Here is a 72089-nt window from a genome sequence, read left to right on the forward strand (position 1 = left end):
TGCTACCCGCCCAATAGTGGTACCTTGCTGAGGCCCTGTTTAAAGGAAAAACACAAAATATCAGATTGATTCAGCGCTGGTGGGCCCCACTGGCGTGGAGCCCACCTTGTTATATATGTATGGGGATGTAGCCACACTATCCATCAGCATTGTGCCCTGATCCAACAAGGACAGGTGGGCCGTGACCAGCCAGGAGCTGTTGGACGGTTACTACATAGACCGTCCAGCAGGTCTGGATGTAGGAGAAAACAAATATCGACTTAATCCCAAATGAATGGGCCACACTGCCGTGGACCCACCTTGATGTATGTGTTTTATATCCATAGCCGTTCATTTGCACGGCCCAGATCCCGTGTCTTCCGGGCTGCACCAGCAGCAGCTAAACTGTCCAGACAGTTGACCGTTTGGACGGCAGGACAAAACAGATATTAGCCTAATTCCAGCGCTGGTGGGCCAAATGCGTGGACCCTACCTCGATGTGTGCTGTGCACCCACACCATCTATCCATTTTTTTCATATCATACAGGACCATGGGCCCCATTCTTGAAGCAGATCTAACAGTCAAATATCAAGCAGATTCACCTGCTACTAGACTGACGTCCAGCAACTGTTGGGTCTGCTGCGTGAATTGGTTTAATCCACTCCATCCATCCATCATGTGGCCCACGTGTGTGGACCCCACCTTGATGTACATTGAATCAATACCGTCCATTTTGCAGAGGCCCTTTTTAGGACAGGAGTCTGGGTGGGTCGGCCCAGCAAGTAGAAATCTGCCAGCCGCTGGCCCACCTTGACGTTACTGCTTCACCGTCCAGGCCCACCTGTCATATGTACATTTCATTCGCATGGCCCACCTTAAGGTATGTATTGTATATTGCATTGTCCATCTATGGACAGTGCCATGCGGGGCCAACCATGATGTATGTGATTCATATCTGCACTGTCCACCGTCTAGCCATGTACGGTGGAACCCACTGATATAAGTGTTTCATCCACGCCATCCACACTTGGAAGTGGAACCCACACTTGATGTATGTGGATGATCAGGCCGTCCATATGGACAGCCATAGAGACCGTGGTGTGTGCATTTTTGGATGCCAAATAGGACATTTGCATGTGTGCCTGATATATTTCCTTTTCCTTTATAATCGTTCATGTTCATTGAGATGGTGGTTTTGATAGTGTGGCCTAGCTGGATTGGACCCACTCTGATGTATGCATGAGGTATATCTCTCTTTTTTTTTTTTTGTTTTTATTTGCTGCATATGCAAGTTTTTTGTTTTTTGATAGGATGCATATGGCCTTTAAACCCATGCCTAAAAATTTTCAGAATTTTGGGCCATCTTTAATCATCCATGGTGGGCCCTACATTCAAGATATGTGCGGGCCACCATCCGAAATTTATGGCCCATCCTAATACCAGGAAAACCAATGTTTAAAAGTAGGGCTGGGGACGGTTGTCTAGAAATTCCTGTGCAGGAATTTCAGCGGGTCATGTTCGGCCTTATGCCAAAAAAAGAAAAACAAAAAAAAGAACCGTGTATGCGAATCCACCGAGGCCCACCATGGGGGATGTTTCTTTCACATGTTAGAGTATTAATATGTCCTATAACTTCATCTAGAAAGGATCCCAAGTGTTGAAAACTGGGTGCAAAGATGGGACAAATCCACTTCTGAACTGCACGTCTGATTTTCTAAGTTTTAGACCAACTTTGGGCATCCACACTAGACCCCACGTACAAGATATGAGTTGAAAACCACTTGAAACTTTCAAAATATACCACTGAATAGAGAAATAATATTTTAATTGGGTTAAAGAAGACCCCACAGGGTTGGAGAGTGGATCTCAAAATGGTGCTAGGCATAGTTGTGAAAGAAATTTTGCGCAGAAAATTTAAATGCCCATGTTTAGCCTTGTACCAAATATCGTATGTATACATCCAACAGTCTAAGCCTTTTGGGTTTTGAAGTAAAAACATAGGGCTACCTAGGGAACCTGATGGAATTCCAAAAGGCGTCTCTACTTAATCGTGGGACACACCCAAAAATGGCCAAAAGTCATTTCTGCACCTCTCCCAAGCACCATTGTTTGGGCCTTTACAGAAACTTATGCATACATGATCAAGGAGGGCTGCCTTATGGGTTTTGGTACTCATACATAAAACTACAGTATAAAAATTTTCCTTCGTCATAAGTGGGCCCCACGTAGTTTTAAATCTGTTTGATAGAAATTTTATATGGGGTCCACCACCTTCCCAAAGAACTTAATAGAGTATCTAAATCCTGTACATGAACCCTCAGGTTGCGGTGTGCCCAAAATCTTGAGTGGACCTTTTTGCTTGTGAGTTGTATCTTTGTCTAGTGAGGCTTACCTTGTGTATGTCGTAAAAAGAATTGTTGTTAAACCTTGTAATTTAAGTGGTAGACATCCCTTGCTGCCCATCCATCTCTCTTAGTCTCTATATGGCCTTAGGCCATCCAAATGAAGCAACCTTGAGGCCCGAGTGGGCCTAATACTGAGAGAAATGATTGGGAATGACAATACCAACTTTGAGATCCATTGGAATGAGGTCCAATGTGATGTATTTGAGGCCTAGATATCAGGCTGAAGGGCCACTTTTGATGTATTTACATTGCTACTCATCTATTTTGGTTCGACCATGGGCTGCCTCATGAGGCCCATTTTGTGATGCATCAGGCCCACTATGTTGTATGTGATACACACACTACCCATCCTTTCTGCCTAACCCATGGGCACTTGTGTGAGGTCCAATATGATGAATTTGTGGCCCATTTGGTGAGGCCCATTATGATGAATAAGAGGTCTTTGTATGAGGCCCAATGTGGAGTATGTGTGTGGCCCTTGTATGAGGCCCAATGTGGAGTATGTGTGGTCTTTGAGTGAGACCCAACATGATGTATTTGTGGCCCTTGAGTGAGGCCCATTGTGGGTATATGAGGCCTTTGTGTGAGGCCATGGGCCCCGCTATATGTTTGGCTCTATTTGGGCCACTCCTTGGGAGCAATGTTGGTTAAATGTCCATATTGTATGGGCAATGATGATTACATGTCCATGTCCATATTGTGACCTTCCCTTAGGCCTTTATTAGGCCCATTCTCATCCTTCTCTAAGTGGGTTGACCCAAATCATTAGACCCCCATTGATAATTACATGATCCATTTATTTGGGTCCCCTAGGGCACCTATCGGGCCATATAATAGTATGGTGAAGGAACCCCGTTCCGGATCCTTAGGATATTAAGTAGGTCACTTAGGCCTAACCTTGATATGAGGAGAGTACATCATCACCGTAGATGGAAGGATTGGTAGTATCGGATTTGGTATACCCACTGTTGAGGACTGATACTCATGTTATGGATTAGATCTGTTGTTCGTCTATGGACCTCACCATATATATAGGTTGATTTTTGATTACGACTATGTTAGTACACGCACTGAGTATGTGGTAGCATAGCATTATGATCGTATAAGGCCCATTAGAATTGTATGAGGCCCATTGTGATTATATGAGGCCCATCGTGGTGGTATGCGGCCCATGTGATTAGGTCCCTTATGATGTATGAGACCCTTGTGTGAGACCCATTGTATGCGTGAGGCCCAATTGTGACTCGTGAAGCCCACCATATGTGTGTGATTATGTGCACACCACCCATTCATTATTACTGGCCACGGGCTGCCTAAATGGGTCCACTACCGTCGAGCCTTGTTGATGATTGGATGTCCACAGGCAGGTAGTGAGGTCTCTTACGCTCGCTGGGCTGCACGGCCTGGAAGGTGGCAGCCAGCACGTAATGCATTTGACCCCGGTGATTTCCCAGAGAGTAACTGTACTGATGTGTGGACTTAATATAAGGACTGGCATAATCGCATTGTATATTGCATATGGCATTTGGCTATATAGGCCTTGAATCGCATCATAACCTTGGTATGGCCGATAGCATTCATGTCTTGCGTCATATAACTTTCGTATGACATGGCAGCATTGTACTAGGACAATCTCCCCCTGACCATATCAGGCTACCCCGAAAAAGTGAGATCAGGTGGATGAAAAGGCTATCGAATATGAACCTACCTAATACGAGCCTATTAAATACAAGAGTGATGATGACAACATCCCCATCTCCTATCCAATAAAAAAATGACAATCTTGTCACCTTTGCCCAAGGCACACCATTCACCCCTCAGTAGGGACAACACCAATAACAACAACCACCACATAAATGGACCTTGCAGTACTCCAATCAGAATCGACAAATGGGTATAGTTAAGGAACCTAGATAGTTCACTCTATTGACTCAATCTTATAATGACGTATTAGCCATACTAGTCCAAAGGCAACTCCTTTCCCCACTATAGCCTAGGCCCCTACTAAACCCTCTGCCACCAAACTATAATGAAAACAAGTATTATGTATTCCATTAGGCCAAGGGCACATGATGAATTGTTGTTTTATGAAAGGTCTCGTCCCCATCTAACTCAGTTCTGCAACATCAAGCGAACCCCTACACATCGGGCATCCCCACCATCAATCTTTTTTTCTTTTTTTTTTTTATGAAAGGTCCCGTCCCCATCTAACTCAGTTCGTTCATGTCAATGACTCATGTCCTAAGTTCACACTGCTCATCTTGCAGGGAGCACCATCTTACGTAGTGCCCCCTCCAGTCTTAGTCTTTCAAGGGAAGACCCCTGATCTAACCTGCAATCCAGTTTTTAGTTAAATAGGAGCGATCACTCCTCGGTCCTCTAGGAAAAGATCCACTAGGTAGCATCCACCATCTCTCCCTACTATAGTCTAACGTGGTTCAATTAACTGTTCATCCTCCAAGAAAGGACACCCGAGCTGAATTGCCTACTGCATATCTCAGTCAAGTCAAAAAACCATACTAACTGACCAACTTTCTTCCAAGCTTAAATTCCTCCCCCTCCTTAGACTCCGTGACATGCAGCGAGCCCGTGTCTCTCGTGGACCTTAGCCCCTAGCTTCCTAATCCCCAGTCACAGACATATAACAATCCAAAATGGCATACCAAATAATAGTTCTGAACTTGAAACTGTAAATTACTTTCCATATGCATGTCTTATCGGATCAAACTATGTCTTTTTCTACTAAGAACCAAATTTTCTATTATTAGCTCGAATAGTAAGATTCGATCAAAGTCATTGATGTTTGAGAAAATTCAGGTAGGACCGAATCAAGATATCAACCTAGTTCGAATTCGAGAATAGGGCGAAAAGGTCCAACAAAAGGATGAGTCAAAGTGGAGGAAAATGATCCATTCACCTGCCCACCAATCAGACACATTAGTGCAGGGATCTTTTATCCCAACAATGAGCTGGTCTCTGCCCTAGAGGACCAATTGCATGGTCCGACCTTAACAGAGATAACCAGTGAGGGCCTAGACGAGGGGCAGTAGTTGCCCTTCATTGAATGGACTACTGTCCACATCCCATCTGAGCTGCGCATACCCGAGGAGCTTCAATGCCTTGGGGAATACCTAAATGCCACCACATCTGCCATTGACTCGGCGCCCAACTCCAAATCCATCATGGCGCTTGTGCACAGTGGCAAAGGTCTGCCTACGACAATATTTGGCCTTACCTCTTGAGGGGAGAGAGTGCAGGGCATCAATTAATTCACTATCCCCATGATGGCCAAATAAGCCAACCGATCCTCTCAAGATACCAGTAACAATAAAGGCACCGCCTCAGTCATAGTGTTGTCCTGCCCAGGGTCCATAAAAAAATTTCAAAAGCCAGAAAACATTAAAAAAAAAAAATCAAACCCCAAATAAAAGAAAAAAACTGAACTACAAAATTAAAAATAAACTTCAGAAATCCAATAATAAAGTGTTAAGCCTTTTTGACGATCCGCATGAATTTAGAATCAGCTGTTGTGATGTTTGTCGTTTCTTCCTCACCCAATTTATAGAACAATGCTTATTGCTCAGTGAAGGGCGATAGAGGTCAAATTTTGCATGTCTCCTATGGACATCTCTTAGACTATTTTCGAACACTCGGGTTGTTGTGGAATGTTGTAAGTGCTATGGTTCCTAGCTCCTATAATTGTCAAATTTTGTAGTGCCAAAACCTTTTTGAATCTATCTTGTGTAGCACATCTACATATTCAAGACAATGCATCTCTCAAGAACAATAATATTTATTTCAAGAAATGCAAGTTTACATGGTCATGTTCAAATGCAACATCAAGTGTGAATTCAAGGTCAAGCTTCAAGTCAAGACAAAGTTCTTTACTTTGAACCTCAAGCTCAAGTTTCAAGATGTTTTAAGTTCAAGCTTCTTAAGGTTACAAATTCAAGTTTCAATATACTTCAAGTTGAAGCCTCAAATGATCTCAAGTTCAAGCTTCATCATGTATCAAGATCTCAAGCTTTGTAAACTTCAAAGATCATTTATCAATCGAAGGAAAAGAAGTTTCAATGTTCATATATCATGCATAAGGTATGAATGACCATAGATTGATCATAGGGTAGGTCATTTTGAATACATAATTCAATTAGATCATTTTATAAGTGTATGGACTGTTTTTTGACTAGTCTTGGACTATGTTTGACTAGTCCCAGTACTGGCTCAACCAGTCCAAGAAATTCCTCGACCAGTCTTAAGGTTGTTACAAAATTTTGAAATTTTTTGTTAAGCCTCGACCGGTCCTTGAGACTGCTCGACTGGTCGTATGAACAGTGCTCGACTCGTGCACGACCAGTCCTGTAGCCTCGACTCAAAGTCTAGCAATTAAATCAAGCTCCATACGACCAGTTGTGGACAGGTCTCGACCAGTCGCGGAGGTCACTCGACCGGTCGTGAAGGGCTTACGACTAGTCGTGGAGCGGCTTTATCCTATCGCGCTCAAAATTTTAAAAATTTGTTAGTCCTACGACCAATCGTGGAGACCTCAGGACCAGTCGAGAGTGCAATTTCTTCACTTATAAATAAAGCACGAATTTCAGAGTTTTCCATTTAATTCAAGCTAAATCAATATGCTGCTCTGAGAGATAAGTTAGTCATATTTTTAAGCTATATTGTGCTCATTTAATATTCTCTTTAATTAGCTTTCTTTGTATTTAATTTGAGTTTCTACAAGAAGGAATTGAAATATTCCTATTTCTTGGAATTAAAATCAAATCGAGCTAGCCCAACTTGATTTAATTTAAAGTCAATTTAGAAACTAGAACCATTTCATAAGTGAGTGTAGACATTCAACTTCTACATTGAAATTCTACTCTAATTTGATTCTTCTGTGCTGCATCTAAATGAGAATATCTAGGTATTTTACATTATTGTAAATTTCTATGTTTTAGTTTCATTGAGATTGTGTCAGAAAAATCTCTCTGTTTTGGTTTGTCTGAGGTGATCTAGAAAACTCAGAGTGTGGGATTTTTTGAATTGTGTAAGCCCATTTAAAAGATACAATTGTGAGGATTTTAGGAGAACCTTGAAAAACCTATTTTCATAGTGAATGCTAATATCCACTGTGTGAGGATATTAGGAGTGGAGTGGTTGTGTGGTTGTTGTTTAACAGTTGGTGTACACACAAGCGAACCACTATAATTCTTTGTGTTTGGTGGATGTGTGGTTTATCTTCTTTATCTTTTATGCTTCAAGGTTGTGGGATGTATTTGTGGATGTGAATGTTGTAATCTTTAATATTCAGCATTGTGTGGTGAATGTTGTAATAGCTTAGATTTCATTCATTGCTATTTATTTCTTTATTCCTTTATATCAGTTTGAGTTTTTGATACACAAACCTTTCTAGGAATTAGGTCGTCCTACCATAAACCATTGGTTTTTAGTGTAAGGTTGTCTTTAGAACAACATCTGTATCAATCTCTCAACACTAGTACATTTGAGGTTGTATTTACTTTCTGCATTATGAGATTGTTTATGTGCTATCTTTATTTAATTTATTTAAATTCCGCTGTTAATTTTTAAATTTGGCATAGTCCTATTCACCCCTCTCCCCCCACCCCCACGAGGACATATAGCTCGGCCTTTTCAAATGTGCCTCATATGACCTATCTTCTAATTGTTACCTAATCAGGCCAACGTGCCCAACTAGAGTGTGCCTTCTTCGGCCTTTCCCTCACCTTGGCGCTTGTCCGACTACTCAGGTCAGTATGGAAGGTGCCTTCTCAGGCTTGTCTTCTTCTTACCATTACTCAATCAGGGCAATGTGCTCAGCAAGAGGGTGTTTTCTTCGACCTTTCCTTCACCTCGGCTCTTTTGTCCGACGTTCGAACAACCTAAGTGCAAGGTTGCGAAATGTAGGGTTGCGAAATATTAATAACTCAATGAGACCGAGGTCGTACCCATAGGGACTTGCAATTTATGCAATTTCTGAACTAAGTTAGAACAAGAACTTGAATATGATTTTTAAAAAGTAATTATGGAATAAACAATTAAAAATAAAACACTAGAGCTCCAAGGATCCACTAATACCTTTCCCGAAGTAAGTTACTTGTTTCAATTAGATCACATAACTAGAATCAAAGTCATATTCTATCTAGTCGGATAATAAAGTAGTTAAATCATCATTCATCAATTCAAAATAGATTTGAACTTTCATTGAATTGGTTTCCACATCATGCACCAAAGTATTCATTGCAAGGAATTCAAAGCATCAATCATGCCCAGAGTCTACGGTAGGTCAATGGATTTTACAGATCAATCCCTTGTAAAATAGGTAAGAAATTACTCTTAGCTTTCCTAAGCATTCACTATGCCTGTAGTCGACAAAGAATCAAAGTAAACTAGAAATAATTCTTCATTCTAACCAATTATCAATGAATTGTTCAACATTCAAATCAACAACATGTATCAAAGTAAATTAAACATTAATAAAAACTATAAGCTTTCACCTCTTAGCCCAGCTAAGAGATTAGCTAGTCATATCTAACTTAAAAATAAAAGAAAAACTAAAAGATTTACTAGAACCTATGAAGAAATTAAAGTAGAAGAATATTGTCTGTGCTCCGCCTAAGTCTTCTCTCCTTTTCTAAACCCTAAAAGATGATTTGGGACATCCTAAGAACTCCAATTTATAGTTTTGGAACTCCATCTTTTACACGCCTCGGAAAAATCATGAACCGACTTTGAATTTACATAGTCGCATGCACCTTCGATGACATCAAAGAATATGCCCATCAACTAACTGAGAAAATTCATGATTTTCTCGAAGGGATCGAAGAGGGTTCGATAGAATCAAAGTTACCTTCGATTGCACCAAAACTGTCCTCGATGGCATCAAAGGACTACTTCTGCAGTTTTTTAGGATTTTGTCTCTCTGGCCCTGGAATTTCATAATATGATTTTTTTGTACATCCCTGAATTTTCTGGATTACTTTTCCTTGGTTTCTTTACTTCAAATCATCAATTTTCTTTCTTCCTCATTTGGTTTCCTTGGATATTTAGGAGTTGAATTCTTCAATATTGTCCTTCATAGGTCCAATTCTTCATTATCTTTTTTTAAAGCTCTAAATCCATCCTTTTAAGCATATATTCATCTACGCTTTTGAATCACCTTGTATGACGAAAACGTATATAATCAAATCGAACTAATACTTAAATACCAGGAAAATAATGTAATTAAAGAGTTAAATATGTAATATTTGAGTCTCAATACACCCCCCAACCATCATTTTACTAGTCTCGAGCAAAACATGTGAACGATATTTTGAAAACAGATGAACAATTTTTCTATTAACCCAAACAATTCAAAAAACAATCCAGATTATAAAAATCCAAAATTAATGTAAAGAGAAACTTTCACCTAAACTTTAGTACTTGGTGAATGTCCTAATCAAGTTTAAAGCATTAATCCTATAATTACCATAATTCTAAACTTTGAGTTCCATGAGTGTATAATGAAGTCTAAACTCAACATAACCAAAGGTTCAATTATATACTTTCATGATAGCATTAATAATCAAAAGAATTTAAGATAATTTAAACTTGCCTTATAGTTTAACATTCTACTCTTCTAGCTTTTAATTTTTTCTTCAACGGCTTTCACACTATTTTCATCATTTTCTTCTTTTAATTTTTCACAACAATCATTTCAAGGAACTTTTATAGGTAGCCCTTTTTTACGACAACATTTTTTTAGCTGGGTATTACTTCTCTCTCTTTTTTCAATTCTTTTCATTTAATATGATGGACAAATTTTTCAGATTTGGTTCCTATCATTCTCCATAATCATCAATTTAACAATTCAATATCAAACTTAAACTTTAATGTGTAAGCTAGATGTGATATATAAATTACATGACTCAACCAATGTTTAAAAACTCCTAATTCAAATATTAAAAACTTCAAAATTAATTTTAAAATCTATCAAATAACTAAAATTTAGATTTCAAAAATCATTAACATTAAGTATCTTATCATTCTAATATCTGGATTATCTTTAAAATCACCTAAATTTACAGAAATTTGTGAAAAAGTTTTATAGCTCAAAAATTCAATAATTCAACACAAATAAAAAATTCTACAATTCAGCACAAATCCGAAGAATTTCTAAATGAAACCTACCCCCAACCTAAATTCTACATTATCCTCAATGTATAAACATACGTAATAAGAGAAACTTGCATGCAACTCCATTTTAACCAAGTAAAGGGTAGAGAGTACTTGAAATGGTGAATATGTAAAAGCTCTTTAATTCTTAAAGTTTGTGCAAAAATATGGTCTTCCTAAACCATTGAAAATAAACTACTCCTAGGAAAGTAATTAAATTCCTAATCCTAAGAAAACAAGGGAAAACTACTCAATCTTGACCGATAGGTTCCTCCTTTGGCTAGTATCTCAATAAATTTCTCGGTAGGTTTCTCAACAAGATAATCCAAAAATCCTTTTTATAGTAGCCTTGGATGTCCTCGAGCATGATAATCTAGAGAAATTTATGATCCTTAGCATAAAATCTTCTTTTAATCCTCTGAGGCATCCAAAGTAGATAACATTCACATGTGGCAGAATTTTTTTTAATGTTAGTACACCACGGTGAATCAGAGACTATAATTAATTGTAAATTAGAGAAAATTTGTTTAGCCTATGCGATCTCAACAAATTTTAAAGTTTCTGACTTCGATTCAAATTTCAGCTCATCCACCTTTACTAGTAAACATTCAAGATCTATGGAAGGGAGCTCTTCAAAATAATGATTCCCCCAGTCAGTATCAACTATCAAGGTACATTCTTGTGAGGCATCCACTATGTTTTTAATCATATTATCATTAGAATTCTCCAAGTGTGCCAAGAAAACTTCTATAGAGTCAAGACATTTAGTTAAAAGAGACCCATTCTTTACGTTGGAATCAAGCATGTCATTTAGGTGGAGTAGATCAACATTACTATGTTTGAAAATTTCATGTGCCTCTCGATCATTAACTAGGACCTTAATTGAGATCGACTCTTGGGAAAACTGAACCGTAAACTCTTGAGCATACTCTAACTCCTCATTCTCAAATTCGGTATATATACTCAACAAGCGAGGTGGGATTACTCTCCTCGCATTGTATTTCTAAATTGTCCTGAGGTTGTGCTAAACTAGCCTCTTCTTGTGACTGAATTCTATGAATGGAGGATTCAAGCTACTTTAATGATGTTTTAATATTTGTGAATGTTTGCATGATGTATTGGTTCAATTTCTCTTGATCATCCATGAATTTCTTAAGTGAATACTCTTGGGTTATTTCTGGTTGGATCTCATAAGTAGGGAATCCAAGGGGATAGTCATTAGAATCATGGTTGGCTCACCTCTCCAATTTAATCTCTGATGTTTCCACCAATTGAAGTCATACGAGTCGCATGTAGGAGTATTTAATGGTTGTTGGTAAGCATTATCACCCATAATATAATCATGCATTGTCTTCTTAACTGGCGGATGATAATTGTTCTCCCTCATATAATTACGTAATGACTTCTTAACCGGTGGAGCATCATATCCCGGTCGGTTCTCTATCGTGGTTTTAGTAAATTTTCAAATATAGGTTGTTTTCTAACATAATCATGTAACAGCCCTTCAATTAATCTCTCGTCGCTGAAAAGTTTATTCGAGTATTCATGTGTCCACTTTGGCATGAATATGATGAAACCCTAATAAAAAAATTCTACAGAAAAATCCTACAGTAATAAGGAAAGCAAGTGGATGGAGTAAGGGAGGATGTTACCAGAAGAGAGGAACTAGAATGAAGATCCTAGAAAACTAAACCTAATCGTTTTCAATGCCACTCCCTAGCAACGGTGCCAAAAACTTATTCGGACAACCCCAAGTATAGGGTTGTGAAGTAGTAATAACTCGGTGAGACCAAGGTTGTACCCACAAGGACTTGCAATTTGTGTGATTTCTGAACTATGTTAGAACTAGAACTAGAATCCAAACTAATTATAAAATTCTAGTTTTTAAGAAGTAATTGCGAAAGAAACTATTAGAAATAAAACACTAGAGAGCCAAGGATCCACTAATAGCTTTCTCAACGTAATTTACTAGATTCAATTAGATCACATAACTAGAATCAAAGTCTTATTCTATCCAGTCGGATAATAGAGTAGTTAAATCATCAGTCATCAATTCAAAAAAGATTTAAACTTTTATTGAATTGGTTTCCGCATCATGCACCGAAGTATTGATCGCATTGAATTCAAAGCATCTATCATGCCAGAGTCTACGATAGATCAATGAATTTTACAGATCAATCCCTTGTAAAATAGGTAAGAAATTACTCTTAGATTTCCTAAGCATTCACTATGCTTGTAGTTAACAAAAAATCAAAGTAAACTGGAAATAATTCTTCATTTAAACCAATTATCAATAAAAAATTTAACTATTGATAGCTAACTCAAACAGAAAAGAACAACTATAAGATCTACTAGAACCCATGAAGAAATTGAATCGGAAGAACGTTGTTAGTGCTCCACCTAAGCCTTCTCTCCATTTCCAAACTCTAAAAGATGATTTGGGACATCCTAGGAACCCCAATTTATAGTTTTGGAAATCCATTTTTTACACCGCCTCAGAAAAATCATGAACCGACTTTGAATTTACACAGTCATGCGCACCTTCGATGGCACTTCAATGGCATCAAACTGAGACATTGAAGAATGTGTCCAGCAACTAACTACGAAAATTCATGATTTTCTTGATGGGATCGAAGTTACCTTCAATGGCATCGAAACTAACATCAATGGCATTGAACGGTTGTTTTTGCAGTTTTTCAGGATTTTGTCTTTCTGGCCCTGGAATTACAAAATATGATTTTTCTGGCCGTGAATTTTTAGGATTCCTTTCCATTAATTTCTTTACTTCAAATCTTCGATTTCTTGTCTTCCTCACTTGGTTTCTTAGGATCGTTGGTACTTGAATTATTCAATATTGTCCTCCATAGATCCAATTCTTCATTATCTTCTTTTTAGCTTTAAAACCATCCTTTTAAGCACATATTCATCTTAGGCTTCCGAATCGCCTTGCATGACGAAAACGTATATAGTTAAATCAAATTAACACTTAAATGCCAAGAACACTAGTGTAATTGAAAGGTTAAATATGAAATATTTAAGTCTTAACATCCAACAGAATGGTAGCCATTGAGCCTTTCATAGTTGGTGGGTGCCTGTTCTGGCCTTTCCCTTTTCCCGGCTCTCCAGCCACTGTGTTTGTCACTGAGAGACAGTAGAATAGTCATCGATATAGGAAAAAGAATACTTAATTTATGGAAAATCATTACAAGTCACTAACAGTTGAAGTGTTTGTCAAAAATTGAATGCCTGAAATGTTTGTAGAGCTCGACCCGATTAGTCCTTATTGATACTAAATTTTCAGGTGCTCTGCATTCCAAGGATGGGGCAAAGCTCATCCTTCTAAGCCTTCTAGGAATTATGTCCCTGGACGAAATATACTGTTGACTTTGTAGGGTCCTTCCTAACTAGGTCCCAAGGCTCTCGAGTCGGACTCTTTCGTGCTTAGGGAGACTTCTCGAAGCGCCAACTCCCTTACTCTAAAGCTTCTTTACTTTAGTCTCGAATTGTAGTACCGAGCAGCTCTCTGCTAATAGGTGGTGACCCCAGTTGGTCAATCATCTTTCTCTACCTCCCTCCCTAAGATCTAGGGAGGTGATCTGCATTACCTGTTGTCACTGTGCTCTACCTCAGAGAGTTGTCGAGTAGTATTATTGGGCTTCATGTTGGTAGTCCCTGACTCTACTAATATCGTTCTAGGTCAGAAACTTCATGGTCAGGTGATAGATATGGACTATGGCCCACATGATGTCTAGGGATGGTCTGCCCAAGATTGAATTGTACACCGAAAGGCAGTCCACCACAAGGAGGTCTAAAATGGTGGTGACCTAATTGTAGGCCTCTCTTGTGATAATTGGTAGCAGGATGCTTTCTTCCGAGGTCACACTCTCCCTTACAAAACTGAGCAAAGGGGTTCACATTGGCCATAATCTCGACCTCCCTATTCCCATCTTATCAAAGGCAGTTGCATATAAGATGTCTATTAAGTTCCCTGTGTTAACCAACATTTGGTGTACTTTGTGGTTGCCATAGTCATGGTGACTACCAACGTGTCATCATGAGGTACTGAATCCCCTTTGCATCTTCCTCGGTGAAGGTAATCTTACAGGATTCTATCCTTAGCTCCTTCCCAAGACAGTTGGCGAGGTTCACCTGATGGACCTTGTCAATAAGCATTGCACTTCGAGCATGAGTGTAACGCCCCGACTTTTCAAGACCTAAGTATGTGACCCATTTCCCAAAAACCTGAGTGTTAACCTTAAAAGATGGTCAAATTCGAGTATATATATTTTTTCAACTATCGGAGTTAGCAGATGAGCATAGGATGGACAAATCAACATAAAGGAAAGTTTGCATTTACATATAAAATATATAAGAGGTTGCCCAAAATGACTTATACAAACCAATGTCTTGATATAACAAATACAAGAGTTTACATGATTTAATATATGAAAAATGACATAAGCATATAAACATAAGCCGCAAGACCGCGCAGCTCCTCTTAGCAATACAGTCGTGCATCCCTGGCACTTATACCTAGTTCCTCATCAGTTTGAACTTGAAAATCACTTAAGCCACCTGTGCTACCTGTACAGTTATATATTTAATGGATGAGTGGCCAACTCATTGTGAATTCTCCTCAAGATTACACATCGCCGCATTAGGTAAGCATAGTTACAAAAACATAACAAAGCATACAAAATAATACATGATGCAATCTTATTAGATGTATGGATGAGTGAATGCAATCATCACCCCGGGGATGTTCATCCGTGCGGACAGTGGGCTCGTCACCCATACAATCATCAACTTGGGAATGCTCATCTAGTCGGACAAAATATGTACCTCACATATGATAGCGATAGACGTTGGTCTGTGCCATGTATGCATGATTAGCCAAACCATTATTAGTCCAGTTACAATCAGCCAATTTAAATGAGCTCAAGGTCACTACGGGGGCTCGTCGCTAGCGTAGGCTGATAGTTCGGGCATAGGTCCCATACCACCATCCCTGGCTCATGAGACTACCATCTTAGGATGTTTAATAGAAACCCGTCGACTAGTGGCCAATCATATTTTAGTATACGGGGCTTACCATCGCATGGTTGTATAGAAATAATTCATCGAACCCATATAGGAAAAATACCAAAGCCAACTCAAGCGAATATCAAAACTAAGCCACATAGGGTAATTATCAAAACTAAGCCACATAGGGCCGATATCAAAACCATGCAATAAAAGACCATTCTTAAAAACTACTTGGACTCCGCAACCCATGGATGGTAGGCCCAGATCAATATCCAAATTGAACCATCATTCAAGTAACCACTAGATCGAAGGCCTATTATAAACAGTATCAGTTAGGTTACATCCCAAGTATGGGTGTACATTTATAAGTGGGGGTTTCCCACTGATGTACCAGTTTAGGTTCCATAAGCAATCCACAAGTAATCCACAAGCACGAGAAAACATGCAGGGTAAATATTAAGCATGTAATCTAGTAATTCAATTCCAACAAATACACATGTGATTATAAGATGGAGATATCCAGTATCAATTAAAATTAAAATAAAAGCTATCACTTAAGCTAATGGGAAAATGGAAAGCTCAAGGGGAAGAAATCATCACCTGACACTTTGAATCATCTACTAGTATTGTTAGGAAGTGTGTGCGCCCTTAGGATTGAACTCTTTAGCCCGCATGATTGGTCGATTGTTGACAAGGTCCCAACTTTTCAAGTTAAGGTTCCTTGATTAAAATGAACCCTAAGTGCGGGAATTACTAGGGAACAATCCAATCCTTCAACTTAGTTCGAAGAAACACTCAAGTTTAAATAGGAAAGTTCGTACAGAAAACTTAAGAGTTCTAACTCTCTACATTCAATAAATGTCCAAAGCATCATAACTCTAATTGAAACCAAATAGGGGGTTCGAGGTATCATCTTACCTTGAATCGCTCGATTTGTCCATCCTAACAGTTCACATTAGATAGCTTGAAGGTCAAATAAGACTAGAATAAACACCCTAATATTAACTCACAAACCCAGTAGTCACATAGATGGGTTGAATCAAAGGGACTTAGATTTAAACCAATGGGAAGTTTAGAAATTTACCCAACAAGCTTAACCCGACGAGTAGGCTAGGAAATCTGATATACAAACACCAACTATCGTTGGTCAACTAATGATCCATAGTCTGACCTGTTGGAAGATGCCCTGGAAAAAATGACCAACCTCAGTTGTACTTTAGCTAAGTCGACTCGGTTGAGTCAGTTCGCCCATCAAACCGAAGTAACCTAGGCGAACCCATTTTTGAACCCATGATCGGACCAAAACTTGATCTCATGCCATGTTGAATCCCTCTTTATTCAAACTGACAACGAACTAGACCAAATCTCCCAGTGGATCATGGATCCAGTTGCCACTCAGAAGGAAGCGAGTCAAGCCCGCCGAGTCGGTCTCTCTCTCTCCTTCTTCTCTTTTCTCTTTCTCCTTTCTCCTTATTCATCTTTTTTTTCTTCTTATTGTACTCCTAGACCAGCTCTGAATATACTAGAGGATGGGTCAGCGAGTAGACTAACTCGGGCAGGCCCAAACCGAGTCAGACATCACTGGTTACTTGGTGATAGAGCTGCAACGTTGCAGTTGCACCACCCCAACCCTCTCTATCCTCATCTAACCCTCTCATTCTCTCTCCCTCTCTTTTTTTTTTCTTTCTTTCTACTGGGACACCAGCATGGCCCTGAACTAGACTCGAGTCGGATTGCGACTCGATCGAGTCAAGCCGGTGCGCACAACAACACTTGCAATCTCTCCTTCTCCCATCGGTCCCTTCTTCATCATCCTTCTTTCCTTCTCTTTTCTTTCCATTTTTCCCTGTTGTAGAGTCTAGCCATCTTTGGACTCAACATACAGGCCGAACGTGCCCAAAAACGCGCCAGCAGTGGTGGAGAAAAAGGCCGCCATTAATGGCGTTTCCTTCCACACGATACCTTCCTTTGAACTGGCTCTTATGGATGGTCTGGTTGAACTCCAATGAGCTTACTGACATGTGGTTTTGAAGTTTGGGAGAGGTTTGGGTAATGGGTTCACGGTTGGAAGTTTTCGGCGATTTTCTAGGTTTTTTCGAAAGACAAAAGAAGCTTCCATTGCATTCGCATTCTTTATAACATTTCTCTAAGCCTCCCAACCGTTAGATGAAAACTAGATGGTGGGGACTTAGCCTGCTCGAAGCCACCTTCAAATATGGTGGGAAAAACTGAAACCGGCCACAGTTTCTTTTGGAAAACCCTAGGAAATTGGACAGCCGAGATAGCTCGTATAGATGGCTAGGATTGGAGGAATCCTCCACTCACGCGAATTGCCAACCTGTCGCACAGAGATAGTTTCCATTTTTGAAAATTGGGTGTTTGCAGGACCCGCTTACAGCAAGGTTCATGCGCATGCACACGTGATCTCAGGTGTCTGATTAGGCAGGTTTTGGTCTGAGGGGATTCCGCAAAAGATGGACGGCTCTGATCATGGACGTGAGCCCTGGCTTGTGGGCCACCATGGAAAACACGGACGTCATCCGTTCATTTTAAAAAGGACAAGCGGCGAGAAAGGAGGGAGAGCCCTTCTTTTTCAGGAAATCATCAGTCAGACCCGACTTTGACCTAAGGTATAGTTTGGTGCACCGCTAGTGCACATGCACCGTGCACTCTCTAGGAGGATTGGGGGTCCACAGTGGAGCTATGTGGAATCCACTCCGTCTAATAGCCTCTACATGTCTCCCCGTGTCATTTGACCAGGGATGAGACAGATCCAATGCCAGGTGGGCCATACAACCTAATTTAATTATACTTGTTGATTCCCATTGATTCAATGGTCAGATTGATTCCAATCTGAACTTCAATGGTCTTGAAAATTGTTCAGATGGTTGGGACTACCTATTCCATGAACTTGTAGTATTGAGTGTCACCATTATGACATCTTTAATAATATGAATTATTATTATTTTAAGTTAAAATTTTAAGACCTATTCTTTAAACAAAAAGTTGTCCTTATGGTAGATTAACTGTTGTAATTCATGCACCTACACCTTAACTAACTTCAATTGTTACATAGGTCACATCCCATGAACATCTATTTATTAATTTTCGACCTCCCGCCCATTCAACCAATCCATCGGTTGGATTGACTCATATCTAGTTACCACCAACCCTAGGGGTCCCAAAGGGTATTTAGGTGTAACTCCGGGGTTGAGTATGAAACTGAACAATCTAGGTTGTGTTTTCAAAGGGTGGATCGTCAATGGGTCATTGTAAACCTGATGGACGGTGGATCTATTGGTCCAGACCTTGGTATCGACCTGGAGTGGTCCACATTGCCTGACAGGGCATTTCTTAGAGTTATGCCATAACCTGACTATTAGGAGTAGGGTTTCCATGGTTCAGGGTCTGGTGGACCTGATTGATGGTATGCTTCCCAATCCCAGGGGGGTCAAACCCTAGTCAGACTAGGTTTGTTTCTATCTTGAATTTGGTTTCCAATGTGGCACCCAAATAATGAAAGGTAATAGGTGTTACAGCCACCTTACCATAAACAATTCAGGGTCAATCCAAGGTGGATGGACTTTAGACCCTATAAGTGTGTTTTGGATTGTCCTAGTCCAAATTTAGATGGTTAAAAATCATTAGGGTCCACTAAAAATGGTTAAGACGAATGGGTTGTGAGTTGCTGAAGGATGATGCGTGATATAAGCTATGGGTATTCCCACACATGCTCGTGCTAAGTCTAATTTAAATGGTAACACCCGAGTACTGGAAAGTACGGGGTGTTACAATGAGCTCGACGTTCTCGATTTAAATCTTCTCCACTGTCAGATCCATCGAATATGGTACAGATTTTCCCTACTGGCTTAATATCATTATACTCCTCTTGTGGTTCTTACCGAGGAGTTGGTTGGTTTTCACCGAAAATGGTACGGATTTCCCCTATCGGCCCATTATCATTATGTCCTACCAACAAGTCCACTAAAAATGGTATGGAATTCCCCCACCGACTCTTATTATTATGCTCCTCTTACTATTCTTGTCAGTGAGTTAATTAGTCTTCCCCACACCTGGTGACGAACTCGGGCATGTAGCTCCTCTGGATGAGGGACTTGATCTCCTCCTCAAGGTCGAAGGAATCGGCCAATGAAAATGGCAATATTTTGACCTATCTCTTTTCTCTGGAATGGCCCTCATATTTTTTGGCCACTTCAAAATTCTCTTGTCTATGACCTCTATGAGCACCTACTCGGGGCATGGTGTTCGGTGGAGTATACCGGTGAAACTAACTTTTTTTTGGAAACTTTCCTAATCCACCCTGTTCATCTTCTCTCTTTCTTTAGGATTGGCGTTGGGTCCCTCCTTGGCCTCCTTTCTCTTTTTATCTTTTATTGAACAGCTCTTGCCCTTAGCATCTTTGCGGGCATCGAATAGCTCATTGGCATTCATGTACTTCTGAGCTCAGTTCATTTGGTCAGGGGGTTCTTACCGAGTGAGAAAAGGAACCTCCCTCACTTAAGTCCAGCCATCATGGCGGTGAGGGATACCTCGTCGGAGCAGTCTTCAACCTGGACCGTCTCATTGTTGAACCGAATGATGTAATTCTTTAGCGACTCATCGTCCTTTTGAGTCATTGTAAGAATGTGAGTTGTTGGCTTGCGAATGTCTTTGTCTCCAATAAATTATATGGCAAAAACTCTGTTGAGTTGGGTGAAAGAGATGATGATTTCTCCTTTAGGTTCCTATACTACTTTTGAGCTACCCTAGTGAGAGTCAGGGAGAATGCCCTGCACATCATGGGTTCGAAAGCACCGTGGAGCTCCATCCATGCTTAAAATGACTCCATGCACTCGGCAGGGTCACCCAAACCTGAATAGGGTTGTATTTAGGGCATTATGAATCTATGTGGTAGCTGAGCCTGCATGATGTCCTTAGTGAATGGCGGCTCGGTCTGTTAAAGGAGAGTGTCATTAGATACTGGGGCCTTTGCTCGGTATGCTTGTTAGATATTACTGAGCTGGTCCCGGATCTCTCTGATATCCACCTCCAGGGGTCCTTGCTTTTTGTCATGACTTCTGGGGCTTTCTTTCTATGAGCCTGTCACTTCTCATCTAGAGTATGGCACAAGTTAGATTCGACGAACTTTGTAGTCGTCCGGTTTTAGGATGTGGCAGCAAGGCTTTCTCTAGATTACACTTATCCATGATGATGCTCAGGGCGCGATTGTTCAGGGAGGGATTGCTCGGTTGTCACCTTTGCTATTTCCTGTTGGTCAGCTAAGGACACTTGTTGACTCTCCAGTAACCTCATGATATGATCCACATTCTGACCTAGTTCTCAAGGGAACTAAGACTACCTCCTCAATTCCATGATTTTTGGGCCACAAGCTGCAAAGGTGGTTGGGATTAATGAGGTAATCGCGAAGCCTGCTCCTCCTTGGACTTTTCCTGGTAGGAGGAGTTAGTCGCGGCTAGGGCCTTTCTTTTTTTTCTTTGCCATCTAAGGGAGGGTTAGTAACCATTGTAGCTAAGGATAGTGAGAACACGGCTTCATCACTTCCCACAGATAGCTCCAATCTGTTGTTGTTGGAATCTAGCCAACAGATTAAGTTGTTGTAGAAATGTGCCCTCTAATTGATATGCAAAGACTAGAGAAAATATGAGTAGCAGGGGGTGCTAATGGCCCATTGTGGACCTTCCGATGACTAATTCAGGCTTGTAGAAGAATAATGCAAGGAGGTAGGTTTGGGCTTAGGTGTGCCACCTCTTTTTTCTCCTATTGGTTTAAAATTTGCAGTCATATACATAGGGAATGAGAGAAGATTTCGAGCCTCCAAATCCCACTCTTCTATGCTGGAGGGTCCTAGATTTGGCGGGATTCTATCCCAAATATGTTGGAGTGATATTCAGTTGAGCCTGAATGTGTCGAAGTGATGTTCGGCCGAACTTATGTCAGAGTGATTTTCGACCGAGATCAAGCTGAATCCTTCTCATCAGTACTCTCGAGCGAGATTCGCTCTAGATTCGTTGTACTACCTCTCTTAGATTGGTCGACCTAGTTAGCTTGGGATGTTGGGGGGCTCGGGGCTCAGAGCCCGAGCTCCTTCCTCATGAGTCCCTAACTTGTGTTGTAGACATTCTTGGCGGGGGGAGTCTTCTACTACCGAGCTCCGTCCTCTGACGGCTCATCTTGGCAGGTTGTCTCTAAGCTAAAGGAACTGCTTTTCCCGTGCCAATTGTCCTTTTGCTCGGACCTTAGTCACCCCAGCTTAGAGGCTCCTCCTCAACTCAGAGGTCGCTTATAGATAATTGTTATTCTTCCAGTGTGAGCGACTAGTTCAGTTTTTCCTAGAATATCTTATCTTAGGAGGATCTATGGGCTATGTATCAAATGATCCCAAAGTAAGGTATTGAACCCCATGTGCATTTGAGTGGGCCTTAGCCTGATTTTGGGCTCTTTTTCATCTCTTTCTTCCTATAGCTATTTTGACTTCTTTTCTTTCTTTTCTTTGTTCCTACATACTTCATGCCTTAGGGATGTTGCTAATCCCAATGAGATTAAATGGGCCCATATTAAATTTTTAGAACTTTAGTTGGTTAGACTAAGCTAACCATCTTTTATGAGCCCATGTTGTCATGCCCTAAACTCGGAAACTGGACTCACAAAATTCCCGATCGTCGAATCTGGCGCCGACAGCCTCCGTAGTGCTCCATTCTCGGATTCCGGCACTCATATGCTAGATTTCGATCTTGAGATCCTACAAGGAGGATTTTCCAACGTACATTTGTCTCATAAGAAGCATAACCATAAGTATACCCAAATCATAAAGGCAACATCATCACCACATATCCACTAATATAAACATTTGAATACAATGTTGAAAGGGAAATACATATATCGAAATCAAAGCTCCAGATGACAGCTGCACGCTCCAAGCTCAACGCTGCTACAACCTAACGCCACCTGCACGCATCTATCATGCATAAGCTTACAAAAGCTTAGAGGGTGGTGAAAGTGTGTGCACAAGATAAATGTCAAGTATACCATAAAGCCCATAAATCATACATTATTGGAATAAGCAAAAATACTGACAAGACATGAATCATACGATATCAGAGTAAGTGAAAATATACTGGTAAGTCCATGAGTGCTATCAGTCGTACCAAGGCTATGCGATGCAAAACATAATAAGACAATAACAGATGCTGAGGATACAATGTCAAATGCAAATCCTGACGAGCCACGAACACCATCAACCTCATGCAAAAACATAGTAACCCCAAATGCTAAGTACTGCGGATGCAATGTAACATGCGGTGCAAATGAAATAGTCATGCTGGAATGTGAAGTCGGGATGATAGTACGTAGTATCGCAGGCTGCGGGGTTCACCACAAGGGACTTCTATCCAAACCAGTCCTATACCTAAATTTGAATAGTCCGACTCAATGTGGTAAACTCCTGATCTTAGGTTAGTTGCGTGCCCAGCAGAAATCCTGGCCATGCGAAGGTACACGTGACAAATAGTTACGCACCACCAGCCTGAGTGGATAGTGAATGAATGAATGAATGGATATACAATTCCTGCTCAATAAGTCTACATATCAGTATGGTTGCTCTCTGGGAAAATCACCTGGGTCTATTACACTCCACTCCGACTGCCTCCTCCCTAGCTGTACAGCTCAGTGAGTGGAAGAGACCTCACTATCCACCTGCCAATATTGGGCCCGACTCATCGATAACGGACCCATTTACGAGCTGGTCATACTCAGCCTAGCTTATAGCCCCCTCGGGCAGATAAGGCCACACCCCCTTCCAACCGACCACGACACAGTGGGAGATATAACCTCATGGTATAAGCACCGGCGCTCATATTCCACTCGGTCTAGACGTTAGAGCATCTCCTGGCCTCGGAAGATTCTGAGATTTTCACCCAAGGACATCCTAAGTGCCTACAGTGCTAGAACCAAATATTTTCGGTGTCCCATCTAGCCATCCACGATGTGCCTGTGGAGGTCACGGCCCTGATGTCGCTAGGGCGTACAATGATCAAGTCACATGTATGCGAGATGCATGAGTCACACTGTCCAGTCATGCAGCAATCCTGCGCGTACTGCGCGATAATGTGGGCACTCCGTCTCATAAGGAGTCTCGTAAATAGTCTGCCCAATGGCGTATGCTATGATCAAACATTCCTCATATCAAGCATACATATGATGCGTATGGACATGAATCATGGAGGTGTACTAAGCATGTTATAAAGTAATGAACTATCCTTACACCGAAAATGGGCCTAGACGGGCTACATGTAACCAATATAGGCCTATCAATGGGCCCTAAGGAGAGTTATAATGCGGACATTTAACCAACATTATTCTTACAATGTGGATGTCGAACCAACATTGCTCTCAAGGCATGACCCGCCATAAATGTCATTACATAACCCATGGTGGAATCACACAATGCAATAGACCTTGTATACATCCCATTGGGCCTCAAATACATCAAATGGGCCTCAACCCATGGGCCCTAATACATCATAATGGGCCTTAACCCATGGGCCCTAATACATCACAATGGGCCTCAACCGATGGGCTCCAAATACATTAAATGGGCCACATCATATGGGCCTCATATACATCAAGTGAGCCTCAACAACAGGCCATAAACATATCAAAGGTGGGCCTCACAGATGGGCCATAAACATATCAAAGGTGGGCCTCACAGATGGGTCTCATACATATCAAAGGTGGGCCCCAATGGATGGGCCATAACTATATCAAGATGGGCCTTAAAATACGTCAAAATGGGCTTAATCACATGGGCTATATGCATATCATATGGGCCTCAATGGACGGCCATAAATAAATCAAGTGCACCTCATACACATACCAAGGTGGGCCTCAATGGACGGCCATAAATAAATCAAAATGGGCCCCATACATATACCAAGGTGGGGTCCACTTGAATTATAGCTCTGTCTTATTTTTAGTCTCATGCCTGTAATACAAGCTTGCCAAATGGTGGATGGTTTGGATGCAACCCATGTATCATGGTGGGGGTCCACATGAACTATGGACCTGACTCATTCTTTAGCTCATATCATCAAATGAACTTTCAAAGGGGCATGCATCATGGTGGGGGTCCACATGAAGGCCCATCATCAAGTATATATTATATATAACATAATATAATCTACATACAATATTATATATAATATAATACAATATTATATTTAATATAATATACACACACACACACACACTGCGCACACACACCGTCCCACACGTGGGGGTGGGTCCCACCATCCAATGTGGACGGTGCGGATAGAACACATAAATCATAGTGGGCTCCATCGTCCGCTGGACAGTGGGAATACAACACATATATCATTGTGGGCTCCACCGTCCGCCTGGACGGTGGGAAACAAACACATACATCACTATGGGTCCCACGTGGGCCCCACCATAATGCTTATTTGCAATTCAACCCGTTAACAAGATTACACTGACCTGGATGAAAAGGAAAAAAAAAAAAAAACAAATTTCATGTTGGCCCAAAATTTCTGGACCACAAAAAGGGTCACAATGGTGGACTTTAAATCAACACTTCTTCCTTGATGTGGGCCCACCAGATAACTGGCGAGATGGCTTGGATAGGACACGTACATCACGGTGGGTCCCACCATCCAAACAGTGGACGGTGTAGACGTAACACATACACCACGGTGGTTTCCACTGTCCACAGCCGTGGACGGTGCGAGTAAAACACGTACATCAATGATGGGTTCCACATGGGGGCCACCATAACGTTTATACGCAATCCAACCTGTTAATAAGGTCGCACGAACCTGGATGAATAGGAAAAAACAAATTTCATCTTGATCCAAAACTTCTGTGGCCCAGGAAAGAGTTTCAAAGGCAGACGTTCAATCCCACTGTTTCCTCTGATGTGGGCCACCTGAGCTTTGGATGTGGTTTATTTTTGGAGGGGGCCCACTTCAAGCAGGGGCCCACCTAATGAACGGTTTGGATGACATACACACATCATGGTGGGGCCCACGGCTGGGGCTGTGGGTCCCTGCTCGTCCACCTACCAGTAGCAAGTGCTGCCTGCACCTCTGACAGCAGCAGCAGCAATGCTGCTGCGTGTATATATTATTATTATTATTATTTTTTAAACCGGTTTTTCTGAGATTTTTCACGTGTGGGGCCGGCATCAGGCGAATCCACCCCGCCCACTGGTTCCCATAGCTCGAGACAAGCCAAACAAGCCCAATATCTAATATTTTTCGGTGTATAAAAACGGCAGGATGGTTTTTCAACGGTAGAAACCACTATTTTCTATGCTATGGCTTGCCAGAAAGTCGGATTGGCCCCATTTTTCAGCTCAACGCCTAAAATGATATAAGGAATGGAATGGACGGCTTGGATCAAAAACATACATCAAGGTGGTGCCTACATAGACCGCCCTCTCTAAGGCTTAATAACCAAGCTAATATTTTGTTTTCCCCAGTTAATGTCCAGACGCTAGACAGTTCTAGGCTTAACAAATGCATGTAAGGTGGGCCCTACTTAGGTGGGCCACCACATGGCTGGATGGTGTGGAACAACACATATAAAGTGGGCCCCACCTATAAATGGCTTGGATAAAATACATGCTTTATGGTGGGGTCCATTTAAGTGGGCCACACGGCCACCTCATCACACAAAAAAATAAATAAATAAAAAGAGAGGGAGAGAGAGAAAAAGATAGAGGGACACGCGTGATGGAGGGACCTCGGCACTATGGGCCCTCCGTTTCAAGTATCCAATTATACATCAAGTGAGTCCCATTGCATGTGGGCCCACCAAATCAAAGATCAACGGTGGAGATCCCTTCTCCACCAAGATGTAAGGTCTAGATGACCCCTTTTTAAACTATAAAGTAAACATCATGATGGGGTCCATAGAGAATAGCCCCATCATGGAATGATAATAAAATCAAGGTGGACCATCAGCCACATCTAGGGTTCCAAGTGAGATCCATCCATCAATCGGTAGGCCTCACTTGGCCCATCATTAAAACATGGAAAAATCTAACCTAATAAGCACCCACCATTCAATCTTCTCGGTCCGTTGGAACGCCGGTCTCCTTGTGCTTCACTTTGATGGAGGGTGATGAGAGTTGAATGGCTAGGATGAAGATTTTTGAGATGGAAAAGGTGTGCCACACAAAGTCATTTTTCTCTCTTGGAATGCATGGACGTGCATTTTTTTGTTAGCTTGGGAGTTGTGTTGAGAAATGAGAGAGAGAGAAAGGATTGTAAGGAGAGAGAGTGATGGATGTGAGTGATGGGTGAGGTGATGGTGTACTTGACATGTATGGGTGTGTAAGAGAGAGGGTGAGAAAGAGTTGACTTGGTGGTTGCTTGGGGATGGGATGAAAGGTGATGTGTACTTGACATGAAGTGATTGATTGATGGATTGATTGATTGATGGGACATATAGTAGAGATTCTTTTGGGATTGCAAACGCGCGGTGTTTCCTTCGAAATAAATGCCAGCCCACAACTCCCTGCCAGGGTATCGGATCGGTATGCGAGATGCGGCGTTGGAACCGCGGCGACGGTGCGGTTGCAATAGTACAAGTCTCGGGTTAAACCGACTCAGATTTACGGGATACGACTTAGGGTCACGCGCAAACGTCGATTATACGTCGCAGGTTGCTGGAATTCGACAGGAATGATCGCGGGAGTTGACGGAACAGTACAGATTAGGATACGGGTCTTACACATGTAATCATACATGAGGGAGGTTTATGCATTTTAACCCTTTTGAAACTCAAGTGGGCCACTTCTTTCCTCTTTTAAGCAGGGTTATGCATTTTAGTCCTTTCGAAACTTAAGTTGGCTGCTTATTTCCTCTTTTAAGGCCTCAGGCATTCTCCCGATCATTCTCTTGTTGTCTTTCAAAGCACATGAATGGAGTAGGTTTGTCACAAATACCTGTGTGAGCCCCACACAGCCCTGGGCACGTAGATACCTTTGTGCCAGGGTCACACCTAATCCACTCCCGTTTAGATGGGGCAGACTGACAAACTTTATAAAATAATAAAAGACAGACAAAGGTTTACATGGGCAGACTTAGACCAAGACTCACTTTACGACCACCCAGACCAAGACTCACTTACAACCACCCGTTGGAGACGGTTGCATGGGGCAGACTTTTTCTAGGAAGAGTCTGCCCAACACATTTACATGGGGCAACTAATGGTCGGTGATAGTACGGTACCATCAAAGAACTAGGGACGTGATTAGTTGCATACTTGCATCTATAGCACACGTGTGTGAAAATGTACCAGTCATTACTAAAGATGTCAAACTCATCGCCAAGGCCGTTAATGGTCGGGCCTGGTCAGCTCCTACATATGATACCCCTACCAAAACCAACTGGGTTCATGTCTTGCGGGGTGGAGGTCCTTTTTGGTCTTAATCTCATTCTTAAAGACCCAAACGCAGTTCCAGCAGGCCGTTCGGTACCAGGGGGTCTTTTGATCTAGAAATAAAGTTAGGGTTTGGAACAAGGAGTATTTACATGATTGCACCTACCCTGATGGACGGATTAGATTATATAGACTTGTCGCTTTGGCCCATGTATGTAAACGGGCTCTTATATTTACACGTAGCTTAAGAAACCCAGTTTCATTGCTAGAATTGTCAACATTTGTCAACATGAAACGTGTAATCAACTTAATTATTTAATGGGTCCAAAAGCGAGACCGACATCTGTTAAAATCACGGTCTGATCTATTGGGGTGCTGGCAGGTCGGTATCCATTGACAGCCCCACTAACCGAGTGAGCATGATGTGAACGGGGCTAGCAAGCTGGGCTCATGGGCTGTCCATCTCTGAGCCAAACACAACTCATGAACATCCAGGATATCACGTACTAGCACATTTTACACCGAGCGCATATATGCAAACGCCTTTCGCGGGAACTTTTTGCAACCAGAAGCTGGGTAGGGCCCACCGTGGTGCTTGTAAGAAATTCATCCAGTCCATCTGTTTTGCCAGATCATATTAAGAAATGAGCTAAAAAATGAGGCAGATCCAAAACTCAATCGAGCCACACACAAGAAACAGGGTGGATTCAACATCCATAGTTGAAACACTTGTGTGGCCACAGAAGTTGAGATTAGGCTAATATTTTTGTATTTTCAGTGCATCTCAGTAGGAATGGCCTTATGAACATCTGCTTATCACGGTAGACAAGGGAGGTTTCTATGGTAGGCATTTCCCTGAAAAATCGGATTGTGTATTGAGTATAGCTTTTCTATCTATGTTTACAACTTGGGGTTGATCCCAAAATTTAAGCATATCCAAAACTCAAGTAAACCATATCACAAGAAAGAATAATGATCTCCACCGTTGAAACCTCCCTAGGGTCCATGGTGATGCTTATTTGTCATCCAATTAGTTCATAAGATCACACAAACATAGGTGAAGGGAAAACATAAATATAAGCTTGATCCAAAACCTCCGTGGCCTCCAAAAAAATTTCAACAGTAGACATTCAATTCACACTGTTTCGTGTGGTGTGGTCCACTTGAGCTTTCGTTATTCTTTATTTTTTTATTAGAGCTCTAAAATTATCTGCTAAAATGGATGGGCAGAGCGGATAGAATACATAAATCACGGTGGACCCTGCAGAATTCAAGCAGACTGAGTTATTCAGCACGCAATCGGCTTCCTTAATTTCCCTACTCACTTTTTCTTGTGTGTGATGCGGCCCACTTGTATTTTTGGATCTGCCTCATTTCTGCCGTCATAAAATGATCTAGCAAAATGCATGAACCAGGTAGATTTCTCACAAACTTCACGGTGGCCTACCTTGCTTCTACGAGAAGTCACTGCGAAAGGCTTTTGCAGCCAATCCGTGGCCAACACGTACTGCATACTGACACGGCGACCATGTAGGTGAATACTGAACAGTGCTATGTGAGTCCACCGTGATGTATGTACGTATTTTATCAATGCCGTCCATCCATTTTTAGGACATTATTCTAGGGAATGAGCCCACAAATGAGGTAGATCCATATCTTAGGTGGACAACACCACAATAAAACAGTTGTGATTGAATTTCCACCGTTAAAAACTCCCCTAGGGTTCATGGAATGTTTATTCGCTGTCCATCCTGTTGATAAGGTCACAAGGACCTGGATGAAGGGAAACCAAATATCAGCTTGATCTAAAAGTAATATTGTGAGCGTCAATAATTTTTTAATGGTGGGCATTCAATTACCACTGTTCACTGTGGTGTGGTCCACCTGAGATTTGCATCAGCCTCAATTTTGAAATCATGCCCTAAAATGAGGGGGAAAAATGGATCGATCAGCATGGATAAAACACATACATCATGATAAGGCCCACCGAGCACCGTCCAGTAGTCAGTCACTACTTTCAGCATCAGTATGCAATCCCGTCCATTTAACATGCAAATGCGGCCCACCCAATGTGGCAAATCAGGCTAATTTTCACACCTTTGATTTGCGGCCACGTACGTAAGACCGCACATAAGTATCTAGAAACCCGAACTAGTATTCTTAGAAGTTAGAACCCTAAGCACGTCTGATCTGATATAAATTTCTAGTCTAGAAAAGAAGAGCCAGACCGAAGACTTTGGCCAAGACCGGTAATTGCGCAACGCGGTTTTCTTTGAGATAAATGCTCACTATAAATACAGTGGATTGCCATTCAACTCCTCAAACGGAACAGCTTTTGAGCGTCCAATTAGGAAAAGAATAGCAATGGCATCCAAACCATGCTCTACTCTTTTTACATCCCCTCTTATTCACCTTGTCATGCTTCTATTGCTCCCTCTTTCGATCCACTCCCATTCCACTCAACAACATCAGGAACCCTTCAAGTCCCTAGAGGGATGTCACAAGGGGCAGACTCTCAAAGGGCTCCATACAATCAAGCAATATCTTGGGAAGTTTGGTTACCTTCCTCACCATCACCGCAACAAAACCGGCAGTGGTGACGACGACATGTTCGATGATTCCCTGGAGTCAGCCATTAAGACTTACCAGCTCAACTACCATCTCAATGTTACTGGCATACTTGATGGGAAGACGCTGCAAGACATGGCTTTGCCACGGTGTGGTGTCCCAGACATTGTAGATGGAAATAGTTCCATGCGCTCTGGGAAGAAGCGTCATCTTGGCTCCATGCACCACACCGTGGCTCATTTCAGATTCTTTCCCAGCAACCCCAGGTGGCCTCCTTCCAAGAGACAACTCACCTATGGTTTCCTCCCTGGAGTCCAGGTAATTGGCGCACAGGACCTGAGGTCTATTTGCAGAAGTGCTTTCGATAGATGGGCGCGTGTGAGCCATTTCACGTTCCAGGAGACTCAAGATGTTAACACCGCAGATCTCAAGATCGGATTTTATAGGGGAAATCATGGTGACACGGCCCCATTTGATGGGAGTGGCGGAATACTTGCACATGCTTTTGCACCTACTGATGGAAGGTTCCATTTCGATGCGGATGAAAGGTGGGCCACTAACCCAGTTGCAGGTGCCTTCGATGTGGAATCCATTGCCGTGCATGAGATTGGGCATTTACTTGGACTTGGTCACTCTTCAGTGCGCGAAGCTATAATGTTTCCCACTATTTCTCCAGGGGTGAAGAAAGTGAATCTGCATGGGGATGATGTGCAGGGAATTCAAACCCTGTATAACATGCCTTGATGAAGTCTTCATAAGACGCATCTATGTCGTCAGGTGTTTACCTTCTGCTGATTGGTTAATTACTTTTGCTTTGTTGTAATTAAGTCCATGTATGTTGGATTATGTTCCAATAGGATTGTTTGGATCTATATTTATAAGTCTCATAGAGAATAATGGAGTTGGATTCTGTTATAAAATGATTGTTTGGATCTTTATTTATAAGTTTTATTCTCGGAAGGCCTACGTGAGCTTTGTCAAACTTTCACTTTATATTCTATATAGGGATTTTGACCCTTCGATATATGATCAAATTCCCTTCAAATTCCTTAAAGGGGTTCAACCTTTCAAATATTCCAAGGGTCACCTTCTGACAAGCTTTGGAAAAATTTTCGGACCAAAATGCCCTTGTCTTTGGATCAGTAGTTGTATGGTTTAGAGTACGGAAGAATTTTTATGTTATTTCAATCCCTGTGGAAACTTTCCAACTCGTGCGGCCCACATTGATATATGTGTATAATCCATGCCCATCCTTTTTGCCGTGTCACTTTAGGGCTAGGGCCCAAATATTAGCCTGATCAAGATCTCATGTGGGCCACATAATAGAAAATAATGGTGACAGTGGCACCCACTGTAGAAACTTTCCAAGCTCACTGTGATGTTTGGTATAAGTGAACTCTGCCCAAGTTAGGAATTTTTGGGCCCACGGCAAGTTGTCCGACAAGGTGGATAGAACGGATCACCCCATTGTAGGCCCTAGGCTATGGTACTAATGGCTATCTTATCATTTGGTAGTAAAGAAAGTGAACATGTAACAACCGCAACCCATATAACATGACAACTACGACCCATGACAACCACGACCCATATAACATGACAACCACGACCCTTGTCACATTACAACTACGACCCATATAACATAACAACCATGACTCATATAACGTGACAACCACGACCCTTGCCACATTACAACGACGACCTATATAACATGACAACCACGACGCATATAACATGACAACCATGACCTCAACCCTTACTACATTACAACCACAACCTTAATATGTAGTCTTTGATCCATTTTTAGTAGTGTAGGCAGTGAACAAGTAACAATCCATCCATTGGATTTAGAATTTAATTTAACTTCATGGGCCAAAAAAGAGTTATATCTAAAAAAATTATGGCCTCTCAAAGGTTTTTAATGGTAGCTTTTCAATTTATTTGGGTCGGGGTTGTTGTGGTTGTGATGTGTTAAGGGTCGGGGTTGTGATGTGTTAAGGGATAGATTGTTACTTGTTCACTACCTACACTACAAAAAATGGATCAAAGGCTACAGATTAAGGTCATGGTTATAATGAAGTAAGGGTCGAGGTTGTGGTTGTAGTGTGGCAAGGGTCGAGGTGGTCATGTTATATGGGTCATGGTTGTAATGGGGCAAGGGTCAAGGCTGTCATGTTATATGGGTCGTGGTTGTAATGTAGCAAGGGTCGTGGTCGTCATGCTATATGAGTCATGGTTGTCATAGGTTGCAGTTGTCATGTTATATGGGTCGTGGTTGTCATGTTATATGGGTCACGGTTGTTACATGTTCATTTACTTTACTACCAAATGAAAGGATAATCATTGATACCATAGCCTAAGGCCCACAATGGGGTGATCCATTCTATCCACCTTGTTGGGCGGCTCACCATGGGTGCAAAAATTCTAGACTTATGTAGTTTCCACTTTTAACAAACATCACAGGAAGCCTGGAAAGTTTCAACAGTGGGTGCCACTGTCCCCATTAATTTCTATTATGCGGCTCACACGAGCTCTGGATCAGGCAGATATTTGGGCCCTAGCCCTAAAATGACAAGGCAAAAAGGATGGGCAGCATGGATTATACACATACATCAATATGGCCCCCATGAGTTGGGCCTTGTTCATGTGGGGCCCACATTGATGTATGTGTATAATCCATGCCACCCATCCTTTTTACCGTGTCATTTTAGGGCTAGGGCCCAAATATCAGCCTGATCCAGAGCTGGTGTGGGCCACATTATAGAAAATAATGGGTACAGTGGCACCCACTGTTGAAACTTTTCAAGCTCACTATGATGTTTGTTGTAAGTGGACAATGCCTAAGTCAAGACTTTTTTGTGCCCAAGGCGAGCTAACCGACAAGGTGGATGGAACGGATCACCCCATTTTAGGCCTTAGGCTATGGTACTAATGGTTATCCTTTCATTTGGTAGCAAAGGAAGTGAACATGTAACAACTGCGGCCCATATAACATGACAAGCACGACCCATATAATATGACAAATACGACCCATGACAACTACAACCCATATAAGATTACAACCACAACCTATATAACATGACTACCATGACCTCGACCCTTACTCCGTTACAACCACAACATTAATCCGTAGCCTTTGATCCATTTTTGGTAGTGTAGGCAATGAACAAGTAACAATCTGTCCATTGGATTTAGAATTCAATTTAACTTCATGGGCCAAAAAAGAGTTATATCCTAAAAATTTATGGCCCCCAAAAGGTTTTCAATGGTAGCTTTTCAATTTATATGGGTCAGGATTATCGTGGTTGTCACGTGTTTAGGGTAGGGGTTGAGATGTGTAAGGGCTGAGGTTGTTATGTGTTAAGGGACGGATTGTTACTTGTTCACTGCTTACACTACCAAAAATGAATCAAATTCTATGAATTAAGGTCGTGGTTGTAATGGAGTAAGGGTTGAGGTCGTGGTTGACATGTTATATGGGTCGTGGTTGTCATATGGCAAGGGTCGAGGTTGTCATGTTATATGGGTCGTGGTTGTTATGAGTCGCAGTTATCATGTTATATAGGTTGTTGTTGTCTTGTTATATGGGTCGCAGTTGTTATATGTTCACTTCTTTTACTACCAAATGAAAGGATAACCATTGGTACCATAACCTAAGGCCCACAATGGGGTGATCCGTTCCATCCACCTTGTCGGTTAGCTTATCGTGGGCCCAAAAAGTCCTAACTTATGCATTGTCCACTATAACAAACATCACGGTGAGCTTGGAAAGTTTCAACAGTGGGTGTCATTGTCCCCATTATTTTCTATAATATGGCCCACACGAGCTCTGGATCAGGCTGGTATTTGGGCTCTAGCCCTAACATGACACGGTAAAAAGGATGGGCAGCATGGATTATACACATGCATCAATGTGGGCTCCACACGAGCAAGGCCCAATTCGTGGGGCCCACATTGATGTATGTCTATAATCCACGTTGCCCATCCTTTATGTTGTGTCATTTTAGTGCTAGGGCCCAAATATCAGCCTGATCAAGACCTCATGTAGGCCACATAATAGAAAATAATAGAGATAGTGGCACCCACTGTTGAAACTTTCCAAGCTCACTGTGAAGTTTATTATTAGTGGACACTGCCCAAGTCAGGACTTTTTGGGCCCACAGCAAGCTGTCCGACAAGGTGGATGGAATGGATCACTCCATTATGGGCCTTAGGCTATGGTATCAATGGTCATCCTTTCATTTGATAGTAAAGTAAGTGAACATGTAACAATCGCGACCAATATAACATGACAACCACAACCCATATAACATGACAACTACAACACATGACAATCATGACCCATATAACATGACAACCATGACCCATATAATATGACAACTATGACCCATGACAATCATGACCCATATAATATGACAACCACAACCCATATAATATGACAACCACGACCTTTGCCATATTACAACCACAACTCATATAACATGACAAGCACGACCCATATAACATGACAACGACAACCTCGACCCCTACTCCATTAGGTCGTAGTTGTCATGCTATATGGGTCGTGGTTGTCATGGGTCATAGTTGTCATGGGTCGTATATGTCATGTTATATGGGTCATGTTTGTCATGTTATATGGATCGCGGTTGTTACATGTTTGAAAAGGAAAGCTTAACCAGGCCTAGGGGGTGGGGAGCCCAAATAATTCTGTAAAGTGTAGAAATAGTAAATAAATCAGAGGTCTCAATTGCACTAATATTGAAACGTTGATTCAAACTGGTTCGTAGGACAACTTTCACCCAAAAAGTTTAGGCAAGACAACCTAAACTTGTAAGAAACAAAATTTCAAACTAAGCAAGAGTCAATAAAAGCTAAACTATTACAAGAATTCACCACCTTAACTTAAAGAGATTACAACTATAACACCCTGGTTCTCGGAACCCGAGTACACTACTCATTTTCCAAAAATTCAAGTATTACCCTTTAAAGATACTCAAATTCTACATACATTTTTTTTGTTCTTTTTCTTTATTAGAGTTAGTAATATAGTGGGATAGAAACAATTAAGTATAAGAGGGAGTCGAATTATACATAACCGAATATTTCAGACGGTTACCAAAAAAAAAAAAACTTATAAAAACCAATGTCTTAACTTATTACAAAACATGACAGTACAAATTAAAATGAACTGAAGTCAGGAAAGAGAGTCGCAAGGTCCTTTGGCTCCTCCTAATCCATATGAACACTAGTATGTGCATCATCTATCTCTCCTGCACACTGAATACGGTTCGATAGCGTCAATGGCTATCCTAGTGAGATATACCCCTCAAGATTTATCGTATCGTAAAGATAGTTAAGTATAGTTAACAAAGGCAGTGTATAACAAATATTACACAATGATTATCATGGAAATCAAATAAGGTTCATCAGATACGCATTCATTAAATAAATTTTGCAAAGATGATCTTGTTTAAATGCATGGATACATGTATATGCTCACAGACCTGGGGATGCACATCCAGCTGGTAAAAAGTCACCCATGGAGAACTAATCACTTGGAAAAGTACTCAAGGTATGCCCAAGGAGATCCAGCCGCTCGGAAAAGACTATGATATATATATATCGCCCAAGAAGGACTAGACACCCAGAAAAGTATATAAAGATATACTCAAAGAGAACTAACCACCCGGAAAAGACCATAATATATATATATATATATATATCACCCAAAGAGAGCTAGTCACCCGGAAAAGTACACAAAGGTACGCCCACGGAGAACTAACCATGTGGAAAAGACCATAATAATATATAAATCGTCCAAGGATATCTAGCCACCCAGAAAAGTACTCAAGGTACGCCCAAGGAAAACTAGTCACCCGGAAAAGACCGCATGCCATAAAAATATATGATTAGCCCAACCATTATTATTTTAATTTCAAACAATCAATTTAGGAAAGCTCAAAAGTCACTATGGGGGGTTTGTCACCCAGCATAAGCTGATAACTCAGGCTTAGTGTCCTATTCCACCTTCTCTAGCTCATGAGACTAATAAATAATATATTTTTGAAGTAACCTACTCAACTAGTGGTCGATCGTAGTCCAACAAGTGGAACTTACCATCACAAGGTTGTATAAAATAATCCATTAAAGCCACAAGGGCCAAATATTCCACCTAATGGTGTGATTAAAAAAAAGGGATTATTCTCTAAAGCCATATAGGCATAAATGATTCACAAGATGATAAGTCCACAATGTAAACTTATTTAATTCATAACACAGGAAGCCACTACTTCGAGGATTCCCCAAAAACACCATCAAGCAGCACAGGTGGTAGAACAAGCCACAAACAATGTCATTAGCAATTACATATAAAGTACACATCTTAAACCAGAATAAGGATACTAGAAATCCATAGCATGTTAAATTACTTGAATTTAAATCTAAACATGTTAAATTTAGAAAGGATTACTCAAATGGAATTAACATTCATCATTATTTTCACATTGCATTATATTAAGAAATCAACAATTAAATGAACTAAGCTAACTATCATGACATAAAAAAGCTTGAAGGGTAATCCTCGCCTTAGAGTGTGGACTCTCTTCAAATCAAATGAGGTTTAGAAGTTGCGAATGGCTCTTGAAATCAATTCCAATCCCTAATTCATGAATATCATCTGATTATCTTAGATTATCCCATAATTAGAATTAAAATTAAGTTGGAATTAAGACCTAACTCTATCTAAAACCTAAACTTGTATTAGATATTAATATAACATGAAAGTCTCCACATAGAAATGATTATAAGCCTACCACTCGAGTCGAAATGGAATGGATTCTACCCGACTCGGTTCGACTCGATACAGTGTAATGTGACTCAGAAATGAATATTTAGGAATTCTACTTGTTTCAATATGAGTTCAACACCGACTAGGGTCCCAGGTTGGCTGGACCCAAACATAATTTAAATTCCACTACGACTCATAGAGTCAACTTAGCAAGACATTAAATTAACTAGTAAATACTATGAAACTTGCATAAATGGAAACATAAAAGAGGCATTTACCTAATGCAATGCTGCTAACCCAACCAAACTCAACCCATAACTAATCTAGCTCAACCCTGAAATGAGTGGGTCGACTCATTGAGTTGACACAACCCTCAACTCTCTTCTCCTTCCTCACACCTCTTCATTTCTTCTTCTTCCTCATCTTTCTTTCCTTCTTCTCTTTTCTCTGGCCTTCTACAAGGTCTGAATTCAAGTCAGAATCGGACTTAGGCAGCCTGACTCGTTGTTGAGACGATGGGTCGACTCACTGAGTCAACTCAGCTTGACTCATTCTCCCTCTCTATTTCTTTTTCTTTTCTTTCTTCTCCTCTCCTTTTCCTCTCATCTTCTTCTCTTCTTACATTCTTCCTGTTCCTCTTTTCTCTTTTTCTTCTTCTTCCCCCCAAAGTCCAACAATGCCTGGGCCCTGACAGAGCTTGACTAGACGCACTGAGCCAGCAGACTCAGTCCGACTTGAGACTCAGCCGCTAGGCAAGTGCAGCACTTAACTGCTTCCCTTCCTCTCTCTGTTTTGTTCCTTTCATTCCTTTCTTTTCTCTAGAGGACATCCGGCACTGGGCTTGATTGAAACTTGGCCTCCTCCCTCTTTCTCTTTTTGCAACATCTGTTCAGTGCTGCTAAACCAGACTCGGCTCGGCTACCGACTTGCCTTAACGACTCGGTCCAAACTCAGCTCGATTCGAGCTGGTGCGGCCCAATCTTTTGTTCAGTGCTCTACGGTTGTTTATTCCCCGTGTGCGCATATCCCATAAGGTGGGGTCCACGATGATACTATGTACAATCCAGGCCGTCCATTTGCTTCCTCATGCCTAGATAGGACACCTGATTTGTGTTGAGGCAGATCCAACACTCAGGTGGACCATTTTGTTTTATTTTTTGTGATTTAACTGACGATTTCCATTGATCTGATGATCAGATCATTCCACGATTGAACGTCAATGGTCAAAATGGTCCCAAGGGTTCATTAGTTGGAAATCAATGGTTGGATTACTGATAAGATGGTCTAATATGAATTTAAAATTTTAAGTATTTTTGTTACAATATTCTTAATAACATTGTTATTATTATTATTATTAAATTTCTTATTACTATCTTTTTAATTATTGAATATTTATATTCAAATATGATGGTTCTATCATTAGGAGTTGTATTATAGGCTTTTTCAAAGTAATTTATCTATTTATTTATTTATTACACTTATTTCATTTTATTTCGTATTAATGGTTGGATGTGACGATACGAAGAATCTATGTTATTAACCTTCATTAGATAAGTGCCAACCTACCACTTAATTTCTATTTGATCATTTAGATCTTCTCTTATTCCTGGATAACGATCTGGTGACTTTAAAATTTGCTATTTGAGTGGTTCATAAGACATTGTAACTACTATGATGAAGATCTACGGTGGATCTCCCAAATTAACAATCAGATGGCATAATCTTTGGATGGAGATTACTCTTAATGGTCAATTTAGGCTATAATGAAGGTAAATGTTTGAATAGGCTAGGTTTGTATTTATACTAAGTTTGGTTACATGGTAACACCCGAGTACTAAAAAGTACGGGGTGTTACAACAACTATTCACCACATAAATATAAAAGGCATTCACCACAACACCAAGAATTATAGTGGTTAAGTGTGTTAACAAGTGTTCTCAAACAGCCACACCTACTCCACTCCCAATAATCACTATCCACATGATATTGGCTTTCACTATAAATAAGGTTTTCACAGGAACACCTTAAAACCTGATACAGTTGTGATTTTAGAGGGTTATCATAAAAATAAAATTTTAAAAAAAAAACCGTCACTAAGATTTTTTTGCTATCTCAGGAAAAACCAAATGAGATTTTTTGGCTATCTCAATAAAACCAAAATACAAAAAAATATATATATACTTATCTTAGTATCGATCCCTAGTAGGGGTGGTTAACAGTGAAGTGTGAATTGACAGTGCCTACTTATTTGAATTCCTTTAAGATCTTAAAAGAATAGTATTTACTCTCTTTATAAAATGAAATTAATAGAGTAAGAGATCAAGGAATTAAACAAAAAGCTATTAAAAATATTAATAAATATCGTGCAATAGCTTGAGGATAACAAGGACCTCTCTCTCTCTCTCTCTCTCTCTCTCTCTCTCTCTTGTAGAAGGATTTGATAGACTTGAATTGTATTTTTGGATTGAGAGAAGGCCTCAATTTATAGGCAAAGAAGTTGTTACTTCGACTCATCTAAGACAGTCTTCGACTCGTTTAAGAACTGGATTCTTTTTCCAACAAATTTTTAAATTTGAGCGCGATAAGATAAGACGGATCTTTGGCTAGTCAAAGGCCCTAATAGACTGGTCGAGGGCCCTATTCGACTGGTCGAGGACCCTATTCAACTGGTAGAGCAAGGTCTTCGACCAGTTGAGGGTATCAGAAATCCAAACTGATTCAGTTACTGGACTTTGAGTCGAGTAACCCTCGACTAGTCGAAGACCCACCTTCGACTGGTCAAGCAGTCTCCTTGACTGGTCAAAGGTGTAATAGAAAAATTCAGTTTTTTCTTCGATTTGAACTAGGAGTACTCGAGCTACAGCTTAAACTAGTCAAACCTTAACCAACTATAAGCATAAAAACCCATTAAAAGTAGATTTTGAAAGTACTTAAACCTAAAGTCTTTCTAGGGTTTATTATACCTGAAATGATTGAACTTTGAAGTATATTAGATGCTTTAACTTTATGGAGCTTGATCTTCTACTAGATTCTTCAACAGAATTTGACTTTCTTGATGGAGCTTGATCTTCTATTAGACCTTTATTAGAACTTCAACTTAATTTGAACTTTCCATCTTGATCTAAGTAAAACTTGAACTTTCCATCTTGATCTTGTACTTGACTTGAACTTTAATAGAGTTTGAACTTTCCATCTTGATCCACATTCGAAGGACACTTCACAAGCTATTTTTTCTAAACAAAATTTGACAAACAAGGTGTGTTTTACACATTATAGCACTTACAATTTCCCCCTTTGTCAATTTCGTGACAAAACACTTATTATTACAACAATTAAAATGAAGGCTTCTATTCTTGATCCCATACTGTAAAAGGTTTGTTGCAGCTTTAATGAACTAGCGGAAAAGTTTACTACTCCCCCTCAATTTGAGCTTCCCCTGTATTATGACATACATTCTTCCATTCTAAAGTATGCTCATATATCATTCATATCAATCATATAATCATGTATCATGCATTCTTCATTCTACAAGTAATAAACTAAACCTATCTCCCTTTTTGTCACAATTTGACAAGGGAAAGAATAGATTACTAGCAGAAAAATAAGACATTCAAACAACCTCCCTCTGGCCAAACCTACATTTGGACATTTTCGCATACAGTTGGTGGTCCCGCAGAAGGTCCAATACAGTGGCCAGATGCTCTAGGTGTTCCTGCTACGATTTGCTGTATACAAGTATATCATCGAAGAATTCCAATACAAATTTGCGCAGATAAGGACGAAAAATATCGTTCATGAGACTTTGGAATGTTGATGGTGCATTGGTGAGACCAAAGGGCATTACCCTGAATTCGTAATGCCCTTCATGTGTTCGAAAAGCCATTTTTGGAATGTTTGCTTCTACCACACGAATCTGATGGTACCCCGATCTCAGATCCAACTTGGAGAAATAATAAGATTCATGAAGTTCATCAATTAGCTCGTCCACAACTGAAATGGGGTATTTTTCTTTGACGGTCACCTGATTAAGGGCATGATAATCGACGCATAACCGCCAACTACAATCTGCCTTATGTACCAAGAGGACCGGTGAAGAGTATGGGCTTGTACTGGGTCGGATTAAACCAGTTACTAGCATTTCACGTATCATCCGCTCAATTTCATTTTTTTGATAATGTAGGTAGCGGTAAGGTCTAACACTTATCGGTCGAGCCCCATCAACCAACAAAATTTGATGGTCATGGGACCTAGGAGGTGGCAACCCCTGTGGTTCTTTAAAGACATCTTGATAAGTGTCAAGTAGAGACTTTAGTTCAGGTGATGAAAAGGTTGGGTGAGACAACCCTTCCATGCTTCAGAGATGTAACACCATTCCCCATCCCAACTTCTTGGCCTTTTTACTGAAGGTAATTCCATCCACCATTTGAAGTGCGGTTAGCTTCGAACCCTTAATAATATATTTTTGCCCATTAATGGTGAACCGCATCCACATGTGGGTGAAATCCCACAAAACGGGGCCAAGAGTTTGTAGCCAGTACACACCTAGAACCACATCACATCCTCCAAGGGGAAGTATATAGAAATCAGTGGAGGCGATGAAGTCCTGCAAACGCAACGATAATCCTGTGCACTTCCCTTGGCTTTTTAATTGGTCACCATTAGCAACCATTACTTCAAATGAATCTTTAGCTGAGGCCGGGACCTCGACCTTTTTAATGGCTTCAGGGTCCACAAAATTATGGGTGCTACCAGAATCAATAAGCACCGTGACCGGATTTTGATATAGGAAGCCACGAACACGCATGGTCTGAGAAGTCGGAGAACCGGCTATGGCTTGGAGAGAAATTTTAGGTGGATCACCAGTATCATGGCTGACTTCGATTTCTTCGTCAGCCTTGATATCAGTATCAAGTGTTGGCTCACATGACCCATCAATCAAAAAGAGTTTTTGGGTTTTGTAGCGATGTCTGGGGTGAAATTTTTCATCGCAATTGTAACATAACCCCCGATCTCGCCGTTCTTTTGCCTCAACAGGAGTAAGCCGTTAGATGGGTAACAATGGTACCTTGGCCTCCCTTTCATTGGCAATTGTGGAAACTAAGGGCTTACTAGAATCAGGGCGGCCCAAACAACGTCTCGTAGCCACCTTTTCTTCCTGGAGTCAGGCCAAGGCTATGGCTTGTGTCAAGGTAACTGGTCGAAACATTTGGACATCCAAGCGGATGTCATCTCGTAGGCCGCATACAAAACAGCTTATGAGAAATGATTCGGTCAGCCCATCAGTCCGATTGGCCAACTTTTCGAATTCTTTTTGGTATTCTCGCAATGAAGAAGTTTGACGAAGCTTGGTAAGAGCTCCAGCATGATCTTCATACCTGGTTGGTCCGAAACGCTCGTTCAAGGCTAACAAGAACTCCCGCCATGACATGTAGACTTGCGATTTTTCATACCATTGGTACCATTGCAAGGCATCCTCCTGCAAATGGAATGAGGCAATGGTTAATCGCTCGTCCGCTGGTGTGTGGTGATAGGTGAAGAACTGTTCTGCTCTGTAGATCCATCCGGATGGGTCACCTCCGTCGAAGGTAGGAAAATTAAGCTTCACGGTTCTGGATTGAATGGAACCTATGGGTCCTAAGAGCGAGGATCCACTGGTGTCACCAGGTCCGCCAGTTGCTGGATCTTTCCCTTTCTTTAGAGTATTGGAAATTTTTTCGTAATGGCTGTCGAGAATAGATAGTCGTTGCATGATCTCAGAGAGTGTTTGTTGTAAGTTAGCATTGTCAGCTTGGGAATTTCTTGAATCAGCCATGGAACTTGGCTCTGATACCAAATTGATAGGAATCCGCCTCCTCAGACGCCTTATGTTTGCAAACGAACAACGAGCGAGAATGAAATGTGGTCCACTTCGAGGGGAACCGGCCCTCCAATCTTCTGAGAATAGAAGAGACTGATTGAAAAGTTGTTGTTCTTATTCACATCTAGGCATAGCCTTAAATAAAAAAGAAAATAACAAAATACAAAAGAAAATAACAACCACTTAGAACACGTGGAGTCTACCCTTGGACACGTGGACTCTAACCCAAAGCAAAGCCCTTAAAACTAGCAAATGGTTATTGACTAAAACAACCCAAACAACCCAACGTACTGATTTGACTGAGTCATACCTGGCACGTAACATTTGGTTTCTAAGGCCTGATTGATTTTGGGGTCTTTGGAATGGGCTATTTTTGGTATCTGAAATCAATGTGTTTCAATCCATCCGGATGCATCAGCAGATCACCTTATGAGATTTCACTCCCAAGTATAATCGCTTGCATAGTCGCATGAGTTGGACGGTGAGATTGCTAGAACACGTGGAAATGTGCGAGACATATACGGGATCCTAACCATTCAGCAGTCATTTCCCACTGTGAACAATCCAAGGCCCAAAACAATAGCCTAATCCACTCGTGATCGTCCATTTTCTTACACAAGTGTGGCTTGTTTGATGAATGGGCTTGTTTATTTTTGGGCAATGGCATGTCAATGGTGGGGACCACTTGAGGAATGGCCCACATCTCAAATGCATGTGCCATGAACATGGTAACACATTACTGGTTAATAGGGAGTATATCTCAGACAACCTGACTATAATCCTGACAGTCCATTCAGGTAACATTGGAATAGACTTTCATCCTACATCCATACAGTAAATGGAACATTTTGGTAAATTGAAGAGTTAAAACACATTACAGAAATATCATATGTTCCCAGAAATTTTCGGGTAAAAACCACTAAAATAAATCATTTCATTTCTTCCTATATTTTAAACTAAAATTTATTAATTTATAATCGATAATTTTTAAATATTTTATTTTAAGGGAGATCTTTTCAATAACACTGCAAGAAAAATGTGAAATATTGAAAATAACTAAAGAAATTCATGGCTGAGAAATTGCCAAGAACTAGATTTGTCACTGTGATGAAGCTATATGGACAGCCTTGTTTGATTTCTATTTTACATGTCGTCTCGTCACACGACTTTGTGTTGATTTTGCTGAGATCATTGGACGATAAGTGGAGTAAAATTTATGAACAGAACTGGTGACACAATCTTGAATGAGCATATGGAAACCCGCTACTGGCTGATCAATTTTTTTAAAAAAAAAAGTTAATTAGAATAAAAATATAACATGCTTGTTACTGTTTTACAAGATCATTTTACCTAGGAAATGATGCGATAAAATATCCATAGACCATTTCCCATAAATCATACTGATCAGATGATCCTCACTATCTGGTTTCAATCATTGAATATGGGCTGCAGACCATTATCTCTTTCAAACAATTAAGCCCACGATCTGGATGGAATGGCCCAGTTTCTGTTATTTCTTGAGTAAATGATTTATTATTATTTGATTAGCTTTTTTATTGGATTTCTTCATTCATTGATTTGAATATATTTTCTCATAATTGATGAAACTAGAGGAAAATTCACTTGTAATTTTGTTTAAATCTTGAAACATTTTAGACTTCAAACTCGATATTCAACAGTGATGATGATGATAATCTGGGGGGCACAGGTGAATGGGCTTACAGAATGGATGGTCTTACCAACTAAACGAGTGCCATGGGTACATTGGAGATGTTCTCATGTCCCACTTACAGGTGATTTGTGATGCATCTCCACATCAACCTTAGATCTGATTCTCATAAAGTGGAGTTAGGTTCCACTTCTGGGGAGTTCAATCTACGGTCTCTCTGTTTTGAATCTATGGTTTTTACTTGATTCTGATTTTATTTTTTTCTTTTTGTTTTCTTTCCCATTTCTAACACCTTCAAATTTGGACTACTCACCATTTACTTTTGACCATCTACTTGATAGCCATCAATCGGATAGTAAGGATTGCTTGATCAGTGTGATTTTTAAGATGCTCCACCCATAATGAGTTATGAGACCCACAATTTTGATGATCTATATAGCTGCACATCAGATGTTTTTGGGTTAGATTCGGGCAGTTTTGGATATTCTATTTATGTGATTTTAGTGTTGCAGCAGGTAATTAGATTTGGGCAGTTTTGGATATTCTATTTATGTGATTTTAGTGTTGCAGCAGGTAATTAGATTTGGACAGTTTTGGATATTCTATTTATGTGATTTTAGTGTTGCAGCAGGTAATTAGATTGTTTTGGGGGTATCATCAGTGTGCCTTTGTTATTGACCCAGAAGATATTGACAATGGCTTCAATGGACTGGTTTTGCATCTTTCAACGGACAATGTCCTGGCTTATTGTCTATTCAAGCTTCTAAATGAGGTGGGTGAGATTATGTTATCCATTACCAAAACATCCGTTGGACGATCCATGCATTTTCTTTTGTGACAAAAGATTATGTAGACAGTGGGGTGTGTACTAACAGGCTAACCCAAAACATCTTCCTTCTTCCTTCTTCTTCATTCATTTTTTTGTTTTTTTGCTTTCTTTTTTGGTTTTGTGCTGTGTGCGTGCGCGTGCACGTGCACACGTGTCAAGATGTACATTAGCCAATATGTGCACAATGCATACTGGTTTCGACTGATACTTTACACCTTGCTGACATATGAGATTGAGGGGATGGAATCATTAATTGAAGTGAAGTAAGCCAAAGATCTTAAATCAACAATGTAGTGAATGCATCCACCAGAGTTGCATAGTTAACAGAAGCTTTGTGTTATCTATTATTTTTATACGTAATTGAGCTCAAGTGTGGTATGGGTATGGGTTAGGAAATGCTTTGTTGACTGAGATTGAATGCATGATAACTAAGATCTTAGCATGCCTAACCAGATACTCATTCTGGTTTTGTTTTCTTTACATGCTTCTTTCTTGTGTTGCAGGCACGATTGTTCCAATGCTTGAAGCTGTGATAGCTGCTGTCCATGTTGAGAAGCTTGCTGTACAATTCCATGACACATATGGACAGTCTCTTTCAAATATTCTCATTTCCATCCAAGTAAGCAAAACTTGAATAAATTTGTTGTACTAATGCAAATTGGTCAATTTGTGAAGATACTTTCTTATTTGATATGTGGTGCAATGTTGAATGATTGAGAAAAAATGGGAGTTAGGAAGAGGACTGCTGGGATTTTTTAAAGTTCAGGTACAGTTAGGATTATCCAAAAGCTTTGGCACTTGTTTATGGATGCTTGGCCATTGAACTCTTGATTCTTGTAGTATTCTTTTAAACACCATGATAGCTCTCTTATTAGAAAACTGATCACCTACAACTGGAAGTATGGTATGACGATTCTTTCGTATTCCAAATTTTTTATTTCTACTTTTTTCACTTGAAAATCTTTTATATTTTCAAGAGAAATTGTTTATAAGATTGGATTTTAAGCTAACCTATAGCCAGTTGTCAGTGCAGTCTTTTTATTTTGCCAAAAAAAAAAAAAAAAAGAAAGAAAGAAAGAAAGAAAGAAAGAAAGAAAGAGTACTTATTCACTTGTGCATATTCTTTGGTAGTTATGGAACGATGGCTTTGTACCTTAGCTTGTGGCTGCATTTGCCAAGGATTTCCAATCCATGCATCAGGTAGGCCCCACCATATGGATGACATGAACCCTGACCTTAGATGGATGACAGCCATAACATAAAAGTTCTCAGATGGGAATTTTCTAACCATTTGATTATTTGACTCCTTTCCTTAGGAGTTTGGACATGGATGATGTCCTTAACTTTTGAATCAAAGAATTGCCCCTGTGGATTGCATGTGATTTGATATTTGTTGGGCTTTTCTTGATAAACAACCCAGATATCCCATGTGTGCCATGTTGGCATATGTGGGACACCAACATTTGGCGGTTGTAGATGCACATCTATAGGTAGCATTTTCCCAAGCAATTCTAACATGAGAAAACATAAAATCTTGAAGAGATGTTGTGGTTCTATTGGTCATTGGTTGACCCTGGTTATGTAGCCAACCTCATGAAAAGAGAGCATATATAGCTTTGGTTTGGTTGTTATTGCAAAGATATATCACACTCATCTCTCCCAAGAGAGTAGACAAGGGAGTACCAACTAGACCCCTTGTAGTGTTGGGGCTTGAAATTCAGGGCAGGGATTCTCCCATATCAGTCATAAATGGCCATGGGCTAGGTTTGGGTTTCAACAGCAATGCTGTTGAACCTTAGACTTGTCCGGCATACTTAATAATCAAGTCTTATTTCAAGCTCATGCATAGTCTTTGGGACCAACCCACATAAAGAGTGAAGCGGTACAGTTGAGGAAACTGCTCTGTTCTTATCTGCCCACACATTGTCAACTATCTTCTTCTTGGGGCAATTATATCAAGGGGTTTTCTTTGGCCGTTCATCAGTAAACATTCTGGTGATTGGAACCTGGATAACCTTGTTATAGCAATGACTTCAAAGGTCTCTACGGATACAAGCAATAGTAAAATCACTTTTTTGGTAGTGAATGTATAAATTCCACCAATGAAGTTTGCTAAAGAAACATATTGATGTATAAATTCTTATTATTTTTTCCTTTCCTTTCCTTTCTTGTTTTTTTTTTTTTTTTAAAAAATGATCTAGATGAACTCATTTTGGATATACTAGTCAATCTCTAGTTTTGAACCTCTGATTTGTGACCTTTGATTTGTGGACAAACCGTAAGATATTTTTCATTTCTCAATGTTGTATATCATCTATCACACCCTACCAGAGTATCGAACTGAATTGACTGAGGGTAAACTACAGAAATGCATGGAGAGCAAAATTGTGACTATAATATTTATATATCAACATCAAGCTTAGAAGTTCCTGCACCTTTTCTCTTTCATAAGGTCATCTACAAAACTGCTGAAGAGATTAATGTCCTTTTTTCTGTACTGATGCTTCACTGTTGCCTATCCATGCACGAGGTTGTTGATAATTATACATTTGGTCATACTTGAAGGTAAAGTCTGCTACTGAACTTGCTTCAAGAGGCCTTCTAGTGGATGAAGTTGAAGCAATGGCTGTTGTAGGCCTTCTACAGTTTGTTGATATCTTGCAATCTAGCATGAAATCAGCACTCAAGGAAGACCTTTACTGGTGTGCTGCAACCCTTTCCTTTTTCAACAAACAGGTGATGAGTTCTCAAATAGAACAAACACATGCACACACATACCAATAATAAAACAATACATGCATAAAGAATGCAATTTAAGCAGGACAATAAATAACTAGCACTGCCACTGTATAATGAAAATGTTTGAAATGTGCATTTAGCTTGATGGATGTTTGAAATGTTTGTTTCTGATTTATTGATTATCGCATGATGAGCCTTAGTGATTGAGACTGCTCTTGGGTAGGCCTATAGTGTATGATCATTGCTTGGAAAAGGTCCATCATTGCATAATCCTATCCATATGATTTGTTATCTCTTGTGTCTTCAGGAAGTTCCTCAGATGTCGCACCATGTAAATCAAATACACAATCCCACTTTCAGAAAAGAAAACAAAAGGGAAATTTGTGTTTTAGTTTTTGTATTGTTTCTAATTTTGTGTTGTGCTAGTCCATGAATACTAAGATGAAGAAAAAGAATGCTGTAGCTCAGTGAAAGCGCACTAGACCAACCGAAAGCACTCATCTTGAAGAGGTGGTTTGATTTTGTTCTCTCAAATAGCTTGTGTTTTCCCTCAATTATATTTGTGAAAAAATTGGTTTCTAGGTTTGTTTACGCTGCGTTTGGATGCATCAAATTTCATTATATTTTCCACCGGATTAGATTTATTAATCAACAAAACAGCAAGCCTGCAACTGATGCCTACACCCATGGGCTTAGTTATTTCCTGAAATCAGCCCACAGCTAGCCCATTTAGTAGTAAAGCCTTCAATTGAATGCCCAATCATGCCCATTAAAGTAAAAAATGGGCCTGTTTCATTGATTGGGCTGGACCTTAATATAAAATTTCTGCAAAACTTGTGCCTAGGCCCAATCCCTTCATCAGTTCGGCCTCAAATCCAGCCTCAACCTGCAGGCTTCTATTACAGGCCAGAGCCCATCCCATATCATGCTGGGACCCTAAACCCAACAGACCAACCGTCCTATTGCTAGCCTTAAAGACAAGATAGACTTTGTTTCTGAATGTAATGGGTTTGTATTGATGGCCTCTGTAGGATCGTCGATAAGCATATGAAGGCATTGGCACCAAGGCATTTGGAGACCAAGTTCATCAAGATGGATGCTGAGGTTTGTTCAAATATTCCTGTTCCTGTTTCACTTGAGTCAATTGATCATGCTTTGTAATGTCTGGTCAAAAGAAATGGTTTATTGTTTGGCAGTTTGACCCATCATTGGTATAGTTGGGGTAGCCTTTTTCTAAAATTTACCCTAGTTTCCAGTTTTGGACTAGTGGTGCCCATGGTCAAGTGATCATGGAGCCACCATGAATGCACTGTCTCTCCTCAGAGGAAAATGCTATTCTTTTGAGTTGTGGCCTAAAAAATAGCTAGTTAGAAGAGAGATACAACAATAACCTACATTCAATTGATGGAAGGTTAGTTTTCAGTGGTATAAACCGAATTTCATGATGTTTGGTGCAACCAACTACACCCTAAGTTTACATATGTACACATGAGTTGTAGTTCTTATGTGATTTGAAGATGATTTTCTGAAGATTGTCTTCTTTTATTGTTTTAGTATTGCATCATCATCATTGTCATTGCCTCATGTCATTGTCATTGTTATCATCTACTTCTCAGCTATTTGGAGTTAGCTTCAACTTTATCATCATCGTCATCATCAGCATCGCCTTGTTTCAGCTATTTGGATCAGCATTATAAATCTTACTCAGCCAGAAAAATCGAAACAGGGGAGCTTTACAATTGGATGTTGCAGGGCTAGGCTGCATTAGAAGAAAAGGCTGATCCAATTGGCCTGAAGCATTTCTGTAAGGGCTGGGAAGTGGATGATGCCCTCAGATTCCAATGATCTCTCCTACCTTGCAGAAGCATCATAATCCATGGTTGAACTTCCACTGTGTAAGACCTTTTGAATTTAGTTTTCCTTTAAAAAAAAAAAAATTTATTTTCTTGGTGATTTTTATTTTCTCAGTTCTCATTTATTGGATATGTTCATTTGAATCCTTTTCTTATGTATATAAGTGTATATGTTCCATGTTTATGGTGGAGATTGCTGGAGACTAACAAGCCTTGATCTCTAAGGAGACTCGTGGGGCTTCCAACCTTTTCTCGACAAACCTTCTTTTACTACTGTAAAATTCATGCACTTGGTTAGAGCTGAAGACCTTAACCTTTTCTTCTTTTTTTTTTTTTGTGATCGACAATTGCATCATATTGCATTTGCACCATCAGGTTTGTTCATTCAGAACTTGCACCATGCTGATCAGCTACTGGAATGATCTCTTTTTGATTATTTTTACCATTGTCAAATTTCCAAGTTTTAAGTCCTTGACTTAATTTCATATGATCAGATGTTGGTAGTGGGAGGAATGCTAATACTGGAAAGGATCATGGGGTCAATCAAAGCACCGACAGAGGCCTTACATCCACCTCTTCACCAGTTTTGCAGGACAGAGAAAATAAGGCAACCATTCCAACCATGAGGTAAACTTCATTTATAGATTTTTCTGATCATGGGACCGCCAGCCTTTGAGGATTTTCAGCCTTTGAATTTGAGGACTTTTAGGGAAAATTACAACAGATCAACCTATGCTCCTCTCACTATCTTTTTTTTACCCTAAAGGAGATGCTCAAGTCCAAGGTCTGGAATTGTCCAATCAGGGCTCACCTGATTATCAATTCAGCGCAAATAATGAGTTGTTAAAGTGCTATGCAAAAAGAAAAACAAATCCTCTGTGTAATATAGTTTCTGTTTGAACTAGTGAATATCTGATTGTTGTGTCATTTAATGTTTATTAAGCCACTGAAATTCAATTGTTGAATTGTTGTCATATTGCTTTGTGTTTGTTGATGTAAGGCGCTAATTTCCAGCATCTTTATGGTGTGTGCACATTTGGGTGATCTATCCAATTGAATTGAATACTAATCTAATAAAGATGGAATGATCCAATTGCAATTAATTTCTTTTATGATACTGAGGAATCGGAGGAACACCACTTGCAACTTTTTACAAACTAGACTGTTTAAATGGAACATTCACAATTCATCTCACATGCGCATCCAAACATGGCCAAGTAGGTCCACCTGTGGAACCCACTTCATCTTAGACTGTAGGACCCCCAAGTAACCCATGTATGTATGGTCCAATTCATCTGTGAGATCCAGAGAACCTATTGAGAGTTGTAAAGGACTTTTTGTATCATTCATATGCATGATTTTGGCCTCTACACCCAAACAGTAAGGCTGTATTTATAGAGATCCATACATAAATATTTTGACTCTATGCATACACTTGTGCCACTACTTTATTCATGAAAGTCTGGGAAAACCTTAAAAGAGTCTAAAATCCTGTTTTAATTCCCCAAGTTTTCCACTCCCCACCTAGAAGTTGGGGCAAGATTTATGACCAAAAGGAATTCATGGGAAATTTAAAAACCAACCAAGAGCTGATTTTTTTTGTTTTTTTTTTTCAAGAAACCAAGGAATTACTAAGCTGAGAAATGTAAAACTCAGCAACCAAAAATTTTCCTCACTTAATGAATGTATTTTATTCGAGCCCACCATTCATCTTTTCAACTCATTTTCAAGCTTGAATCTGAAAATGAGGCAGATCCAAATCTAAGGTGGGCCACACCATAGTAAATTACGTAATTGAATGGCCACACCGTTAAAAACTTCTCATGGGCTACAAAAGTTTTGTATCAAGCTGATATTTATGTTTTCCCTTCATTCATGTCTTTGTAGCAAACTGATATTTATGTGTTCATCCCAGCTCAGCTACACATGCTTTTGACTGAGATTTTACAAGTAGGGATAGCCTGACAGTTTTTCCACATTTTATGCACATGTTTCACTTGGAGAAGGTTTGCCATGTTAGTATTTTTAGAGTCTTTTACAGGAACTATGCAAGTTTAGAACTGCTCCTAGATTAATCCTAATAAAGGATAGTTAGCTTCTAAACTCTTTGTACTAAGATTATAGATAAATGGATTTTGGCTCAATGGATTGAGGTGATTTGTTAGACAAGATCTACATTAGCTGACCAAAGTCAATCTACAGCAGGTGATTTGGATGTAGTATGATCATGAGCCATGCAGGTTCATTAAAATACCAAGTCCTTCAAGCTTTTATTTGTAAGTACCCTCTGTTTCACTTCTCTAATTTGCTCAAGAATCAAGATAACCCCCGTGTATAGCAGGTGGTAAGAATTGTATTCTGCAGCCATTTCATCAGTAAATAAAACTGAATTGAAGGACGGGAATGTGGGACCCGTCACCTGCTAAAATATAAGAGCAGATGATGAGATGTGAGGCTCACGGTCCAGTCAAGATTGGATGGGTGATGAGACCCTCATGATACTGGCATATTGTTGATTCATTATTTTGAAGCAAGCATTGAACTGTTTCCCTTAATAATCAAACTTCTTTTGAACTGTTTCGCTTTGTGTGGGGCGATATGTAGAAATATGTAAACTCATGCACATGCCCATGTCAATTTTTCTACAAACCAAATTTCTACTCTTTAAATTCTTTCATCTGAAAGAAATTTTATGATTAAAAGAAACTCCCCACTTTGCTGAATTTCTGATTTTTGAATTTTACCAGTAACATGTTTTCTAAGGGTGTGTTTGTCTGCCCCAAATTTCCTGATTAATCAGTCTAATTTGGTGCAACCAAACACACCCAAAACGAAGCAGCTAGAGACAATATGGTTGTGGGATATTGAAAGGCAAGTCCACTGATTGGATCGATTCTGAGGTCCACTCCTGGGATGCATCACGGCATCATGAATGTATGTTCATGAATGTTTGTACGTGATTTAAACAACGATTATTCAGCACAAAACTGGTGAACAGAGAAATTTTATTTAGATGATCTTACGTCATTAATCAACAATCCTTTGAAAATTGCATTCATTCAGTTGTCTCTGTAGCTGAATATGGATAGGCATAGAAGTCCAGAAGAGCAGTTATCCATCATTTTGATTGTTGTGATCATATATATATATATATATATATATATATATATATATATATATATATATATATAGGGAAAAGGTACTATGCGCTCGACCTCACGATAAGCTCCCGTGAGGTTGATCTGTGTGGGCGCCACGGTGATGCGTGTCTACCGTCAACACCGTGCATTTGATGGGTCCCCTCTAAATTATGAGATATCCCAAAAATCAACTGTATACGGAACTCAGGTGGGCCATACCATCTAAAATCATGTGAAGACATGCTAAAAACATATAAAAGCACTTAGTGGGGCTCACCTGAGTTTTGAATGCTGCTGAAACTTGGTCTGAACCCTCATCCAAGTGGGACACACATAATGGATGGTCTGGATTTGCAAAATACATCTCGGTGGGTCCAAAAAATGATTATGAATGTTTTAATGGTGCACGGCCCCTCCCCACTTCTGTATGTGGTGTGGTCCACAAAAGTCACAGATTGACTTGATTTTTAAGACCTAGGACCATGATGGAATGGTGCATCTGACTGATGGGGTAGATGTTCGAAACGCATCACGGTGGGGCCCACACAACTCAACCTCATGGGACGGTCTTGTGAGGTTGAGCGCATAGTACCTTTTCCCATATATATATATATATATATATATATATATATATATATATATATATATATATATATTCTTTTCCTGAAACAACTACCATTTCATGGTTGCAGGGTGTTGGCAGATGGGCATATCCCATGGGCGGGTGAGTCATTCTCAAGGCTACACGGACGGGACCTTGTCCGAGCGCCGGCTCTGATTTGGCAGCAAATCTCTACCTTTTGTAATTTGCATCGTGACATGTACATGTGTACATACAGGCATGAATACATGCATGCACACACGTAATTTGCATCACGACATGTACATGTGTACATACAGGCATGAATACACCTGTAAATCCACATACACACATGCACATCACATATCAACTATTTTTTTTTTTGAAAGGTACATATCAACCTTGATGATGACACAGATGTGTAGATGCACATATCCGTACTCTCATAGCTCATGTATTCCATATGAATGACTCTTAACTATTATGTATGTAAGCCCATAAACCACTTCCGAGCCTGCACAGCCATGGATAAGCCATCTCATCTATGTGCCACCACATGTGCCAATGTCACACTAGAGTATGAGATTGAAAGCTCACATCAGGTGGAATCACATCATTTTGATGCTTTGACAATTCAGGCTAGTCAAATCAATAGATGGGCCACCATTTACAAAAGAAATGGCCAGATGAGAAACTTTGGGCTTGTTAATGTGCCACCACATGCCAATGTGGCACTGAAGGATGAGATTGAAAGCACCCATCGGGTGGATCACGCCATTTTGATGCTTTGACACAATTGTCTTGATATTGGTAGTAAGAGAACAAAGACCCAAATGTGTCAATAAAAAGGAAAAATGTTTGGTAATACCTGGCATGACTAATATTCGGATTGAAGTTTTTTCAAATTTTGAAAGATACCGTATCATGTCCTGATTATTGGAACCCAAAAGCTGCAGGCATCATTTGTTTGCATGCTAAAAAGCTTTTGACTTTATGATATTTACTTTAGCAGGCAAAGGTCTCTACTTCCTGCTTTTGAATCTGCAGAAATGCACACCTTAGCAGAGAGTTTAAGTAGGTAAATTCAGTGCCACTTAGATGGAAACCATAGCTAAGCAGTCCCTAATTCTGGGTTTTACAAAATGCCCTATTATCCATGGATCAGAATCCATCAGTTGGCATATCTTTACTACTGAGTGGGTACGAGTGTTAATTTATATTCGGTCTTTGTTACTTGCAGGAATATCATTCCTGGGAATCCAGATGTGAAGTGGGAAAGCATCAAGGGGTTAGAGAATGCAAAGCGCCTTCTCAAGGAAGCAGTTGTGATGCCAATAAAGTATCCCAAGTAGGTCTCATTAAGTCTGGCAATGCCTCATGGATAGTTCTATTAAAATTGTTGAGAATTATTTGAGAAATTTTCTTTTAGATGAATAATTTTTTAGCTTTTGAAGCTCATTACGTTAGGTAAGCTTTGTATTGCATATTGCGCCACTTTTTATCCATTCATTTCTTACATGTCCATTTGGTGAACTTCTCTAATTACACTAATCTACTGCACATTGCGTAATTGCATGAAAGAGAAACTAAAGCTGAAAAGTCTTAATTGTTAGATGGATATTAGAGTATTGAGCTTTATCAGAAGTTGTTAGATGGAGATTAGAGTTTTGAGCTTGATCAGACTAAGTTGGGAGATTGATGTTCATCAGCTTATTCCATTTGGGCTGCATTAGGAGTTTTGGCCATGTTTGGTTGCAGCACTGATATTTGGTGGAAAGTCCAAAGGGATTGATTAAAATAATGCAATTGTGTTAAACTTCTCTTGTTTCTTTTTTTAAAAGCATATATCCAATCCAAATATTTGGAATTTGGATGATATATTTGATTTTGATTTCTTCCTTCTCTATTGTGTAGACTTACCTCCTCAAATAGATTGGTTCGTTCAGAGGTTTGGAGAAATAGGCATATCTAGTTTTGGATGTGTGCGTTGATTAATACACTTCCATAACTAGATATACCAATTTCTCCGAAGCTCTAACGAACCAACTTATTTGAGAAGGAAAAGTCTACACAATAGAAATGGAAGAAATCAAAATCAAATATATCATCCAAATTCTTAATTATTATTATTATTTTTTTAAATTTATGAGAATTGCCAACGGTTTTTAGCTGTTTTTAGCCGCCTAGCTGTCGAAAATGCCGACGGCTGCGTTGCCCTGTTTTTTGGTAGTGTGATATTTGTGTTTACTCTTCATCTAGGCCTGTCCAGACAAACAGGCAGCAAGCCCGTCCGTTGGACAGTCTAGCAAGGTGGGCCCATCACATGGACAACGTTTATAAAATCCATACATCCTGGTGGGCCGCAAACAGGAGAGAGAGAGAGAGAGAGAGAGAGAGAGAGAGAGAGAGAGAGAGAGAGAGAGAGAGATGCGTGTGATGAGAGGGCTCCGCCACTATGAGCCCTCCTAAGGATGATATACAATGCATACATCAAGATGGGTCCCATCCTCATGTGGGTCTTTAAATTAAATATCAAGGTGGAAATGTCATTCCCACCAAAGAATCAAGGTCTAGGTGACCTTGTACAAATTGGACATCAAATAAACATCATGGTGGGGTCCATGGAGAATGACCTCATCGTGGATTTACATATATGAATCATGGTGGGCCATTAGCCACACCTTGGGTCCTAAATAGGATCCATTCCATCAATCGGTAGGCCTCACTTGTCCCAACACTAAAATCACAATCTAATCCTACAAACACCCACTAATGGCTAATCTTCTTGGTTCTATGGCTTCCATAGCTCCTTGGCTTCAACTTTAATAGAGGATGATGAAGTATGGATGGCTAGGATGGGAGATTGGGTGGTAGGGAGTGGGCCACACTTGGGATTTTCTCTTTTCTCTCCTTAGAAAGCTTAGACGTCCACAATCTTGGGGTTGCTTGGGGAATGGGTAGAGAGAGAGAGGTGATGTGATGAAAAGGGATGGGTGAGTGATGGTTACATTGGTGTTGTGTAAGAGATGGGATGGAAAGGTATGGGTGTGGTATGGGTGTTGTTGACTTTTGAGTGAGAGAGGGATAGGTAGGGTATGGGTTGTGACGGGATGTGTACTTGACTTGTGCTTGATGGATTGATGTGATGGGTGGTAGAGATTCTCTCGGAATTCGCAAATGCGTGGTTTCTTTGAAATATACATGGGCCCACAACTCTTGGCCTGGGTATCGCATCGGTGCGCAAGTCATGGCGTTGGAACTGTGGCGACAACGCGATTGTTAGGGTACAAGTCTCGAGTCGAGTCGACTCGGGTTGACAGGGTGCAACTCATAGTCGCGCGTAAATGTTATCTACACGTCGTGGGTCGCCGAAATTCGACCGAGAGGACCGTGGGATCCTAAGGAATGATACGGATTAGGTGACGGGCCTTACATTGGATCTACTTCATTTTTGGTCTCATACTTTAAAATTAGCTGAGAAAATGGATGGGTAGCATGGATAAATAGATACATCATGGTGAGCCCCATGTAAGCTAATATGTCTATGAGTTATTCTACAAAGGGGGCCGGACACAACATGCTTCCCTCTCCAAAGAAGTTTATAATTTTAATGTATGAGCCTAAAAATGAGGCACATCCAACACTCAAGTGGACCACTGTTGAGGGTCAAATATTGCATATTATCTCCCACTTATAGCTTGGTTTTATGAATATGATGCTGCTTAATGTCTTATTTTATTCATGTTTGTGCTGCAAGGTGAATTTAAGAGCTTGGATTGGAAAATGTGTTAAAAACATGAATTTGATGCTCAAAGATCACCAATGCAAAGAATGGATCTTAGGAGACAAAGATTGAAGATTTCAAGGTCCTAAGATTCAAGAAAACCAAGTGGAGAAGGAAAGAAGTCGAATGAACAAGTGTGAAATTCATATTGACTGTGTCATCGATCACCGTTCGATGACATTGAAGCTACCATTCGATGACATAGAACAAGGGTCGATGACATTGAGTTTATGAATGAAAATCGAGTTGGTCATTGGACAAACTAAAGATGTTTTTCATTGACTTGAGGACTCGTTCGATGACTCGAAGCCAGTTTGATGACATTGAATTTTCTATGGATTTTTGGCAAGACTCGCTGGACATGTTGGGCACAATGTTTGATTACTCGAAGACCTCGATTATATTGAAGACCTCCTCGATGACATTGAAGGCTTCTTCGATGGCATTGAAATTATTGAGGAAATTGAAACAACTCGCAGGACTATTTTCGACGCATTATCGATTCCTCGAACAACGCTCAATGACATCGAAGACACCTTCGATGACATCGAAGGTAGGTTCGATGAACATAGAAGGTTACATAGTCCAGATGAAGTTACAACAGCATGAAAAAGCACTTATGAAAGTCACCTTTGATGACATAGAAGGAGGTTCGATGTCATCAAACAACTTACGCAGAGTTGCGCAGTGTCACGCGGAGTGCATAAATTTGAGGCAGTTTTCAAAATTTTCCAAGACAGTGCAAAAGGAGATGTTGCACAACTATAAATAAGAGTCCCTAGGGCTTCCCTGGGCATCTATCTAGGGTTTAGAGGAGCGAAGCACAAGGGAAGAGAGTTGTTGCCAAGTATTTTTCTTCTTTCTTCCTTAGTTTTTCATGCTTTCTTCTAGAGTTTTAGATCTAATCATGTCTATAGTTGGCTAAACCTTTTAGCTAGGGCTAAGAGATGAAGCTTGTAGCATAATGGGATGTTTTTATTACTTTGATTCATGTTTATGTTGAAATCTCTTTGATTCTAATTTGATATTCAAGGAATATTTTCAGTTTTTAATGATTTGTTGTGACTCAAATTATATAGATCCGCAATAGCTTTGAGTTTTTTCTTTTCATGCTTTGAGATTGTGAAATTAGGAAATTCTGTTGCTCTCCATTGTCCCTTGGGCATGGCTGGATGATAGAATCCCGTCTAATATTCACAATTCTCCTATGTTTGATTGTGGGATTGGTATATCCTGTTGTTTATCATAGTTTCCAGGGCATGGCTAGGTGATGGAATCACTTCCAATCCTCACAACTCTTATCCAATGAGAATTAGGTCAATAGAAGTTTATATTTTATCCTAATTGCTATATCTTCCGATTGGATAAGATAGGACTCTGATTCCAGTTTGTCCTTGAATCAAGCATAGTATCACTCTGATTGCTACAAGTGGATCCTTAGAAACCCTAGTTCCCACCTTTGAATCCTTAAGTTTCTAATTAAATCCCTCACAATTACTTCCTTTTATCTGAGATTAAGATTTACATCTTCTTCTAGTTCAACTTCTAGTTGCTTTTATAATACACACGAGATTAGTCCCTTTGGATTCGACCTCAGTCTCACCGAGATTATTACTACATCATGACCCTACACTTGGGGTTGTGAATAACCACACCAAAGATAACTCTTGAATTTAATGCTCTGAGCATTTAATGCAATTCAAGCTCACTTATTTAGTGTAGTACACTTCACCTTTGGATCTACCTCATTTTGGGCTCATACCTTAAAATGATATGAGAAAATGGATGGACGACGCGGATAAATAGATACATCACCATGGGCCCTGATGGAGCCCTTATATAGACAGATTATTGTCTGAGCAAGGGTCAGTGTGGATAAACAAATACATCATGGTGGGCGGGGTGTGGGGCCCACCATGATATATATGTTTATCTACGTCGTCTGTCCATTTTTCTCATATCATTTTAAGGTAGGAGCCTAAATGAGGCAGATTCAACCGTCAAGTGGACCACACCAGAGATAAATCTTGCATTTAATGCTTTGTCCATTTAATGCAACCCAAGCTCACTATTTGGTGTGGTCCACCTAAACATGGGATCTGCCTCATTTTTAAGCTCATACCTTAACATTATCAGAAAATGAATGGACGGCATGGATAAACAGATACATCACAGTGGGCCCCCACAAGAGCCTCTATATGGACCAATTATTGTCCAATGGGTGTTGAATGCAATCCGCTTCCATCTTTAAACATTTACTTCCCTCGTCTCTTAAAATTGGATTAATTAGTTATAATACCTTATTATAAATAAATACTTTCTTTATTATAATGCCATATAGGCCTTAAGATAAGGCATCCTCATTTCTTCCCCAACCGAAATGAAAGAGAGCTTCCGAGGCCTCTTTCTATAGCAATGGTAAGTGATCAATATTTCAGAAGAGGGTGTACGTTTAGATGCTCTATCTAATAAATTTGCAATAAACTTAGGTGTGGCTCACCTAATTTTCCATTTGGGCTGATGTTTGGCCCCATGACCAAATATCCAAGTGCACAACCCAGATGATGGGCTTGATCTTATATACTTTTCGTGTGGGCCTCAAATCCCAGTTAATAGTCACAATCACTAAGTCGGGCTCAAGCTCAGATCCAGGCCGAACCTTGTATCAACACTCCAGGCTAGGTTTGGGCTCGACTATTTTAGCCATCACAGCTAGGGCTGGGTTTGAACTTTTATTGAACAATACGTGTTGGGCTTGGAGATAGCTTGGCCTGGCCCTAACCCAGCCAGTTGACACCCATGGGAGGCGGATTGCCTGTAAAACCCATCTCAAGAAGTGGGCTTCGTGACAAGAAACAATGAAGATTGAATGTCCACCTTTGGAAGATTCGCAGGGCTATAAAAGTTTTGGATTAATCTAATTTTTTATTTTTACAGTTCAAGACCTTATAAACAATTTGGATGGCATATAAACATCATGATAGACCTAGGGAGGTTTCTGCAGCAAGCATTTCCTTACCCACTTTTTCCCTGTTGTGTAGCCCACTCATTTTTATATCTACCTCATTTTTTAACACGTCCTCACATGATATAACAAAAGGGATGGATGGGGTACATTTCTCACAAATATTATGGTGGCCCCACCTAGCTCTTGAGGGCAGGAACCTCCACTACAACAGAAGTGGATTAGGTGTTATTAAAAGGTGAGGATGGCACCCATTGTTGAAAACTTCCAAGGCCCACTGTGATGTGTATGTATTGTAACTTGTCCAAGGTTGGAATTCTTGGGTCCACGGCAAGCTGGCCTATAAGATGGTCGGAGTGGATCACCTTAGTATGGGCCTCATTCACTAAAAAACATTATAAAAAAATAAATAAATAAATAAATAAGAGAGAGAGAGAGAGAGAGAGAGAGAGAGAGAGAGAGAGAGAGAGAGAAATGTTACATGCATGGACATTGCCGCCCAGCGACTTGCGGGGCGGAAGCCCTCCTTGGGCAAGGACGGGGTCTCACTCGTGGGACCCGCCACGATGTATGTGCATGATCCACACCGTCCATCTATCTCTCCAGATTATTTTAGGGCAGTGTCTTAAAAATCAGGGGGATCTGGATCTCAGGTGGGCCACTCTACTGGGAATAGAGGGGACAATGGTGTCCACCCACTAAAACCTCCCCAGGGCACTGCCCTTTTTTTACAGCAAAGACAGACCCCATTCGTGGGACCCACCATGATGTAATTATTTAATCCACACCGTCCATCCATTTTTCCATATCATTTCAAGCTTGAGGCCCAAAAATGAAAGGAGATCGAAATCTTAGGTGACCCACACCATTGGATATCTTATGTGCAGATGATGAGGTCTCTACCATGTTCACAACCCCAAGTGTAAGGTCGCGATGTAGTAATAATCTCAGTGAGACCGAGGTCGAATCCATAGGGACTAATCTCGTATGTTTTCTGAAAGCAACTAGAAGAAAAACTAGAAAAAGATAAAAACCTAAATCTGAAATAGTTGAGAGTAATTGTAAGAGATTTAATGAAAAACTTAAGAAATTCAAAAGTAAGAAACTAGGATTTCCAAGGATCCACTTATAGAGATCAGGGAGATTTATGCTTGATTCAAGGACACAACTGGAATCAGAGTCCCATCTTATCCAATTGGAAGATATCTCAGTAAAATCAAATCTGAACTTCCTTTGACCTATTTCTCAATGAATGAGAGGCGCGGGAACTAGAAGTGATACCATCACAAAATCATGCCTAGGAGAAAAGGCAAACAACAGGATTTACCAATGCCACAACCAATCCGAGAGAATTGTGAAAGTTAGGAAAGATTCCATCACCCAACCATGCCCAAGGGACGATGGTGAACAACAGGATTTTCTAATTTCATAATCTCCATACATGAAAAGAACGTACTCAAAGCTATCACAGATCTATTGTAATTTGAGTCACAACAAACCATTAAAAATTGAAAGTATTTCTTATAATCAAACTAGAATCAAAGAGAGTTCAATATAAACATGAATCAAAGTAATAGAAATATCCCATCACGCTACAAGCTTCACCTCTTAGCCCTAGCTAAGAGGTTTAGCCAACCATAGACATGATTGAACTAGAATCTCTTAAGAAAAGCATAAAAATAACTTAGGAAAGGTAGAAAAACTCTTGGCAACGGCTTCTCCACACTTTTGCTCCACTCCTCAAACCCTAGATGATGCCTAGGAGTACCCTAGGGAGCCCTATTTATAGTTTTAGGTCTTAAACTTTCGTAATGAGTGGAAATTTTCGAAAACCGTCTCACACTTAAGCAATCCACGTAAAAATTACGTAACCCTCGACTACTCTGGGCCATCCTCAACCGATTGTGGGCACCCTCGACCGATCGAGGGTCTCCTTTGACTGGTGGAGTAGGAAGAAGTTTTAAAAGTTTTACGCGCTGGAGTTCAAGTCGAGACACCTTCGACCGGTTGAGCAGAGACCAGGACTGGTCGAGTTAAAGCCAGGATTGGTAGAGTGTAGGCAGGATTGGTTGAGCCAGAGTCAGGACTAGTCGAGGATCACCGAATTTCACTTCAAAACTTCGCTTTTCTTCATTCTTGACTTGGTTTTCCTGGATCTTTATTATGTGTATTCTTCATTCTTGGTTTCATCAGATCCACTCTTGGCTTTGGTGATTCTTGAGCATTAAATCCATGCTTTTAACATCTTTTTCAATCCAAGCTCTTAAATTCACATTGCAACACAAATATAATTTAAAATAGAACATTAAGCATTATCATGTTTATAAAACCAAGTAATAAATGGGGTCCAATATGCAATATTTGACCCTCAACATACCGCTTATTGATAGTGGACTCATTCCTACTGATCGACTCATGAAATGGGTCCACTAGCGACAAGCCGGTTGAGGATTGTCATACTACTGACGCGGCAAATAGTGAGGTCTCTTCCACTCGCTAAGTCATGCGTGTGATGGGGTGGTAGGCCAGTGTCAGAGTGTACTAGACCTCAATTATTCAATATGGGAACCATGCTAAGATGTAAATTAGACATCAGGATTAGTATGTTGCATTACATTCTTAGCATATGACATTTGGCCTTATAAGCCTCCATAGCCTGGGTATGACTGATAGTATTTATGGACTTACCAGTCTGGCCCTCCATCATTCCGATTACTCTGATATTTGAATGATTGACACATGCATTGTGCACACATGCACACATTCTCTAAGCTTCATAGTAAGCTTACGTATGTTGTTTACGGATTTTCCTTCCAGCATTATACTCGAACTGATATTATAGTGGAAATGTGATAATGTCTTTAGTTTTGGTACACTTATGGTTATGCTCATGTACAAAAAATAAAAATAAAAATAAAACCTTGAAAATTCTCCTTGTGGAATCCCAGGATTGGAACCTGGCATATGGGAGCTGGGAGCCGAGAATGGGGTACTACGGAGGCTGTCACCACCGGATTCAAAGCTCAAAAATTCTTTAAGCCCATTTACCGAGCTTGTAGCGTGACAACACCCTACCCTCGCTAGTCAGATTTGGGCGTGGTTTCGATTTCTTGCTTGCCTTGGTATTTGTGTCAGCTGATTGTCCAAAAATAGATAACTCATACATACCACGAGGGTTTAGGAAAAACATTACAATTGTCCATGCATTTTCTGTGGCGTTAAAGGTAACCAAAGGTAACCCTGTCGTGCATGATTAGTACTAACAATGGAAAAATCTGGAAAGTAGTGCCCTTACACTTTCTATAGCCATATGGGGATTCCCTTACTAACTGGATCTAGAATATTTGTTGCTTCCTTGATCACCTATGAGTACTTGTTTTGCTTGATCATGAAAGTAGTTAGTTGCCATCCACTTTTTGTGACCTTATGGGAACTCACTAGCCGAATTGGACTTGATCAATTTTCACAAGTGTCCAGGACTAGGTATGTGTGAGTGACATTTTTCCGTGCAACCTTCTAATTTTGATACTTAGGTTACCATTTATCTTTCTCTAGACACCATATTTGCACATAGGTTGCAACACATCCAATGTATTTGCATGCACCCACCAAAACGGTGGGGTTGTCACCGTCTTTACACAAAGACAGATGAGTCACAACCGTTTCAATGTAAAAATGGTAACGCTCCATTTGTTTGTGGGTTATGGCCCTCTAACTGCTCGTCGACACGTGGCTTGGCTCATGTGAGCCTCACACGAGACTCCACTCCATTCCATCCTCCATATCATGATCCAAGCCATCATCCATGCCATGATCCCTGCCTTCATCCATGCCATGGTCTGCATAATCCTCTATGCCAATCCATGACCCATGGGATGGGATGGTCTATAGCCTAATCTCCCCTCCAAACGCTTATAAAAGGAGGGAGGCAGAGGCATTCTAAAGGAGGAGTGTCGACAAAGGCCTTTAGTGCCAGGGCGTCCAAAGAGATAGAGAGAAAGCCAGAAAAAGATAGGGTTTGGTCAGAGAGCTCCATAGCGAGAGAGATTCCAAAGTCACAAAGTCTGATAAAAGAGCTCAGAGACAGGCTCCAACTCTCTGTTCTCGATCTCTTCTATTCTTTTAGTCTTCTTCTATTCCATTTCAACTTCAAAGTTGTTGAGGCAAAAAAAAAATAAATCTTATTGCAATGGTCAGAGAATTCCATGATACAGATCTTTTCCAGGGTTGCACAATTTGTATTTTGGTAAAAATCCATGTCCGGGGGTATTTTAGGTATTTTGGTAAAAATTCATGTCTTTAGGTATTTCGTTAAAAGACATTAAAGAGAGTTTTTTGGTAATAAAGGGTGCATAGGTGTCATTTTAATGGAGAGAGGTTGTACACCACCATTTAAGGGAGAGCTTGGTGGACAGCGTTGTTTAAGAGAAGAAGATGTACATTATATGAAGGGATAAGTGGTGGTGATCACCACTTTGTAAGAGAGCAAGGGCCTATAAATACCCCCTCTGCCTCATTCGAGGATTAGAGATCAGTTGGTGGGCCAGGAGACGAGAAAAAAAAGTAGGGAGAAAGAAGTGCAAGAGCTTTGCACGTGGGAGGGTTTGTGCGGCGCACAACGCCATCTTCAAATAGGATTTCCGCACAACGCATCTTCAAAGAGGATTTTCGCACAACACAAGTAGCGCACAACGCCATCTTCAAAGGTTCCGCACAACGTAAACAAAAGAAGAACTCCATTTCTCCTTCCACTTTACTGCTGATGAGGTCTAGTATAGCCGTCTCTTGAGAGATCTACACCGTCCACTAGATTCCTTTTAGAATTTCGGCCGTGAATGGTGAGTTTTGATCATCCATTGATATGGCCCACCGAGATAATCAAGTTGCAATGGCAGTTGAATAATTTCCTTATGATTGCTGAAACGATCATGTGGATGTACATGGCTGCCAAGGATCAGCATGAATTTGATTGGTTTTTCTCCCTCTACATGATGGACGGTTCAGATCAACCCTTCACTTCATGATGGTCGCCCACAACGAAAAGTCGAAGCCTCTGTTACGAAACAGAGTCGACGCACGTCGACTCCGTGAAGTGTGATGGCCCACTTATTGAAGTTAAGTGGAAAATCCACTCCGTACATTGGATTCATGGGAAATACCCATCGAGGAAGGACCCTTTTTGAGTGAAATCGGTGTGGTCGACAGGTTATCTACTCCGCTGTTCATCCTATGATTAACGGCTAATATTTTGCAATCATTTACATGGTGTCAAAAGATCACCTATTTGAGGTTAATACCCCCATCTAGATACAAGTGAACGGTTCCGATCATCGAAACGGATGATGAGTGGGTCCCACTACATAAAAACAGCAGACACGGTGAGGACGCTGTGTCCGTTTTCGAATTGAAGAAGAAAGAGTCGGTCAGCGTGCACTGACCAACTTTGAGAAATTCGATGCGCGTTGAGTACATTTGGGCACCCTATATATGCAATGTTCAGGCGGGGTCTATAGTAATGTTAGTGAGAAATCTGATCCGTTCATCCGCATTTTCAGCTCATCTAACATGTTGAGACCGAATTTGAAGCATATCCAGATATTAGGTGGGTACCAAATCAAGATTTTATGGGCTGATCTGTCAGTTTAGCCATTTCCACAGGGATTCAGGAGCTGAAATTTGACCTGTATGGGTAATTTATGGTCCCAAGGTTATACATAAAGTTTCAAACCGAACGAATGGTGGAAACCTTAACGAATGGTGGAAACCTTGTAATCTTACATTCTGAGCGACTTTTTAGGCCCATTTAACATGAGCAGCCCGATTTTCCTGGATCTTAGCCATGAAATTCATTGATCTCAGTCCCCTAGTTATCTCTGCTCCACATTACAAGGATAATTCAAGGAAGAATGATTGGAAGAATGCTCAGAACTGACCTCAACGGTTAGATCAAAGGCTTCAAGCCCGTACAACCCCCATCTCCTTGGAGATTAGTTTATCAATTCAACATTCCTCCTAAGTCCTAGGAGATGACTGAAGCAACCGTCGAAATGCTGAGGAAATTTTCATTAAATTGTCTCCTCTTTCTTTCATTATGTTGCTTTGATTGATTGTATTCTGTTTTCAGAATCAAGGGAATCCGAGGATGTAAATGAACTCAAAATAAATGTGATTAATGTTCTCTCATTCTTTCTTTGTTATCATTGAATAAATCCCCTAAATCGAATGCATTTGTTTCTTGTTTGAAACAAAATGACGACTTTGCTGGGGAATCTTTTTCAATGGTAACTTAGAAAATATTCAGAGAACATCTATCACTTTTTGGGGTCTGTATAGACGCCAAAATGGTGACTCTCGATGGGAACATCCTCCCCTTCATCTCTGAGATAGAATGTTTTATCACTTAGGTGTTAATTGTAATTTTTATATTTTGTCTAAAAGTAAGTAGAATGCATCAGAGAAAGCAAAGTCTGCTGTGATCAAGAGTAAGGAATTTCACGTGATGGAAGGAACGATCTCTGTTTCGCTAGTAGCTCAATAAGATAAGGGAGGATGGAGGAGAGTAATATCCAAAAGACAAAAAGTTCGATCTCCTCCCGCAAGAAGCATCATCTCGCCAAGTACTGGGTCGATTATGCGAAGTGTCGTGAGACACAGTCCTGTTTCGGTTATATAATCATCTCATTCAATCAAAACAGAAAGGACCGTTAATCCAAAAGGTCTTTCGATACCGTCAACTATCACCATAAAGACATCTTCCACAGAATCATTGCAAGTTCAAAAAAATAAAGAGAAGGCGACCGTCACCAGCAAACGTTCACTTACAGCTCCTCCTACAAAAGATTTCAAGCAAACTCATGCATTAAGAATGCCACAATTTGAGTCAGCTAGTCCTTCGAAGCAACAGTATGCTGGTTTCAAATCAAATGATAGTTTATCTTCTTCAACAGCGTCAGCAGCGCGACGCTCGCTTCCCCCTTCAATATCAAGACAATCGAAGTATAAAGAAACAGAAAGCCTATCGACAGATATTAATCAGCCTGATCAGTTTTCGCTAGATGAATATGTGGCTAAAGAAGTCCCTAATATTGCGACAACGACTATTGTGAACAACATTGAACCGCAAGAAGAAAGGCCACAACCGCAATTAGTTAGATTTCAAGAACTGACACATAATATTACTCAGAATATAATGTAGGAAGAAATCCAACAGATGGTGTAAGACCCGTATCCAAGCCCGTACCGTCCCGTAGGCTTCCGCGATCCTTTCGGTAGAATTCCCGCGACCCGCTATCTTTTATCAGCAGTTGCGCGCGACCCCGAGTCATATCCCGTATTCCCGAGTCAACTCAAATCAAGACTTGTACCCAAGTGACCGTGCCGTCGCCGCAGTTCTGATGCCACGTCTCGCGGGCCGAGTCAATACTCTGGCCAGGAGATGTGGGCCAGCGTTCGGTGCGAGGAAAATGCCGCGCGTGCAAATTCTGAGAGAATCTCTACGAGATGTCACCTCAATCAATCAATCAATCAATCCCATCATGTCAAGTATACATCACCTCTCACCCATCCCCAAGCAATCCCCAAAGTCAAAAAGTTTCTTACAAACCCATGCTTTTCTTACAACATTTACCCCTAAAGTCAAAAAGCTCTTACACACCCATCACCACCACATCCACCACCCATCCCTCTCTCTTTACAACCCTCCCTCCCTGTAAGTGCTATAGTTTATATCCCTGTCTGTTGTCAAATTTGTGGTGCCAAAATCACTGTTATGTTACATATAACTTGCATAAGTGAAGCTCTCTCAAGGATTAACATTCATGAACAAGCTAAGCTCACAAGACAAGACTCAAACTGAAGAATACAAGGCAGTTGGTAAAAAACTGAAGACCCTTTCAAGATTGAGCTACATCAAGATTTCAAGATTGATCTACATCAAGACTTCAAGGCTCATTCTTCAAGGTCACTTGTTCCTAATGTTTCAATGTCCATACTTCATGATTGAGGTTTGATTGACCATAGGTTGACCTTAGAAGTAGGTCATTTCGAATACATAAACTGAATGTTTATTTTACATGAGTTTGGTTTGTTCTTCGACTAGTCCTAGACTTGCTTCGACCAGTCTAAGAAATTCCTCGATCAGTCGTGAGTTTGTTACAAATTTCGAATGAAATTTGTTAGGCTTTGACTAGTCCAGGAATCTGTTCAACCAGTCGTAGGAACAGTGTCGACTGCATCTTCGACCAGTCAAACATCTTCGACTCGAATTCTAGCGAAGCTTTTCAAGACCTACGACCAGTCGAAGGAGACCTACGACCAGTTGTAGGTGACCTACGACCAGTCGTAGGAGAGCTTCGATCAGTCGTAGGACGGTCAAAGCATATCCCGCTGGATTTTTCAAATATCTGTTATTGATTCGACTAGTCGAAGAGCTCTCTAGACCAGTCGAAGACCCGATCTTCTCACTTATAAATAGTGCACGAATCTCAGAAGAAATCATCGATTTAATTAATTCATTCAAGCCAATCTTCGTCGAACTTCTGAGAGATAATTCTGTGCTCCATCTAAGCTAAGTGTGCTTATTTAATATTCTCTTTCCTTAGCTTTATTTAATTGATTTTGTTTCTGCTATTCCAATCTGATTTGATAAGAGGAATTGTTATTTCCTTTCTTTAGAATCAAAATCAATTAAGGCAAGTCCTATTTGGTTTAATTTAAAATCTATTAGAATTAGAACCATTGTAATCGAGTATTGGACATTGAACTTGGACATTCAATCATCTACTTTGATTTGGTTCTACCGGGCTGCTACAACGAAGGAGATAATCAGGTATTTTACATTTAATTATAAATCCCTTTCTATTTTGGTTTCTTTCAAGATTTGCCAGAAAAATCTTGTTGTATTGGTTTTCTGAGGACAGCCAGGAAAACTCAGAAGTGGGATTTTTTAATTGTGTAAGCCCACAGACAAAGACACAATTGTAAAGGTTTTGGGTGAACCTGGGAAAACCTATTTTTAGTAAACGCTAATATCCCCTGTGTGAGGATATTAGGAGTGGAGTAGCATTTTGTGTGGCTGTTGTTTAACAGTTGGTGAACACACAGGCGAACCACTATAAACCCTTGTGTTGTGGTTGAATGATTTATTTTTCTAATCTTTTATTATTTTGTGGGATGTATGCATGGTGGTGAATGTTGTAATCATTTAATTCAAGCATTGTGAGAATGTTGTAATAGTTTAGAATTTATTTTCTGCTATTCCTTTATTAGCTTGATATTTAATTTCTTTTGAAAGTTGTTCCAGCAAGGTTGCCCTGCCATTTTTATGGTGTATGGCTGTCCCTAGAACAATACATTTTTTATTACAATTTATTTCAATTCAGTTTGTATTTGTTTCTGTATTCCTCTTCGATTTGAGATTTGATACAAAGATCTTTCTAGAAATAAGGTTGTCCTACCATAAACTCTGATTTTTGGTATAAGGTTGTCCTTAGAATAACATTTGTATCAACCTCTCAAGATCTGAATTTTGAGGTTATTTTAATTTACTGCATTGTGATTTACTTTGGCTATCATATTCTTTTTAAATTCCGCTGTTATTAGTTTTATTTGGCATTGTCCTATTCACCCCCCCTCTAGGACATATAGCTTGGCCTTTTCACTCCCTTTTTATTCTTCAAACTCATTCCAAGCAACCAAGCATCATACGCCCAAGCCTATCCAAACTCTCCCAAGCAACAAATGTGGCCCACCTTTCCTACCCTTTCATCTCCCATCTCAACCATCCAAACCTCATCTCCTCTGTTGGAACCAAAGCTAAGGAGCTAAGGAGGCTTAAGGTGCAAGAAGAAGCTAGTGGGTGATCTTGGATGTTTTTCTTTTATCCTTTTTTTATTTAATGGTCCACATATGTGGGACCCATCTTCATGTAGCCTTTGTATCAAAGAGGGGCCCATAGTGGCGGGGCCCCTCCATCCTCACCAATGTCTCTCTCTCTCTCTCTCTCTCTCTCTCTCTCTCTCTCTTTCTCTCTCTCTCTTGTGTATGATGGCTTGTGGCCCACCTTGATGTATGATATCATCCACTCGGTCCGCCCATCCAAAATGGTGTGGCTCGCCTTGATCTTACCCTTTTAGCCCACGCTGTCCATCTGTTTTATCCAGGCCATCCAGTGGGCCTGGATGATGAGCAAACACAAATATCAAGCTGATTCAAAGCAGGTGGGCCATGTGGGACCCACCTTGATGAGGTGTACATCAACACCGTCTGTCCAGAGACGCTGGACGTACCTGACAGTGGGGTGGCTAACGGTGAAATGTAAACTGACAATGAGGTGTGTACTGGCAATAGGTGTGGCCAGTAGTGAAGTGTGGGCTGACGTGGGGAGGTGGCTAGCATGTGTGTGTGTACTGACATGGGTGTGACCTAACGGTGGGGTCCATGGGACCCACCCACGTCATCCATCCATTTTGGTGGGTCCCCTTAGTGCATGTATTATATCTTAACCGTCTGACCGTGGGACCCACGTCCCTGTGGGGCCCTCCTTGGTGCATGTACACACCCACATCCATAGCTCACTGGCAGACCGAGTGAAAGATACCTCGTTTCACGCTGAGGTCTTGGCATCCATCCCTGTGGCGATGGCAACAGTGAAGTGCCAGCTGGCATGGGGTCCATGGGACCCACCTACGCTGTCCATCCATTGGGGTGGGCCGCGCCTCACGCATGTGTTATGCCATGTGTTGGCAGCACCCTGATATACGTGCATGTCCAGGCCATGGACAGCCTGGATGTTGGGTGTGTTATATATATATATATTAATATATTATATTATATTATATTTAATATATAATATTATATTATATATTAGATATTATAATACAATATTTTGTATATATATTACTAATATATGAGGGTGGGCCCTACGTGAGACCCACCTCTGTCTTTAAAATGCTTAAAGCTGCTCAGCAGCAGTAACTTTTTATGAAATAAATAAATATATATTATATACTTTATATGTATAGGACGGTGGGCCCTACATGGACCCACCTCTGCCTCTTTCAGGCAGCACAACTGCCCTATTTCTGCTGTGCACGGCAGCAGGTGGACCCCACCGCCAGTGGCTGTACATAGCATCGAGTTTAGTAGGTCCCACTTGTTCCATTCACGCATCTATGGGACCCACCATGATGCATGTGTTGTATACAAACCATCCAACCATTTGAGATATTATTTTATGGCGTTAGCAAAAGAAAGAGTGAGATCTAAAGTTCAAGTGGACCCCACCATTTAAATAGTAGATAGCGGCATCCACCATTTAAACTT

General features: G+C 40.4%; 2 protein-coding genes and 1 long non-coding RNA gene across 12 annotated transcripts; all 3 read left to right on the top strand.

Moving 5' to 3' along the window:
* Nucleotides 1-30309: 30309 nt before the first annotated feature.
* Nucleotides 30310-31468, top strand: LOC131225570 (metalloendoproteinase 2-MMP-like). Its single transcript, XM_058221121.1, has one exon. It carries the CDS (start codon nucleotides 30364-30366, stop codon nucleotides 31309-31311), a length of 948 nt encoding a protein of 315 aa, XP_058077104.1. The 5' UTR covers nucleotides 30310-30363; the 3' UTR covers nucleotides 31312-31468.
* Nucleotides 31469-43839: 12371 nt separating this feature from the next.
* LOC131225826 (uncharacterized) lies at nucleotides 43840-50358 on the top strand. Of its 10 annotated transcripts, XR_009161577.1 has the most exons (7): nucleotides 44860-45649; nucleotides 46210-46325; nucleotides 48073-48158; nucleotides 48272-48442; nucleotides 48893-48955; nucleotides 49477-49549; nucleotides 50062-50358. XR_009161577.1 is itself a non-coding variant. In XM_058221413.1 (4 exons), exons 2-4 carry the CDS (start codon nucleotides 46128-46130, stop codon nucleotides 50140-50142), a joined length of 450 nt encoding a protein of 149 aa, XP_058077396.1. In that variant the 5' UTR covers nucleotides 43840-44005; nucleotides 45506-46127; the 3' UTR covers nucleotides 50143-50358. The 10 variants fall into 10 exon arrangements, 6 of the variants coding, with proteins under 6 accessions (XP_058077396.1, XP_058077397.1, XP_058077399.1 ...); XR_009161578.1 differs by having other exon boundaries at nucleotides 44891-46325; nucleotides 50122-50358; XR_009161579.1 differs by having other exon boundaries at nucleotides 44891-46325; nucleotides 50172-50358.
* A 4671-nt stretch (nucleotides 50359-55029) lies between these two features.
* On the top strand, nucleotides 55030-55534 carry LOC131225391 (uncharacterized). Its single transcript, XR_009161338.1, has 2 exons — nucleotides 55030-55092; nucleotides 55259-55534. It is a non-coding gene; the product is annotated as an uncharacterized LOC131225391 (long non-coding RNA).
* Nucleotides 55535-72089: the final 16555 nt, after the last annotated feature.

This window comes from Magnolia sinica, chromosome 14 (genome assembly GCF_029962835.1).
Source record: "Magnolia sinica isolate HGM2019 chromosome 14, MsV1, whole genome shotgun sequence".
Lineage (NCBI taxonomy): Eukaryota > Viridiplantae > Streptophyta > Magnoliopsida > Magnoliales > Magnoliaceae > Magnolia > Magnolia sinica.

Excerpts from the sequence above, each read along its gene's own strand:
- LOC131225570 (XM_058221121.1), top strand. The coding sequence starts at position 30,364 with ATGGCATCCAAACCATGCTCTACTCTTTTTACATCCCCTCTTATTCAC.
- LOC131225826 (XM_058221413.1), top strand. The coding sequence starts at position 46,128 with ATGATAACTAAGATCTTAGCATGCCTAACCAGATACTCATTCTGGTTT. Across the intron at positions 46,326-48,271 it reads ATATTCTCATTTCCATCCAA|GTAAAGTCTGCTACTGAACT; the intron begins GTAAGCAAAACT and ends TCATACTTGAAG. Across the intron at positions 48,443-50,061 it reads TTTCCTTTTTCAACAAACAG|CTATTTGGAGTTAGCTTCAA; the intron begins GTGATGAGTTCT and ends TCTACTTCTCAG.